At 44.3% G+C, this 72,089-nt stretch overlaps 1 protein-coding gene across 2 annotated transcripts; it reads left to right on the plus strand.

Annotated features, from left to right (window-relative positions):
• The first annotated feature begins 10,119 nt into the window (after positions 1-10,119).
• Positions 10,120-49,231, plus strand: LOC309565864 (uncharacterized protein). 2 transcript variants are annotated; one of them, XM_082270877.1, is made up of 2 exons: positions 10,120-10,202; positions 48,255-49,231. In XM_082270877.1, exon 2 carries the CDS (start codon positions 48,274-48,276, stop codon positions 48,889-48,891), a length of 618 nt encoding a protein of 205 aa, XP_082127003.1. In that variant the 5' UTR covers positions 10,120-10,202; positions 48,255-48,273; the 3' UTR covers positions 48,892-49,231. The 2 variants fall into 2 exon arrangements, with proteins under 2 accessions (XP_082127003.1, XP_082127004.1); XM_082270878.1 differs by lacking the exon at positions 10,120-10,202 and adding an exon at positions 22,376-22,432.
• Positions 49,232-72,089: the final 22,858 nt, after the last annotated feature.

Genomic DNA, 72,089 nt, shown 5'->3' on the forward strand with positions numbered 1-72,089 from the left:
GCCATTAAAGAGACTAACCACTATTGGTTGGCCACCCTACTTGACCCCCGGTACAAGTGTAAAGTCTCGGAGCTTTTCCCATCCACCCATAGAGTCCACAGGATCAAATCCCTTGAGGACAGTCTCAAGAGGAATCTGGTGAACATGTTCCCCGACTCCCGTAGGGTGCAGGGGCGGGGACAACCTACCATGGATTCTACTGGTGGTCACGAGAGGAGCGTTGGAGAAGGCGTGCGGTTGACGGATGCCTTTCGGTCTTTTTTTAGTCCTCACCGCCCAGGCCTCTCAGCTGCCACATCGCATCGACAGCGTCTGCATCACATGGTGGACGATTACGTGAGGGCACAAAGTGACACAGAGGGCTTTTCATGTGACGAATCCGATCCACTGGCATACTGGGTCTTAAGATTAGACCACTGGCCAGAACTGGCCCAGTATGCCATGGAGTTGTTGGCCTGCCCTGCTTCCAGTGTCCTATCGGAACGGGCATTCAGCGCAGCAGGAGGATTCGTCACAGACCATCGAACTAGACTCTCCACCGACTCAGTCGACCGTTTGACATTCATTAAGATGAATCAGTCGTGGATATCAAGCTTTGATGCACCTGATGCAGACCTTGTAGACTAGGCTATCGTTGTGATGTGGCAGTTGAGCCTCAGTTTAAGCCTGGACCATGGTGCCACCCTCAAACCCTCCTCTCATTCTCTTTACGTTCACAGAACCTCATTTTGGTTATGACAAAAACGACAATGTTTGCGCACCTGTTCCACAGGTGCACACCTTTACAATTTTTGGGCCTCCTTCAACACCAGCTCTTTGGGGTTAAGGTGGGGAGGCTATGCTAAAACAAAAACGACAATGTTTGCGCACCTGTTCCACAGGTGCACACCTTTACAATTTTTGGGCCTCCTTCAACACCAGCTCTTTGGGGTTAAGGTGGGGAGGCTATGCTAAAACAAAAACGACAATGTTTGCGCACCTGTTCCACAGGTGCACACCTTTACAATTTTTGGGCCTCCTTCAACACCAGCTCTTTGGGGTTAAGGTGGGGAGGCTATGCTAAAACAAAAACGACAATGTTTGCGCACCTGTTCCACAGGTGCACACCTTTACAATTTTTGGGCCTCCTTCAACGCCAGCTCTTTGGGGTTAAGGTGGGGAGGCTATGCTAAAACAAAAACGACAATGTTTGCGCACCTGTTCCACAGGTGCACACCTTTACAATTTTTGGGCCTCCTTCAACACCAGCTCTTTGGGGTTAAGGTGGGGAGGCTATGCTAAACAAAAACGACAATGTTTGCGCACCTGTTCCACAGGTGCACACCTTTACAATTTTTGGGCCTCCTTCAACACCAGCTCTTTGGGGTTAAGGTGGGGAGGCTATGCTAAACAAAAACTACCATGTTTGCGAACCTGTTCCACAGGTGCACACCTTTACAATTTTTGGGCCTCCTTCAACACCAGCTCTTTGGGGTTAAGGTGGGGAGGCTATGCTAAAACAAAAACTACCATGTTTGCGAACCTGTTCCACAGGTGCACACCTTTACAATTTTTGGGCCTCCTTCAACACCAGCTCTTTGGGGTTAAGGTGGGGAGGCTATGCTAAAACAAAAACGACAATGTTTGCGCACCTGTTCCACAGGTGCACACCTTTACAATTTTTGGGCCTCCTTCAACACCAGCTCTTTGGGGTTAAGGTGGGGAGGCTATGCTAAACAAAAACTACCATGTTTGCGAACCTGTTCCACAGGTGCACACCTTTACAATTTTTGGGCCTCCTTCAACACCAGCTCTTTGGGGTTAAGGTGGGGAGGCTATGCTAAACAAAAACTACCATGTTTGCGAACCTGTTCCACAGGTGCACACCTTTACAATTTTTGGGCCTCCTTCAACACCAGCTCTTTGGGGTTAAGGTGGGGAGGCTATGCTAAACAAAAACTACCATGTTTGCGAACCTGTTCCACAGGTGCACACCTTTACAATTTTTGGGCCTCCTTCAACACCAGCTCTTTGGGGTTAAGGTGGGGAGGCTATGCTAAACAAAAACTACCATGTTTGCGAACCTGTTCCACAGGTGCACACCTTTACAATTTTTGGGCCTCCTTCAACACCAGCTCTTTGGGGTTAAGGTGGGGAGGCTATGCTAAACAAAAACTACCATGTTTGCGAACCTGTTCCACAGGTGCACACCTTTACAATTTTTGGGCCTCCTTCAACACCAGCTCTTTGGGGTTAAGGTGGGGAGGCTATGCTAAACAAAAACTACCATGTTTGCGAACCTGTTCCACAGGTGCACACCTTTACAATTTTTGGGCCTCCTTCAACACCAGCTCTTTGGGGTTAAGGTGGGGAGGCTATGCTAAACAAAAACTACCATGTTTGCGAACCTGTTCCACAGGTGCACACCTTTACAATTTTTGGGCCTCCTTCAAAGCCAGCTCTTTGGGGTTATGGTGGGGAGGCTCCGCCAACACCAAAACTACCATGTTTGCGCACCTGTTCCACAGGTGCACACCTTCATAATTTTTACGCCTTCTTCAACACCAGCTCTTTGGGCTTACAGTGGTATGGCTCCGCCAACACCCAAACAACAATTTTTGCGCACCTGTCACACAGATGCATATCATTGTAATTTTTTTCCTTACAAAGGCAATTATTGCTTTCATTACCAGCACTTTCATAGGGATATGGTGTCAAGGCATCGTCCGCACCACCAAATGCCCAATTTTTAAGCATCCTTTACTTCTATTCAAAGTCAAGAGACAACAGTATTCATCCAAAACATCTCTAATCTTGTTCACTCTGCACTACATTGTGGCCCCTACCCCTAACCCTCAATGTATCCGTGCATATATGTCTGTTTCTTGTGAGATTTCAAGTTAAAGTGCACCAAACACCATTTTACATGAAATAAAGTGCAATTACATACATCTTTGGACTTCTTGAAACATTTGGTAATAAAAGCCCCATTGTGGAAATACACCCGTTAATTATATGCACATTTAAAGAGACAGCACCTTTTTCCAAAAAAACCTCTAATCTTGTTCCCAGTGCACTGCATTATGTCCCCATCATACACATTGGCTGAGCCGTTGATTAGGAGCAAAAGAAAGGTGCGGTTAAGCAAAAAAGTCATTTTTGAAGGTTTGGTATGCTGTAATTCTGGTTCTGGACATGCTACAGAGCTGAAACTTCACAGGTACAACTTTTAGACCCCCCAGACACTAAATCCAAAGAAATCTCTTTTTTTTTTTTTTTTTTTATTTTTTCAATAATTGGCTATCTATCAAAAACGACAATTTTTAAGAACTTTTTTTTGTGTGATTAATAGTCCCTGGGGCATGACCCAGAACCCTAGGCACTTTTTAGGGGCATTTATTGGGTTTTAGGGCTTAAAAATGGTGTTTTTTGATTACAGAAGTTCGGGTCCCATTGATTTCAATGGGGTTCTGAAATCCGAACCGAACTTTCGTGAAGTTCGGGTGTTCTGGTCGAACCGAACTTTTCAAAAGTTCGATCATCCCTAATAGGGACAGGAAAAGCCTCCTTACACCAAAGAGACATTTCAATGAATCTAAGACTTCTGGCAATAATGGCTCCATTAATCTCACCATCCCATACAGTTTGGAATTTAACAGGATCAAACAAATTATCAATAAACATATTCCCATTCTGTATGGTGATAAGGACTGTGCCAGGATCTTAGAGGGAGGAGTGAATATTGTCGCCAAGAGGGCCAAAACACTGGGAAACCAGTTATCCCCAAGTCTGTTTAGCACTACAATTAAAAATACATCAGAAACATGGTTGCATCTGAAAGGTAATTTCCGATGTGGGGCTAAGGACTGCATTACATGTCCCCATATTCTAGGGGGTGTTAACTTTCAATCCTCTATTGAGAACAAAACATACAAAATCAACAGGTTTTTTAATTGTAACACTACATACCTTATTTATCTCATTACTTGCAGAGAATGTTTTGTACAATATGTGGGTCGCACCACACGAAAACTTAAAGACAGATTTAGGGAACACCTTAGTGATGTCAGATTGAGGAAATCCACGAATGTGGCCCGACATTTTAATTCAGAACATGACGGTGATCTGTCTTTGATATCGGTCCAGGTGATCGAACGTGTGGTTGCTCCTGTAAGAGGGGGCGATGTGTTCCGCCTTCTGTGTAAGCGGGAGGTTTTCTGGATTCATAAACTTCAGACCCGCTTACCTGGCGGTTTAAACTTTGAATGGGATGTTACTCACTTTTATTCCCAGTAATGATTCATGTATCTATTCGTGGGTACATACATTTAACTATACATACAGAGAGGGCTACCTGTATCCCATACGCATACATGGTACATGTTTCTTTGATTGACCATTCTATGTCTTAGTGTTTCTTTGTTTCTTCTTTTCTCCTCTTTTTTTTTCCCTTTTTTTTTTTTTTTTTTGGAATGCATGTGTTCTTTGATATATATGCATGTTGTTCCGTTCGGCTTGCCTCCATGGCTATATATTTATGCAATGTGTGGCTGACTCCTTTATGGATATTGATTGTGCTATATGCACGGTGGTTCACACATATGCATGCTATACTCTGTGTTCAGTATGATCTAAGTCGACATGTACACGTAAGCATATATATATATATATAAAAAAATTGTTTTTTTTTGTTAGATCGATGTGGGATATGCCTGAGACGTTACCAATGCCTTGGGTATATATCCATTTACATGTCCCTATTTTTATATCTTTATAGGGGATAATAATACCATTATGCTGATAAAGACACACAGGACTTCTATGTTTATGCATTTATGTATTTATTATTATTTTTATGGTAATGTTTAGTGTTCTTACATATCTCATTGGTTATTTTTATATTCTTTCGATTGGGTGGATTGCCCTATGTATGTGAACACAGTTGCAGATATACCACTCAATGGATGGGGTTATACGTTTTTGGGGGTTGTGCTCATACCTACTACATATGTGTACAATTTCACCCCCCCCCCCATTTTTCGATTTGTTTCATATGCTATATGGACGTGATGTATGTGTTTGTGGTTACACATTTATTATTTTTATGTGTACCACTTATATATTTACACATATATGCTCTTCATGACTATATTATACACCATTTCTTTTTATACCATAGTTCCATCTGGGTATGAACACATCTATATGCTTCAGTTTTACTGTTTTCTTTTTCTTTCTTCTTTCTTTTTTCTTTTTCTTGTGTTTTTTTTTTTTTTTTTTTTTCCCTTCGTTTTTCTTTTTTCTTTTCTCCCTTTACTTTGTTTTTGTTCGTTTTTTGACTTCTACCAGCTGTCCTTTTTATATTATCACTACTGTTTTTTCCTTATTTTTATTGAAAGTTTTTTCGCATATGCATTTATAGAACTTTTTTGCTATGCGTTTTTGGACAAAAGGTGAAGCAAAAACAAACATACAATTCCTGCTGGGCTGTTTGTGTGCCCTTAATTGGGATTTAGTATCTGCAGCTGTGTGGGCTCAATCAAGCACATTCTGGGAGGTACATGTTATTTGAAATGCCTTTTCCTCTATATATAGCAGTGTCTTGTATTGTACAGCATGGTTACGACTAAGCGGAAGACTCCGTGAAACGCGTCAACCGCCGTGCTCCCCTTTTCCCCCCCATGTCTCCGACTGTTTTGGTTTCATCTTGGATGATTTTATCTTTTTGCCTGCAAAATAAATTTGGATTTTAACTTTTTGCATCTTCAACCGGTTGTGCGGCTTTTTGTGCTTTTCCATTTGCTAGAATCTCTCTTCCCCAAATCCCCTTTCCCTTTTATCCTTGCAAAAGGAGACAGGGGTCATCGAAACTGCCATAGTTTCATCACCTGGGAGAAAAGAACTTCTGCCACAAAGGACTTCTGTTAAAGCCAGGGGCTGCTACCTGGAGGATGTAAACCCCTAGTTCACAGAGACACCTTGCTAAAGGACACTTTGTGAAGATCTTTTGGGCCATGGGCCATTTCTGTTGCTAAAAGAGATATTGAGAAAGGACACTTTGCAAAGATACTTTATTTAAAGGACACTTTGCGAAGATTCCTTTGGGCCAAGGGGCTGGAGTAATGTTGAAGAAAAATTTGAGCGAGTTGGTACCTTGTGAAGAAAAAAAAAAAAGTATTGTCTCTTTAGAGAAAAGGGTACCGGAGTGAAGGATCCCTTGAAGAGTTCTTACAGTCACTCACAAGTAGGCAAGCTTTTCTGAGGCTCCAGCAATAATAGCCTGCCACTAGGAGAAGATGTGTTGCCTCGGTTTTGCAGAGAGAAGGACACTATAAACACCAGTCAGGTCCGAACTTCTTCATCCTAACTTGTGGGTCTTACTAGGATAGGAAAGAGTAAGTGACCTGGTGAATGAGAGGGACTGTGCCTATTGCTAGTCATATGGTTCCCAAATAAAACAAGTACAGAAATGTTTAGTCACTTAGATTGGCAGGTTGTTCTGTTTGTCTATTACAGGAACACAACAGGACGATGAGTCAAGCGCGCCCTTAGGGGGCCGGATGCATCAGATGATTCTACGGGAAAGCAAGAGTTAGAGATTATTAAGGTGAGAAGGTCGCCTCTGCAGAAAGGGCAGTCTCACTGAGAGAATATAGAATGCAAAAGTTACTACATGCTCACCCCTTTTCCTTTGCAGGCTTGCAGGGGATCTTCATGCCTTTGAGTGGTTCCCTATTGCCTATTTGTGCATATATATATATATGTACAAATGTTATGTGTAGCATAGTTAGTCAGGATGTTTAAGCTTTCCCTGTCAGACAGATTTTTGTTTGGCAGGGGGTGCATTGATACAATACACCTGGTGGAAATCCCTGTGTAAAATTGTAAATTTTGTACAGCAGAGGTCTATATTTTTTCACGTAAATTATTGTATTCACTGGCCACATATGGGGTATGCCCCATGGCCCTATACATATGTTATTTCCCTTTTCCAAGTTTGTGGGATACTCCTTATAAATTTTTGTATGGGTATTTTTGTAGGGGCGGATGCCCAGAGCCAGTGAGGGCATGGTTCGGTTTTGCGCGTGGGGGGGGGGGGGGGGGTTTGCTAGAAGAGAGAGTAGTTTTGGGTCTTTGCCCGGTAATTTTTTTTAATGCTCTCTGCCTTCCAGAGATCAGGATCTGTTAGTAAGGTCTGCTTATAGTGCTCAGGTTTAGCTCGGCTTGTCTGAAGTGTTTCACACTGGTCCAATAGGGAGGCATATGGGACAGTGGGAGGAAACCTGACAAATAAGTGCACAGGCATATATTACAGTCCTGGTGATTGGCAGAGGAAAGTACATTGTTGCATGATGGGATACTGTATAGATGCCAAGGGAACATGTGCTCGGGGTCTTTCAGCTGGAGAGAGGGGTCCCGGAGGGAGGGGCGCCTGCCCCTACTCTGTAGAAGCTGCCATGTGGCCTCCGGTGGTCGACCTGAAGCCCTGAAAGTCAGAGAGGAGCTGAACCCAGATGTCCTGCAGAGCTAACAGGAAGGGAGACACTGAAAAGGATCTGATTCTGCCTACAGTGAGTGCAGATCTGTGTCTTGGGGCCTGTCCTGAGAGGGCCATACCTTCTGCTAGAGGAGTCAGTAGACAGGTGTCAGTCAAGGGGATGCTAGAGAGTGTCCTGAAAATAATGTAGTTTCATTAAGTCTGCTGCTATAGAGATCAGGAAGACTTAATTCTTCCATACAAGTGGCAGTATGGTCAAAGCAGTGTGTTTGCTTCCACAAATAACCTGGTGGGGCCAAGCGAGAGTTGTCCTACAGTGAATAGTTCAAGTTGAAGTATCTCACTATTCTCTTCTCCCATCCAAGTTCCACTTTAAATATAAAACCAAATCCCCTGGACTGTTCATTGAGTAACAAGCAACTGGGAGTAAGGATGGATATGTGAAAAATCCCATAGTGACTGTCTGTAGGTAATCAGAGGGAGACCCAAGAAGTCATCACACATCAAGCCCTACGGGGACAGTGCTACACTAGCTATTGTTTAAAATAAAGGTACAGATTTAGAAAAGATTGAAATTACTTTTAAAATTACATTAGCGTGCTAAAAGAGAAGTAAGAGAATTTTTTTTATTTTAGAATCATACTTACCTAGTTGGATGCAGCATCGGTCTCCCACCAGCTCTAAGGCTGAGAACCGAGCGAGCAAACACCGCCAATCACTCAGTTCTCAGAGCTCCCAGGGCAGAGAGCTGGTGACTGTCAGTCACTGCTGTCTGCTCTGCATCTCCAGTGCACACTGGAGCGCTGGGCTGTCGAGGGGGTGGGGGTGCCGGTCCAGGCATGTGGGCGGATCACAACCATATGATCATGATCTTTCCCAAGCCTGGACCGACTCTGTGACGTCCTGCTGTCAGCTGAAAATGGGTCATAGGAGTGCAGAACGTCTCCTTTAAAGAATATACAGTGAAGCATCTTGACCACAAATGGGAAGTGTTTTGAGCAGAGGCAAGGAATAATGTAGACGTGCACGCTGGACATTTTAGTTTCAGATGCATTCATTCATTGAAGAATTTTGTTTCGTCATGTTTTTAAGTTGAACTGATTCGTTTTCGGAATTTGTTTCATATCTTCAACATTCGTTTCCTATATTCGTTAGTCCGGGTAGATTTAAAAGCTTTTGCAGTTTTTCTGGAAGATTGCTATATATTCAATATATTTTTGAATCAGAAGGATTTAAATTGGAAGGATTCAATATTTTTGGATGCTACTCCAAACCCATCAAGAGAAATAGCATGAGCTGATTGGTTGATATTGACTGGCATCATGTGCATCCGAATTAACGAATGGAACGAAATCCGGATCTATTTATCTGAATCCGAATTATCAAACAAATTTGAAAATGTTAAATAATTTCCCCATGGGCCCAAACTACTATTGCATCATGTGACATTGTCTGAATGAAATGAGTGAAACAAATGTATTCATTATTCTCGTTATTACTTTTTTCAGATTCATTGCCATTCATTTCTTTGCCCATTCTGAATTCCAAATTTATCCGAATTCCAGAAAATGAAATTTTCGTACGAAAAACTAATCAAAACTAAACGAATCGCACATGTCTAGAAATTTGTCTGGAAACAGTTTCTTCATAGCACTGAGTGTTTATTGAGGATGAAAAATGTACAAAATACTGCCAACACGTTTCATGGCACAACATGGCTCCTTCTTCAGCACAGTGTGTCTACACACCATCCTGAAGAAGCTGCTATTTTTGTGCCATGCGTTGACATTGTTTAAAATCTTTTCTATTCTTAATATACACTCATCTCTAGGATACAACTATCTCCCGACACATTTCCATAGAGGGAGCCTCTTCTCAAAACACTCGCCATTTCTTTTGGGGCCAAAAGTTCAAACACCATACCACACCAGGATCCATAGACTGCTAGCATAGGATCATCTGGACTGCCCTGAAGATCATAGAGAGCGACCTTTTCTGTGCGTAGACAGTCCTATTCTTCGCAATCGCTAACTACAGGATGTCTGACCCCGATCTGAGCGCTCAGTAAACTCATAGATGTGAGTATGATTTTTGCTATTTTAGATCACTTTCGCTTTTCAATATGCGCTGTACAAAAACGCGATAAGTTCTCTCCTGGGGCTTTCTGTTTTCTGTTATCCAAGATGTTAAAGATAATATAAGATATTAGCATATGGGTTTAAATCCATTTTAATATTTATAAGGAAATGACCCACAGCTCTGTGCTATTGATTTTAATACTTTTTAGGGTCAGTCGATACAAAACTGCTCTAATATGATAACATAGGGTACCAATAGGAGGTGGTACTTAGCCTCACTGTCTCTAAAAGCAATTTATTGATCAATCAATATGACCTCATTTATTAATAAAAAAGACTGCAGGAGGCAAGGGGAGGGGCCAAGTTGACTTTGAAATGTTTAAAGCTGAACTTCAGAGAAATGAAAAAGCAACAACCTTGAAGTGAGACTTTCCCCATTAAATGCTAATTTTTGCTTACCTTAACTTTTTACTTACTTTATGCTTCACTCTCACAGGCTCCTGTTTCTATACAACTGGTCCCCCAAAGCTTCTCTCTCCAGCAAATGGTCAGAGCTGTGATGTTGTGTATAATGCAGAACCAACAGTCCTTCATAGTAATGTGGGTGTTGAGGGCCCACCCATAACCTGAAGCAATGGAGTGAAGAGGTGAGCACTTCCTGCCAAGGGAGTAGGGATAAGAAGAAGTCCTTAATTCTTGTACTTTAGAGCAGTGGTCCTCAACCCTGGTCCTCAGGGCCCACTAACAGGCCAGGTTTGCAAGATAACTGAAATTCATCCCAGGTGATATAATTTGCTGCTCAGTGATTGCAGTACTCTAGTCTGCATCTCCCCAAGGTAATACTTAAAACCTGACCTGTTAGTGGGCCCCGAGGACTGGAGTTGAGGACCACTGCTTTAGAGCACATACCAAAAGTAAAGAATACGTTTCTATGGTTACTGGGGAAAGGTTCCCAATTAAGCAGTATGTACATTTGAATACATGTAAAGTGGAGGTATAGATCATTGCATGTATTAGAGAGTGAATGATCTCTCAGTATGTGGACTGCACCATCATACCCTTAAGGATAAGGCCTGGTCAACACTCTTGTGATGGGATGAACCCCCTAAAGCTGAACAGCACTCCAATGTTTCATGGAAGCCCATTGGAGGGGGGGGGGCAGAGGCGTAACTAGAACCTTCAGGGCCCCAGTGCAAGAAACCATGAAGCCCCCCCCCCCCCCCGAATCCCTGGCCAGGGCCCTTCCCTTCAAGCCTGGGGCTCTTCCCACTGATCCTGGGGCCCTTTACTCTCGTTGCGGGGCCCTTTCAAAAGTTCTGCACTGGGCTCCCTTCCTGCCATCTTGGGGCCTCCCCACAGTGGTGGAATGCCAGGGCCCGGACGCAAGTGTGACCTTTGCGATCCTGGAAGTTCACCCACTGGTGTCAGTAGTTTTTATTTTTTGGTATTTTAATTGTATTATTTTTTTATCATTTTATTTTATTTTTTACAATGTCACTGACTATGACTCTGTCCATTCAGAAAAGAAAGGAGCTGGGAAATTACATATTTACTGACCCTTCCTGGTTCTCTATTGTGACACATCCCCTGCAGCAGCCAGCAGGAGAGGGAAGGGAGCACAATGAGGGGGGGGGACCAGGGGAGCACACAGGGGCCCAGAGACACTAGTGAACTGGATAGGAGGAATATCGGGGGCAGCATACAGAGGAACCAATCTCCTCCATATTCCTCCTACAGCTACAGGAGGACAGTGATTTTTCTACATGCTATCCCCAACACTCCTCCTATCCAGGTGTACAGGGGAGCTGCACAGGCCCCCTTGTAGCATGGGGCCCGGTTGCAATTGCAACCCCTGCAACCCCTGTAGTTACGCCCCTGGGGGGGGGGCATATGACTTCCTATTCCTTATGTGGTTAGCAAAGAGTATGTCTGTCTAATATGTAGACATGTGCAGTCCGCATCCTCCACCAACCAGAGCATTATCACAGCCTGGAGAGGAAGTCAGGGGAAACTTGGTTTACTGTGGTTTCCTGGTTCCTGGAGACAGTGTTCCGGTTGGCTACGCTTCATCCAGGTGACCTTTTGCTACCATCTTGGGTCAGCAAAGTAATTTAAAGTCCCTGCTCCCCAGGTTTTGGTGCAGAATTGCGAGTGGGTAGTGTACGGACAGGTAACACGGTCCGGCAGCAGGGAAAGGCTCCAGATGAGGAGGGAAAGCTTAGGGTTTGCAACTTCTCTGGACTTCTTTCCACTTGGGCATGAGATAGCCAGGCCACATAGGTTTGTTGTGAACTGTCTTGCTTTACTTCCATACAAGTTATTTACATTGCACCCGAACTGTGTGTGTTAATGCCTTCGCACCACCCTGCACCTACCTACTAAAAGAGGCAATGATTTCCACCAGAGACTCCTGGAAGGGGAAGTGTAATTGCGTTTCAGGGTGTCTCTCGATCTTAATCACTTCCGGGGTGTGAGCCTTAATCTGAAATAATATCAAAATATGTAATTTGCTGCCTTCCCTACTATAATAGTACAATGTTATAATTATTGCTGCACACTGATGTTTTGATGTTGTTCATTGTATAGACATATGTTTCTTTATTATATGTTGCCTATACCTGTTTAATTATGATATAGCACTGGTCCCTACAGTTCCTTCTGTTGGAAAGGGGGTTGAGAATATTTAACTGTGACATGGTCTGACAGACAGCTATGTTTAAGGCCTCACCAGCCAAACTTACTAGCATCTTGGCATGATCGTATTTTAGCCGTAATAAATTGTTGCTGAAGGATCTGTAACTGAATGCCAGTTTTTTTCTTCTATTGCACTTATCGACGGCCTACAGGAGTCCTAGTTGTGTTCCATTTCAATTAAATTGGGCACTGGAGGTTTGAGTGCTCTCATTTTTGTACTCCTTGATACTGGTACTCTGGGCAAAAACTAGCATTTAACCCTTGCAGTGCAGGGGAAGTACCACTGTGATGTAGTTTTCTTTTAAAAATTAATTCCCTGGAGTTCAGCTTTACATCAGGGCCTCCCAGTTTAAAGTTGAACACCTGACAAACAGTTCATATAAATATATACAGTATGCTTACTGTTTAATCTGCCAAAGGGTTTGTAATTTTATGTTGTGTTAAAGAAAGAACCACTGGCAAGTAATGAGATTGTCAACCACCTTCTTTCCTCCCTGAAGCCTCCACCTACATATTTTTTTTTACATTTACAGTATACATCTTTAAATGCTTTTATGGGGCTGGTCACATGACACCACAGGTAGTTTCTTCTTGACTGGTGCCTTATTACACCAGCCTGCCTGTAAAGATTTGTGAACACTGTTCGGAGAGCGCAGATTGGCATGCTGATGTGTGTCCAGGGCTGCTGATAGGGGGGGACCACCAGCCCTCTTGTAGGGGGCCCAAGCACACAGGGGGGCCCACACAGAGAGGGGGATTAGTGATGGAAGACAAATACAGAAATCTTCCTCCAGCACCTGAATCTGATCTCTGTCCCTCTTCCTGCTATCAGATTTTATCTGCTGAGAAAGAGACAGTTGTCCCTCACTAATCCCCCTCCCTGTGTGGGCCCCCCTCCCAGCACTGGCTCTAATGTTACCTCTGCTCCTGAGTTTATTTGTAACCTTGTTTCTCTCCCTCTGTCTCTCTGATTCCAGAGCTCCAACTGTATATTTTTTTCATCTCATCTTCATTTTTATTTATTAACATAGTTTTTTCTTTCAGATTTAGCAGGAATTATTCGAGTTTTGTTGAATTTGTGTCTTCTAATAGTGATTTTGTTGTAATTTTAGCTAAATATATCTTTAATATTTTCTGGGGGGGGGGGGCCTGCCAGGTAGTCTGTAAAGGGGCCCCGTGATTTCTAACAGCAGCCCTGAGTGTGTCCATGACAGCCTAGGTTGACAGTAAATCAAGTGACATTCAGCCTGGAAGAGGATCATCACCTAGTAGAGTAGCTGACCTTTCGTTGGAGAACACTATTGGATTAAAGTGATTCTAAATGCAAACTGGCTTGGCTCCGCCCCCTGCTACCTCCTCACTGACTGTGATTGAGAGCAGCAGGAGCCAATGAGGAGAGAGAGCCAAGAGAGCCTATGCTCTCATGCACATCACTGGATCGAGATCAGGCTCCGGTAAGTATTTAGGGGAGCTGGGGGGGGACCTGCTTGCAGAAGGTTTTTTACCCCAGTGTATAACATGCATATAGTGGACTGCCATTCTTTGATAATGCAGACTTACCCTCTACTCCTTCAGGCGTTCTGTGCACCTTTAAGACTGCTTGCAGAAGAGATCAGCCTCTCACAGAAAGTGGAAGAACAGGATTGTGGGAGATATAGTTCTGTAGTGAGAGCAGACTGTTATCTGGATGACTGAGGAAACTGCACTCCCAGGGAGCAACGGGGGAAGGTAAGGACCAGAGCAGAGCCTATAAACGTGTCTGCTTCACAGCGTGCTCTCTCTTGCTTCTGGGACTCGTGGAGGAGGGATCTAAGAGGGAGAGCTGCCGGAGGACAGTCAGTGACGGAGGCCTGGGAGTGCAGCCTAGAGCGAGTGAAGCCCGTCCTCAGCGGAGTGAATGTCGGAGGTCACAATGAATTGGCGGATCCAGAGAGCTGAGAGGAGAGCGGGTGGCGCTGAGCTGACTGATTGGAACAGTGAGAGCTGAGTATCCTCAGTGACGCAGCATCAGAAGGAGAGGCTCTGCCTGTGGATGAGAAAGTCACATGTGGACACTGCCGATACACAAGAGTTCCTGGTAACACCTGTAAACGCAAGTATAACCCTACATCCAGAATACACTAACAGCGGTTATGATTGCATAAACACCCTTAAACCTGGATTACAAATATCACATAGAAGAGTGATAAAGAGCTCCAACTGCCGGTGAAGAATCTACAAGGCATTGCTAGAGTAGAAACTGCACTTTCCATAGTTATTAAAGGGGGCTCCCTGGTGTAGGATATAATCTCATCGGTCAGATTTAGAATAACACTAGGTCTGAGTTTAGTAGAGACAGAGCACAGTTTGTGGTGATAACATTTTGATCATAACAGTTACAGCTTATGATTATTTCGGTTACTTTCACTTATTTTATGTATTATTTGTGAATCAAGCATTTATCTTCTGGGTATCAGTCTTCTAAGCTCCTTTTTCATTACTGAGGGCTTGGAGGAGTGATGCCGCACTAACAGTTATCACAACATTTTGTCTGTTTTTATACAGTTGTTTGATTTACCTTTCTCATCCCAGTAAACAGTAAAACTGGTGTTTCATTGTGTTGGTGTGTTCCTTAAAGGTACATATACTCTAAAATGACCAGGTGTGCCAGTGGGGTGGGGCTTGTTCCTGGGATTGAAAGGCAGAGTGTGGGACCCGTTATATTTAAGCGGCTCCTGCGGGGGTAGCGCTACATGCATTAAGATACAAAACCTTCTGCCTTTTGAACCACTTTAATTGAAAACTTTCCTTTTTATCGTAAATAGGCCTGGTCAATAGATTTTAAAAATTGTATTACTGATCTGGAGTTGAACACCGATTAACAGATAGTTCAATAAATTTGACTCTGTATGACCTTCCTTAAGGGCAATTTAATTATCTAGTAATGAACTTGTAAAGGTTTTCTTTGGACCCCTTGCCAGTAGACTTCTTTCATTCTCCATCCCTAAGCATTGGCCCCTACTGAAAACAGAATCAGAATGTATTATCACTTATGTTGCACTTGATATTCCTGTGTCACCTCAGTCCTGGGTCAATCCGTTTTGTACTTGTGCTAAAAGCAAATAGTATACATACAAACAAGGACAATGATGCATTGATTTTATGTGGTACAACCATAATGCTAATGGAAGTGTGGATGGGGGTTCTGACTGATCTCCAGGACAGATTGTGCTCTATCCCACAGTGAAAGTGAAATGGGAAGGTCATCAATTCTACTGCTACTGTAAAAGAAATTATAATTTTTACATATTAAATGCCTTAAAATCTGTCCTGTAGATAAAACTGGCCTTTGTACACGTTCTTCTACTCTGTGCCGTTCCCTGGTCCTGCGTACTTGCTTAGCACAAAGTAACAGCTGTTCCCATTAATTGGTTGTTATTAACCTTCGGTCATATCACTTGCCATGCTTGGTGAACTTCATTCACTGCTCCGGCACAGACCAGGAGGCAGAATGATTTATAGACTAGATTTTCTCCTTCCTCCTATTGATCTAGAATATCAAGCACCTGTGAGAAATGAGAGCAATTAAGTACATTTTTCGACACAATAGAAGAATCAGCAGCTAGAGAGGGATATTATGGTATAAATAGCTTTACGTTACTCCCAATGTACTCCCAATGACTGTAGAAGATATAAGGCATTCTCACTTCCAGTTAGTTGCACATATATGTTCTGTTTAATTTCGACATACCTTGTGGTATCCCCATCCAAAATATTGGTGGAGATGGGCTTGACTCCCCCATGGAATCCCTGCCCAACTATAACAAAAACTAACTTTTTTTGGGGGTGGAATTTGTTTTTTTAATAGATTAGTGACTTTTATAAAGTGAAACTATAGTCTTTCAAATAATTTGATGATAAAAAGAAGGAAATTAAGTTATTGTATGTAGCACCTTCAGTGCACAGTGTGGGTAAATTTAGTTGGGCTCCTCTGTAGGCAGAGGAGCCAGGTTCATTTGTTTAGAGTTAGGTGACAGAGCTCCAAGGGTGTGTGGAACCTCCCCCTGGCTTCTGGAACTGCTGGAGGTTTCTAGTTCTAGAGCGTGGAGGGGCAAAGATGAGGCCTGAACATTTATGGAGTCTCCTTCAATCCCTGGTTGGGGACGTGCCAGAAGGTGGAGAGATACTGTAGACCGTAAAGCTTGGCCATGTGGGAGCACAGTCTAGGTACCAGTTTCTTTTTCAATAAAGGGGTCCCCTCTGTGCTGAGGGGCTCTGCCCCTGGGCAGAAGAAAGAAGCCAGAAGACAGAGAGACTGGGAGCAGCTGAAGCCTCATTGGGACCTGTCCTGGGAGCCATTGGGACCTGTTCACATCAGTCACTTGAACATAAGGATTCACCAAAGGGACTGAGTGAGTAGCTTCAACCACCAAACCCCAGAGCCTGATAGAGGCAGCTAGATGAAATAGCCAGCTTGCTTACTACTGAGGAACAACTTAGAGCCACTTAAAGCCAGTAAACTACCCTACAATTCTTGCTTGGGGAATCTAAGGAGCAGCCAGGTGCATCTGCATCTTCTACAGAGAGAGAGAAAGCATCTGCATTCAGTGTTTGGAATATCCTTTCTTTCAGTTCAGCTGATCAAATTATCCCACAGGAGGACAGCATAGGGACTTTTAGCAGCCAAAAAGTTAGCAAAGTTCTCAGTTTCCATTTAAGTTCCAATTCTGGGCATCCCATATCTTCCACTACCTATCCAAGTTCACCCCCTAATCAACCAAAAACAAAACCAACCACCCTAGACTCGTTCTTGTCTACTGTGTGGATGCTGGAAATTTTTGGTTGCCTGGCTGTGCATTAGAGGGAGGACCCAAAAATTCAGCGGCACTTGAGCAGGTAGCACTTCATGTAGATAGTCTTAAATGATACGTGAACTTTAAGACAAAGTCAACAAATTCTTACTCCTGACCTAACCTAACCCATCCTCCCCCTCCAAAGATGCATACTTACTTGGATCCAATGGCCATGGGCTTCGGTGTTTGTTTACATCCAGTGCCACAAGTCTCCCTGCCCTGCCTACACCTGCGTATTGCAGCCCTCATGAAATTCTGTTGGGCAATCTCCCTTCACCTGTGGCCTCAAGGCTCAACCTCATTGAAGTCTATTGGGCTGTAATTCGCAGGTGTGGCCAGGACAGTAAGCCCTGGATGTAAACAGTTACTGGAGTCCATGGCAATCAGACTGAGGAAGGTATGCATCTGTGGAAGGGGAGGTGGGTAAGGTTCAGTCAAAAAGGACAAGTGTACTTTGTTTTAAAGTGCACTTGTTCTTGCATGCCCAACTTCAGTTTTTTTTTATTTTCATTTTACTTTTTTTTTTTTTTAAAGGCCTTCTGGCTAGTCGCATACTGGGTCCTCTTTGTCTTCAGCATTCTCTCTTCAGTGGGGTGTCCTGAATGCTGCAGAGAGTGTATGTCATGACATTGGTGCCACTGTTTTCATCAATACACTGTGTATGCAGGGCGCTGTTCTTTGGGGTGAGCCATGATGCCCTGCACTGTTTTTCCTTTAGTCTTCCACAATGAGTGACACTGAGCATCATTCAACTGTGATTGAGGAATTTTCATGGTGACAAAGAGGTACTGTGGTTGACAGCTCCAGACAGAAGGTGAGAATTAAGCCTGGTACACATCATTCGTTTTTTTTTCTGTTTAACCCGTTTAACTGTTAGTTCTGGTCGGAGCCGCTGTACTAACAAACCAACTTTAGTATAGCCATCTCCCCTACTGAGCTGTTGTGTTCCGACAGGGTTGATCGGGACCTGGTCGGCTGTTGATTTTCCAGCATGCACGTCCGACAGAAGCTGGCCAAATGGCCAGCTTTTGTCAGACCGGCTGGCATACACATGGGCCGAATGTCGGACATTTTTTTTTTTTAACCACTTGATGTCAGTAGGCATTTGGATCGTATGTACGGAGCTTTATAGCCAGAACTGTTTTTTTTTTTTTTTTAAGGTGGCTCGGGGACATTTAAAATACATTTTTAAAAAGTTGAGATTTACTAACCCATGTTAATGTAATACAGATCTACCGTATATGTATAGTTTGTACTCATCTATAAAATTTACAATTGGAGGCAACTGTGTTTGCTCATTAAATAGACAGGCTCTGCTTTTGTTGTGCCTTGCTGATCCTGTCATGTTACTGCAAGGCTACCAGACAGGGATTAGTTGAAAGTAGAAGCTTTAATGATTGGTAACCAGGTGATCTAGGTTACCTGGTGGGTCAGAAGCATTTTTCTGTTACTTTTCGAATCAGAAACATTTAAAGAGAAACTAGGGCTGGGCATAGATGATGAGCAGGCTGATTGAAAAAAAAAAAAGATAAATGGATTCCTAAATCCACACAAGCAAGGTGAATCATTCCCACTGTGCCATTGTATTTTGACAGCAGGACTGCAGGATTTCAGAATACAGTGATCAGCGGCTGCTGCCCATTGGCTTAAGAGCCCATTCACACTACCGCGACTTGTGAGGCAACTTGTGTTGCCCCAGGTAGCTTGACATAACAAAAGCAATGTTAATCAATCAGTGCCGTCTTAATTGGCACTACTGAAGTTGCTCCGACTTCAGAAAAGGGTCCTGTACTACTTTGAGGCGACCTGTGATCCGACTGTCCCATATACTTCAATGGGAGTTGCCTCCTTATCTTAATTGACACGACTTGTTATCAGACTTTCCAGGAAGAAGAAAGAGATTAGCCAGGCATTCCCCACAGACAAAGTCGCCTGTCTCTTCAAAGTAGTGCACAAGTCTCTTCCAAGTCTCTTCCAAGTCTCTTCCAAGTCTCTTCAAGTCACGGGGCGACTTTCTGGTAGTGGTAGTGTGAACCAGCTCTTACAGTGACCGTAAAGTCTCGTTTTTTTTTTTTTTTTTAAATAACTAACATGTTATACCTACCTCCCCTTTGCAGTGGTTTTGCACAAAGTGGCCCTGATCCTCCTCTTCTCGGGCTCCTCTTCTGCGCTCCTGGCCCCTCCCTCCTATTGAGTGCCCCCACAGCAAGCAGCTTGCTATGGGGGCACCCAAGCCGAGTCACATCTCGGTCCATTCAGACAGGGAGCTGCGGCCTGGCCCTGCCCCCTCTCTCCTAAATGGCTGACTGACTTTGAGTGACAGCAGCGGGAGCCAATCACGTCACGTTTCTGTCTTAGCCATTGAGGATGGGAGTCCCGGGCAGATAAGACACTCCTGCAAGATTGCTGGATAGAGATGGGCTCAGGTAAGTATTACGCACGCTGAGGGGGGCTGCTCCACACAGAAGGTTTTTTTATCCTAATTCATAGAATGCATTAGGGTAAAAAAAAAAAAAAACCTTATTCCTTTATAATCCCTTTAAGTCTGATATTACAAAAATGCCTCTGCATAGTCTTCTGCAGAATGTGCACTGAGCTGCACATGTGCAGAAGTGATGCCATCCAGCACTGGCCAATTAAGATGGCTGAAGACGGGCATCCAGAAGAAGTCAGGGAGATGATGCCACTGCTGGCGAGGGAGCTTGTGATGCCATGGCACTGGCCAATTAAGATGGCTGAAGACGGGCATCAAGAAGAAGTCAGGGAGACGATGCCACTGCTGGCGAGGGAGCTCGTGGGCATCAGACCATTAAAGCAAAGGTAAATATTAAGGAGTATGCAAAAATTGAGACATGATACTAAATATAGTGGCGCCACATCCATTATATACTGTATATGAAGAAATGACAAAAAAAAGGGGAAGGGATAACTCCCAGAAGTAATAGGACTTTTAAGGCATCCACTATTTAATCTCATAAAGAAATGTACAATCCTTAATTGTGTAAATGTATTATGATAACATATTAAAAATTCTCAATACATAAAAACCATCACATATTGCCACCCCAGACAAAATCCTTACCACCCCTGTTGCCACTCCGCTCATGGGCGTCTGCAATTCCAAATTCCACACACAATATCTGTTTGCTTTCGTGCAGTGCTGATCGCCGCCAAATCACAAACTTGGTCCGCCCGCCGGCTCTGGCTCCCTCCTCTCTCTGTCTTCTGCTGCCCTGCCGACAGCTGTAGGGGGCGGGGCGGGGATTCCCTGCTTCTGATGTCAGTCAGGAGGGGCGGAGCTGCAGCCCGTGGAGGAGAGGAGCCTCAGCGTGCCCTGGAGAGGAAGTGGGACTCGGAGTGACGTGACACGTGACCTGAGCGGCGGTGGTGAAGAGTAGTAAGTCTGATTGTCACTGTCACTCAACTCCAGCTGCCTTATATATACTGCTCACCCAGCTCCATTCTGCCAAATTCCCATAATTCCTGCCTACCCAACTCCATCCTTATTGCCTGCCTACTCGACTGCATTCACTAGGAATGCCTGTTTACTAAACTCCACCCTGCCCCCACTTCATACTGCCTCCAACCAAACTCCATCTTACCCTGACCCTACCTACTGCCTGCCTACCCAGCTCTCTGCTGCCAGCCTAAATTCATCCTGCACCAAACCTGTACTGCCTGCCTATCCAACTGCCCTATATAGACCTCTCACCCATCTCCATAGTGCCCCCACTCTATACTGCCCGCCTACTCAACTCTATCCTGCCCCCACCCCATACTTCATCCACCCAGAATGAATGCCTCCTTACGCAAGTCCATCCTAACCTGACCCTGTACTGCCTACCTACCCAGCTCTATACTAGAACCCTAAATCCATCCTGCCCCCACCCTGTACTGCCTGCCTAACCACCTGCCCTATATAGACCGCCTACCTACGTCCATCCTGCCTCCACCTCCACCTCCAAAATAATACCTTGTCACCCCTTTGCCACCCCTGTTTTAAAAGTCTAGCTCCGCCACTGGTGGGCACAACAGTGCTGAGCAACATGCTCCTGAACCAGAAGAACCCATAAGTGGCCTGACATGTAGCAGGGTCTGTGTCTGAAGACCATCAAGATGGCAGACCTCCTATGCCCGGGTCAGAAGGGTTCTAATGTACAAGTTTGCCAATGGATTGCTACGCGTTTCGCTATGCAGCTTCTTCAGGGGATCCTATTGGTGTTATCTCCACTGTTTCCCTGCCGGAGGGGCTATCCCACCTTGATTGTATCGGCATCCACACAAGCTGTGGCTCCTTTACAGGAAGGATATATACCTACATTGGTTAGTTCCAGTTGGAACAATTCTACTACCACTATTACTCCATAGCCTCTATCCAAGAGAATATTGGGTACCCTTCGCCCACCATTATAACACCAATAGGACCTCCTGAAGAAGCTGCATAGCAAAACGTGTAGCGATCCATTGGCAAACTTGTACATTAGAACCCTTCTGACCCAGCCATAGGAGGTCGGCCATCTTGATGGTCTTTAGACACAGACCCTGCTACATGTCAATCCACTTATGGGTTCTTCTGGTTCAGGAGAATGTTGCTCAGCACTGTTGTGCTCACTCATCTATGTGATGGTTTTTATGTATTGAGAATTTTTAATATGTTATCATAATACATTTTGTATGTATTTACACAATTAAGGATTGTACATTTCTTTATAAGGTTAACTAGTGGATGCCTTAAAAGTCCTATCACTTCTGGGGGTTATCCCTTCCCCCTTAAATATTAAGGAGTATAAATCCACTTCACCTACACCCTGCAGTCTAGTAGATATGACTTCTCCCAGTGGTGTTGAAATGCAATAAAGGCTAACATCAAGAAATATTAAGGTCCTTATGTTTGTTGTATTTAAAAACACATTTATTTTCTTTTAATAAAAATCACCACATTAATTAGTGTTTTGTTACAGCCGTTTGGAGTTCCTAATTAAATCAAAACAGTTAAATTACAATTTTATTATTTTAATAACCAAGCTGTATTTAACAAAAAATCCACAATCAGGAAAAGTAGATATTTAAATAAGCCTAAAAACTTTTCACGCTTGAGAGCGAGTCTTGGCATTCCTCTCCATAATGTAACTACCATTTCACAGTTGACTTTGTTGTACCGTGTGTGTTTGCTAAGGGTGGATTGATAGTTGCTAGCAGTTTAATTGGACTTGCAGGTTTTTTTTCTGTTGACAATGGTTGGCTATAGTTCATTTTACTAACGTAATTAGCCAGTCTGCAGAGTGTTCTACAGAGCAAGCACAACACACTACGAATCACAAAGACTGCCAGTCTCTGGAAAAGTGCGATCGGTATGTTTTTATTATATTTAATTTAAACTGCACAGGGAAAAGGAGATGCACAGAAATATGAGATGAATGAATGATTCTGCGACTTTTGAAAAAATACTCCTGGGCCCTTAGAAAAACCAAAATCCGTGTTTTTTTGTAGTAAGTTTACACTGGAGAAATGGAAACAAATACAATTAAAATAAATTTACAGTCTTGTTAAAAAGTTATATATATAAATATGTATGTTGATGCAATATATATAAATAAATATATATAAATATGTATGTTGATGCAATATATATAAATAAATATGTATGTTGACAGTGTACATTGTAATTTTAATGTTTTAAAAACCCTGTAATTATATAATAGCAAAATAACTATCACATTTATAGACCGGAGTTACAGTATTTCCTGTTTTAGGGTGACAACTCTCTGGTCCCTGTGGACCAGTTTTTCTCCTGTGCTGTCACCATGTTATTGGGCTTCTGATGGTGACTACAAGTGGCAATTTCAACACACTAGGAAAAAAAAAAAAAATACAATGAAAGTCAATTTACAATCTTGTTAAAAATATTTTAACCACTTTAAGACCGGAAGGATTTGCCCCCTAAACGACCAGGCCCTATTTTGCGATTCGGTACTGCGTTACTTTAACGGACAATTGCGCGGTTGTGCGATGCTGTACCCAAATAAAATTGATGTCCTTTTTCCCCACAAATAGAGCTTTCTTTTGGTGGTATTTGATCACCTGTGCGATTTTTATTTTTTGCGCTATAAACAAAAAAAAAGCGACAATTTTGAAAAAAAAAAAAAAACAATATTTTTCACATTCTGCTATATGACATTCTCAAAACAAAAATGTAACAATCAAAATGTTTTAACATTTTAGGCCAATTTGTCTTCTGCTACATATTTTTGGTAAAAAAAAATCGCAATAAGCGTATTTTGATTGGTTTGCGCAAAAGTTATCGCGTCTACTATCTATGGGAAAGATTTATGTCATTTTTATAGTTTTTTTTTCTTACTAGTAATAGCGGTGATCTGTGATTGTTTTGTGGGACTGCGACATTGCGGCGGACAGATCGGACCCCTAACTGACATTTTTTACACTTTTGGGGGTACCAGTGACATTACTACAGTAATCAATGCTAAAAATATGCACTGTTACTGAAATAAAGACACTGGCAGGGAAGGGGTTAACCCTATGGGTGATCAATGGGTTAAATGTGAGCCTAGGGGAGTGATTCTAACTGTGGGGGGCGTGGCTTGTGAAATGACCATAGAGACATGTGATCCTATATAGAAGCATCAAATGAGCTCTGTGATCATTTCAGGGAGAACGGTCTGCTGTGTTTACAACAGCCAACCGTCCTTCTTTCTCAGCGGGGAGCGATTGCGGGAGTCAGGCGGCAATTGGAGCCGCCTGACCCGTGCATCGGCTTCCCCCGCTGCAAGCTTGCCCTGTAGCTTCCCCCGCTGACCGATGTAGACCTATATCAGTTTGCCCAGGAGGGCCACCCTGCCACAGTATAACTGCGGCGGGTGGTCGAGAAGTGGTTAAATACATGTCTATGTGAATTTTTTCAGCCTTCTGAATTTTATTATAAATGTATCTTAAATGTTTTATAAAACCTGTAATTATATACTAGAAAAACTGTGCCAGTTGTGGATTCTTGCACAGTGGGAATGAATGTCAACCCATTTAGAACTTTAAAGCCACCCCACAGTTGTGCACTGAATATGACATATAGCGCATGCAAGGCTCAAAGCTCTATTTGAGCTTGCATAGTAAAAGGCCCCTTTAACTCGGGCGATCCGATCAGGTCTGCATGTCAGTTTTTCAGGCGGACCTGATCGACCCTCCAGTCTCTTCTATGGAGCTTCAGATGTCAGCGCACATCCCGCCACCATCCGATCCAATCCTGTCCGCCAAAAACAGAGGAATAGTGGTCCTGTTACCCATCTGTCTGGAGGATCGAATGACATCGGATGGAAATGGACAGGCAGTCCATTTCCATCCAATTATCCCATAGAGGAGAGCGGAACTGTGTCCATGTCCACTCTCTCCATAGTGGAGCGGACATGGACCTGAGCAAGCAGATTCCGATTCACAGAGGTGTCTGTGTGAAAATGGCCTAGGGACATTTGTAGGTAGGCAAATTAATGATGTTTTTTTTTTTTTTTAATCAAAGTTTACAGCAGGATTTCTAAAGTATTTCAATTGCTTCTCTCAGCAGCTCAGCTCACCTGTGCCCAGTGCTGTCAAGTCACTCTGGGGGAGGGGAGCAGTGTGAGCTGAACAGCTACAAGAGCACATGGAGGTTGATTTACTAAAGGCAGATATACTGTGCACTGTAAGTGCGGTTGCTCTAAATCTTAAGAGGGAAACTGTGAAATGAGGCAAAGGTGTGCTGGTTTCTATCATCCAATCATATACAAACAAAAATTCAGTTTTTTTTAATTTTCCTTGCATGTTCCCCTCAGATCTAGAGCAATTGCACTTGCAGTGCACAGACTAGCTTCCTTTAGTAAATCAACCCCATTGGATGACTTCAGTTCTTCTGCTGAGAACGTTGAGGATGAATTACGGCATACTGCCTGCTGTTGCAGAGACCATTAAGGGATTGTTTTAAATCCTATGTACTACACATTAAGAATATATAGAACCATGGTCTATAGCCTATAACAAAAGCCTGTGTACATAGATCCTAAAAGACATACAGTACATATATGGCTCTAGAATAGCCTTTCTTGAACTTTTTACCCTTGAGGAACACTTAAAAAATGTTCAGGTTTTCGTGGGACCCTTGTTAAAATGAATAATACCTTCAGCTCATGGTACGTTAACATAATCAATAAATGGAAGAAAGGTTTAAATGGAAGATTGGGTAATGTGGTGTATTTAGCATATTTGACATCCAGGGCAGACAATTTTGTGATTAACCCCTAAAAAATATTCTTATATTTCTATAATATTCTTAAAGTAAATAACAACTGCAGAAAAGAAACCTAGACAGTAAACATGTTGGTGTCCTCTAACATTAGTGATCAGTGTAGAAGTGACCCCTAAAGCTGGATACACACTATCCAACTTTTGTGGTTAGATTTCCTTCAGATTTACCTTTTCTATGTAATGCAAGGGCCTGCCAGATTGCATACAAATTGAAAGTGTTTAGGTTTGACCTCATATTATATGGTTTTGGTAAGTCTAAAGGAAAAAGTCTTCAGAAAATCTTATAGTGTGTATGGCCCATAACATTGTTGATTAGTGGAAAATTGCTCCCTTGCATTGAATGTTAGGATAGGTGGGAAATCAATTCACTGTTGCATACTGTTCAAGGTATCCAAACAACCACAGGAAAAACCCTAGAGTTCCAAAGGATCCTGGTTGAGAAACACTGCTCTACAACCTTGTGCTTGTGCAATCAAGTGACGTTAGGCACCTTCATGGCTACATAACACAGAGTGCTTTAGTGGAACGAGCTACATCAGTGCATGGCCAATAATAAATGCTAGTGATGCTAGTGATTGAGTTTTTGCTGGGGAAAAGTTGCAATCATCAGCAATGAAAACTGAAAGATGTTCTAATCCTCCAACCTATCCAAAACTAAACAAAAAAGGTTTTGCCTTTAGTTATACTTTAATTATGGCATCCACTTTTGTCTTGCTTGGTATATATCCAAGGTGATGTAAATCGTAGCATCTGATCATAAGCCAGTAATTATTTTACTGTATAGGCCTGGTACCCAACATGCAGCCTACTAAGGCTTAAGCCCCGTACACACATACCTATTGTCGGCCGACCGTTCGGCCGTCTTTTGTCCGGTGCTGTTTTGTTGGTTGAAAAGTGCTCAAGACTGCACACGAATTTTGTCGGCCAACAACAACCAACTGCAGAAGTGATGTCATGTTCTGGTCTACTTTTCGTGTGTTTTTCCTTCACTGAGCATGCCCAGTCTTGATCATCACATTTTTGTCGGCCGAAATCTGTACTGACTGACAAACATTCGGCCGTTCTTTGTTGGCCAACAAAAATTTTATAGCCTGCACACCAGATTTTGTTCGGCCGAAAAGTCGCAGTCGGTTGTCGGAAGCATCATACTAACAAGCCGATAACCGGCCGATCGGACGTTGGCCGACTATTTACGGCCAACAATCGGTGCGTGTGTACGGGCCTTTAGAGTGCAGTCTGCTGTTCCCCAGACCTGATTTGTGGTCTGGGGCAGAATAGGTTACACTCTAAGGCCACATTCGGTCTGTTCAGTCCGTTCAGTTCAGTCACGTTAAAATGTATCAGTTTTTCATCCGTATTTTCATCATTTTTTACATCCGTTTTTTTTACATCCACTACCAATGCAAAAACGGGTGACCGTTTGTCTGTTTACATCTGTTTTTCGTCTGATCCGTTTTTTTGACGGATGAAAAATAGGGCATTCATCCATTCCAAAAAACAGACATTGACGAAAGCGGATGAAAACGGATGTTAGCGGACGATCACCCGTTGTCATCTGTTTTTACATAGAGATCGCAGTCCGTTTCCATCCAATTATCCCATAGAGGAGAGCGGAAATGTGACCGCCCCTTTCACACATATGGACCATTTGTCTGTTTTTCATCCATTCGTATGACAACGGATGATCATACATTTACATCCATTTTCATCCACTTCTGTCAACATCTGTTTTTTCAACGGTTGAAAGCCCTATTTTTTCATCAGTTAACAAAAACGGATTGAACAAAAAACAGATGAAAACAGGTGACAACGGATGAAAAACTGATGTTGATTGAAAAAAAATTATGACAAAAAAACATGACTTAACTGATGAAATGGACGTTTTGTATGTGTGAAAGGAGCCATCAGTCCAGTCACGTCAAAATGGATGAAGTATTCATCAGTTTTTCATCATCTGTCATCTGCTTTTCATCAGTGGTCATCAGTTTTTCATCAGTTTATTTTACATTCACTACCAATACAAAAACAAATGAAAAGCTGACCATTTGTCAGTTTACATCCATTTTTTTATCAGATACATTTTTTTAATGGAAGAAAAATAGAGCTTTGATCAGTTTAAAAAAACGGATGATGGCGGATGTAAACTGATGTTAAATGGATGATCATCCATTTACATCCATTTTTCCATAGAGATGCATTGATGTCCATTTTTCAACCATCAACGGAAGGATGAAAAACAGAAAGGGGTCAGTGTCAGTGGCCTTTTAGCGTTGGACTTTTAGCATTGGACTTGCCAGCTGTCAATCACAGCCAAGGTCCAGCACTAAGCCTCAAGCTGAAACTCCTGGGTTTTCGATCCCTATGCAGAGTGCTCCCTAGTAAGTGCTTGGTGAGGTGTGTTTATTTTACATGGGTGTCCACTATACAATACATCACTCCTTCCAGATTGCCCCATTGTTGTGCAGTATGTTACCCCACATTGCTCTACACAGAACCATTGCAGAAATGTCAAATTTAAAGGCAGAAGTCATTCATACCATTGGGACACCCACAACGAATAGGCTCAGTTTTCCTAGCATTCTTTTAAAAAGGCTCCACTAGACCAACAGTGCTAAAACATATCAAAGAAATAAAATTAAAAAAAAGGTGAAAACAAGCATTTGATTTTTACAAAAATCAATTGGTTATGATGCACAGTGCATCAGTAAACAAAATGTCATTCATTTAGGGTTTAAATCTATTTTTTAAAGGGTTTTACAGTAATACACAGCAGGATTATGACCTTATTTAGATAAGAATATGTTCTGCTCTGCAAACAAAGCAAACAATCATTTGTCAATATGTCCGGTGATTAACCTATAGTCCAGTATTATTTACTTGTCCATTACTAGCCGTACAGAAAGCAGCTGAAGAAACATATTGTTGCTGGGATGCAGTCTGATCCCATAGTCTATCCATCATGAATGAAAACACAGATTGTCCTCTTGTACGGGAATGTCTTGTGGTTTGAACAAATGGGGTGTTTGAGAAAGAGCTGGCAGCTGCCCTGCTATGAAAGCATAGGAGGAACAGAATTCAGTAGCTGATTATTTCTTTGAACACTACCTTTCATTATAAGCTGAACGGTTCTGGTTCAAAGCTATCTCAAAGCACTAAAAGACAGGAAAAACTATTTATAAATGACATGTTGATAAGATGGTAGTATGAGCCTTGAAAACACATCATTATCTATAGCTTCTGAAATTTAAAGCATAACTAAACTCTCTCAATCAACATAAACTATTTTTAATCCTTATTCTTATTTTTAATCCTTATTCTTATATTTAATCCTCATTCATAAATAGATAGGAAGGTATATTATATTCACTTGCATTTTTTTACATTTCTTCAGTTGCTTCCTGGTTTCTGGCCTAGGCAAAAACTTTGTCATACATCCCAGGAGTCTTCATAGGGATATTTTTTTTCTTTTTATCTGGAGGAGGCTAGGAGGGTTTATCTCAGCTAAGCACACCTCCTCCTGCCTGCATTCCTAAGCTAAGGGCAGATTGATTCCTGAAAGTAAAATGCTACATAAATCATCTGCCCTTACTTAAGATGGCCTTGGCTAGACAGCCCCAACAGTGCTCATCAGTGCTGCCTATCAGTGCCCATCAGTGCTACAAATCAGTGCTACAATCATCATCTGCGCTGCCCATCAGTGCCTCCTTATCAGTGCCTCCTTGTCAGTGCTTCTTAGTGACACCTATCAGCACCCTTCAGTGCTGCCTATCAGTGCCCATTAATGCTGCCTATCAGCGCCCTTCAGTGCTGCCTAATAGTGACCATTAGGGCCACCTATCAGTGCCCATCAGTGCCGCATATCAGGGCAGCCTCATCAGTGCCTCCTCATTAATGCCCATGGGGACCGCCTTATCAGTGCCACCTCATTAGTGGCCATCAGTGCCCATCAGTGCAGCCTCATCAGCGCATAAAAGTGAAGGAGAAAAATTACCTGTTTGGAAAATTTTATAACAGAAACTAAGAAAAAAGTATTCTTTTGTTTAAATATTTGGATTGTTTAGCAAAAATTAAAAACCCACTGGTGATTAAAAACCACCAAAAGAAAGGGGTGAAAGTGCCCAGTAGGCAAGTGGTTAAAGTGTTTGTTCACCTTTTCAGAAAAGGTGCTGCACTTAACTCTGTGGGTGATACATTTTCACTTGCCCGGTACAGCGGTCATTGGGTTTGAAAAACAAGCTGTTGTTCCTCCAGAGTCACTGGAACTGATCGGAGAAGTTCTGATTTGTTAGCGCCAGCATGTAAGTGTGCTGACTAATCAGAATTGCTTCCCTACACGTTGGACTGTTCTTCAGTGTCCTCACGTTCAATGAAGGCCTAAGGGCTGTGCATTGTACCTGATGATATCAAAGGACCTCCAACTGCTGGAGTGCAACGGGGAAGAGGCTACAGGATCCAGTCTAGCAGCATGGAGGTAGCCTGCAGGAGCAGAGGCTCAGGTAAGTAAAACGGCTTTTTCTGGTACCCTGGACCAGCCTTTTTCAACCAGGGTGCCTTGAGGTTTCTTCAGGGGTGCCTTGGCAAAATGCCTAAAAATTGATCAAAAATTGTATACAAGCCAGCAGGTGGATCAAGCTTGTCTTTTAGTTACATAAAGCCCCGGGTTTTCATTATGCACCATTAGGACTTTCTAGACACTGGCATCCTAACAACCAATGATGTCATCAGTTGATAAGGAGGATGTCTGTTGCCTCCACAGCATCCTTGGTTGACCCTCTTCTGCCCCTCTCCCTCAGCACTGGGGTTACATTAGCTGACTGATGGAGATTATTGAGGGAGAAGAGAAACAATGGAATACTAGTCAGTACTAGTCTGCAAAAGTGCATTTGCTTTAAAAGAATAAATCACCTCTACCGTTAGGTGTCTTATGTGTGGGTTTTGCTGCATTGTGTAAAACTATTAGAATAGTTTTTTACATTTTAGAATAGGGTGCCTTGAGACTGTCCATAATTTTGAAGGGTGCCTTGAGATTGTCCATAATTTTAAAGGGTGCCTTGAGTTTGTCCATAATTTTAAAGGGTGCCTTGAGATTGTCCATAATTTTAAAGGGTGCCTTGAGTTTGTCCATAATTTTAAAGGGTGCCTTGAGATTGTCTTTAATTTTAAAGGGTGTCTTGACTAAAAAAAAGGTTGAGAAACACTGCCCTAAACATACACAATCATTTATGCCTCCCAGTGCAAGAAACAATTTTTGTTTTCCTTGGGCTTTCAGCTTCAACAATTACAACCCTACAGTATATACATGTATGTGTATGTATATACAGTATATTAATTGTGATTTTTGTGCTGATTTCTCTGTGTAACAATTATTTATGTTGCTTTCATCAGAACATGTGTCCAAATAGAACATTTGAGAAATATAATTATTTTCAAAAGTTGAATACAGTCACTCTTTTTTTCTGTAAATTTGCAAACATTTATAAAATATCTTTTTACATACATTCTTAGGGCTCTTTCACACGGCCGCTCCGCTGTTCTTATCCGCTGCAGGACTTTTTTTTTTCACGGAGCAGATGATCAGGCGCCCTGTGCGAGCTAATCCTGTGGCGCCCCCCCCCCCCCCGCACATTTTCTAGCACCTTTTTTGCACTTTTTTTTACTTTTCTTTTTTATGATCACTAATAACTTAGCCCCCCTTACATCAGAGACCCCCCACACAAAGCCCCCCTTAATTTAGAGGCCCCCTACATCAGAGAGCCCCCCCACACAGAGTCCCCCCTCACATCAGAGACCCCCCACACAAAGCCCCCCTCACTTCAGAGACCCCTCCACACAAAGCCCCCCTCACATCAGAGACCCCACACACACATCAGAGACCCCCCCACACAGAGACCCCCTCACATCAGAGACCCCCACACAAAGCCCCCCTAAGTTCAGAGACCCCCTACACACACACAAAGCCCCCCTCACATCAGAGACCCCACAGACAGAGCCCCCCTCACATCAGAGACCCCCCACACAAAGCCCCCCTACACACACAAAACCCCCCTCACATCAGAGACCCCACACACAGAGCCCCCCTCACATCAGAGACCCCACACACAAAGCTCCCCTACACACACAAAGCCCCCCTCACATCAGAGACCCCTCACACAAAGCCCCCCTTACATCACAGACCCCCCACACAAAGCCCCCTTACATCAGAGCCCCCCACATCAGAGAGCCCCCTTTACATCACAGACCCCCACACAAAGCCCCCTTACATCAGAGCCCCCCCACACACAGAGCCCCCCACATCAGAGAGCCCCCCTTACATCACAGACCCCCCACACAAAGCCCCCCTTACATCACAGACCCCCCACACAAAGCCCCCTTACATCAGAGCCCCCCACATCAGAGAGCCCCCTTTACATCACAGACCCCCACACAAAGCCCCCTTACATCAGAGCCCCCCCTTACATCACAGACCCCCACACAAAGCCCCCTTACATCAGACCCCCCCCATGGAGCCCCCCTTACATCACAGACCCCCCACACAAAGCCCCCTTACATCAGACCCCCCCATGGAGCCCCCCACATCAGAGAGCCCCCCCTTACATCACAGACCCCCCCCCTCACACAGAGCTCCCCACAAAAAGCCCCGCCTTACATTTTTTAAAGGCGAGAGTCCTCACTTACCTTCCGCTCTTTGCAGCTTTTTTTTTTATCTTTAAACTTCCCGCCCACACATCCCCGGGAGTGTGGGCGGGGCGGGAGGAGGAGGAGAAGGGGCGGGGCGAGGAGGAGCTGACGATCTCTCCTCTGGCGTCAGTGCAGGGATGGAGGAGAGATCGTCAGCGTGGAAGGATCGGAGCGGAGGCTGAGCTGTGTGTGATACACAGCTCGCCTCACTGCTTCAGTACGGGTGACCGAGGCACAGCCGCACAGCGGGAGGTAAGCGGTGGACGCGGCCTGTGTTAACCCTGTCCAGGCCGCGGTCGCCACTCACCTCCCGCTGTGCGGCCTGAATCACCTGATCTTCTGCGAGCCGTGATGGCCGCACGGCGCCCTTGTTGCCCATGGCGCCCTGTGCGGCCGCACGGCTCGCACACCCCAAAGGCCGGCCCTGCGGATGATATACGGACATAATGTAAGTCTATGGGCATTGCGGATGTCAGCGGATGACACCGCTGACATCCGATTTTCCTTCCTTTCCGTTTTTTGAACGGAGGAAAAATAGGGTTCTGTTCCATTCCAAAAAACGGAACAGAACTGAAAGGAGGAAAAGCGGATGTCAGCGGATGGTATTCCGCTGACATCCGCAATGCCATTGACTTACATTATGTCCGCAAATCATCCGCAAAAAAATAGGATGATTTGCGGACATACAGAGCGCCCGTGTGAAAGGGCCCTTAGGTGTTGCGTAGTGCAATATAGAAGAATGGATGCATTAGAATAGTGTTACATTGATTCAAATGCAGAGGTGAGTTATGTACTGTACATTGCCTTGAAAAAATATTCATACCCCTTGAAATTTTCCCCATTTTGTCATGTAACAACTTAAAATGTAAATGTATTTCTTGGGATTTTATGTGATAGACCAACACAAAGTGGCACATAATTGTGAAGTGGGCGGAAAATGATAAATGGTTTTCAAAATGTTTTTACAAATATCTCAAAAGTGTGACGTGCATTTGTATTTAGGATCACAATACTTTGTAGAATTACCTTTGGCTGCAATTACAGCTGCAAGTCTTTTTGGGTATGTCTCTACCAGCTTTGCACATCTAGAGAGTGACATTTTTGCCCATTCTTCTTTGTAAAACAGCTCAAACTCTGCCAGATTGGATTGATCCAAACCATCTCATTGTAGCTCTGGCTTTATATTTAGGGTTGTTTTCCTGCTGGAAGGTGAACCTCCACCCCAGTCTCAAGTCTTTTGCAGACTCTAACAGGTTTTCTTGTAAGATTGCCCTGGATTTGGCTCCATCCATCTTTCTATCGACACTGAAAAGCTCCGCTGTCCCTGCTGAAGAAAACCATCCCCACAACATGATGCTGCCACCACCATGTTTCACGGTGGGGATAGTGTGTTCAGGGTGATGTGCAGTTTTCATTTTTCGTCACACATAGTGCTTTGCTTTTAGGCCAAAAAGATGTATTTTGGTTTCATCTAACCAGAGCACCTTCTTCCACATGTTTGTTGTGTCCCCCACATGGCTTCTCAGGAACTGTGAATGGGAATTCTTATGGCTTTCTTTAACCAATGGCTTTCTTCTTGCCACTCTTCAATAAAGGGCAGATTTGTGGAGCGCATGACTAATAGTTGTCCTGTGGACAGATTCTCCCACCTGAGCTGTGGATCTCTGCAGCTCCTCCAGAGTTACCATGTCTTGGTAGGTTTGCAGTTGTGCCATACTCTTTCCATTTTCAGATGATGGATTGAACAGTGCTCCATGACATGTTCAAAGCTTGGGATATATTTTTATACCTAACCCTACTTTAAACTTCTCCACAACTTTACCCCTGACCTCTCTGGTGTGTTCCTTGGCCTTCATGATGCTGTTTGTTCACTATGATTCTCTAACAAATCTCTGAGGGCTTCACAGAACAGCTGTATTTATACTGAGATTAAATTACACACAGGTGGACTATTTACTAATTTGGTGACTTCTGAAGGCAATTGGTTCTACTAGATTTTAGTTAGGGATATCAGAGTAAAGGGGGCTGAACACAAATTCACGACACACTTTTCAGATATTTATTTGTAAAATAATGTTAAAAACCATTTATCATTTTCCTTCCCCTTCACAATTATGTGCCACTTTGTGTTGGTCTATAACATAAAATCCCCCAAAAAATACAGTTGTAACATGACAAAATGTGGAACATTTCAAGGGGTATGAATACTTTTTCAAGGCACAGTACTTAAAAGCATTTCTGAACCCAAATGATTGCAAACAGAATATTTAACATCCACCTAGTATCCCCTGTGTAACATACAACTATGGCATGACACAGTTTACAGCAGGGGTGTCAAATTCTTTTCATTGTGGGCCGCAGTAACATTATGGTTGCCCTCAAAGGGCTGTTTGTATCTTTAAGAGCCCATTCACACTGCTACGACTTGAACCGCGACTTGTCAGCCTGACAAGTCGCGGTCCGTCACGCTCCCATTGTGCGGTACAGGAACCGTTCTAATAGGAGCGACACAAGTCACTCCGACTTAGAAAAAGGGTCCTGTACTACTTCGGGGCGACCTGGAGGCGACTTGCATAGACATTCATTCTGTGAAGTCCGTGCAAGTCGCGCCGAAGTCGCGCTGCACGTGACTTCACAGGTCGCCCCCTAAGTCGGAGCGACCTAGTGTAACCCGGCATTAAGACTATACAAATGTATCCAAGGCTTTTTTTTCCCCTCAGAGAACAGGTGCAATAACTCAACCACGCCACACACCAAACTGCACTGAATGATGGGTGTGGCCAAGCTGCACTAACAGTGGGAGAATCCTAAAGGATAACTCCAGTGAAAAACATACTAACGCTAAACCTGCTCTTTGCCACATTCTAAGACTATTCTATCTAACCCTGTAAAGCAAAAATCACTGTATTTACCTTTTCTACACCCAATGCGGTCCAATTCCACGCTGATCTGTCAGCAGCGGCTTCAGTGTGTAGGTGGGTGCAGGAGAGGCACTCGACAACGGAAGCCCCATAGTAAGTCTATGGGTGACGTCACTTCCCATTCATTTCCCTGCCATTGTCAGTCCTCTCCTGCACACAGCTTCCATCACTGGAGACCGAACCGGATCAGGTGCAGAAAAGGTGAGTACAGCGATTTCTGCTTTACAGGGTTAGATAGAATAGTCTTAGAATTTGGCAAAGAGCAGGTTTAGTGTTAGTTAGGTTTTGACTGGACTTATCCTTTAAAGGAGCAATATATATCAATATGCATTATGTGCAGAGTTCAGGGGTGCGCTACATGCACAGTGCAGGGTTGCACTACATGCACAGTGCAGGGGTGCGCTACATGCAGAGTTCAGGGGTGCGCTACATGCAGAGTGCAGAGTTCATGGGGGCGCTGTGTACAGAGTGCAGTGTTGAGGAGTGCGCTACAAACAGAGTGCAGGGTTTAGGGGTTTGCACAGTGTGCAAGATTCAGCTTTCTTTCACAGGCTATTACCCTCTCGCTTCCACCCTTCCCCCTGGGTGCAGGGGACCACATGATATAGCCTGGAGGGACAGATTTGGCCCACGGGCCTTGTGTTCGACACTGTAATGTTCTGGTACCTTTGGTACCCTAATTCCACTTTTCCTAAGTGTATGCGCCCCACCATTCTCTTTTGGTAAGGTGCGCATACACCTTTAAGACCGATGCTGTCATCACTGAGCGCCGCTGGAACGGCTATTTCAACCTCCAGCGGTCTCACTCACATGTTCGTTCAACGCCGCATAATCTGCCTTGAAGCTCTCATGCTTGCAAGCATACCTCGCTATCGGAACCACGCTGTTGATCCCTGTATCCCGCTACCGGATCATCCGCTCTTGCCGAACCTCTCCTCTACTACATTGCTACTAGTGATAAGTACCCCACAGGGGAAACCTCTATAACCTTCATACTAAAGCTTACACTATCTAGCTCTGCATACTAAGGACTATTACTACATCTGCATTAACTAAGATTGCTAGCTCTTGAGCCTAATACCATCTGCTCTTGCACTGGGTTGGTCTATCCTGTATGTTCACCTGCTACTCTATCATCTGCTACCATACATGATTGCTAAACCTATCTGCATCCCATCTGCTACTATCTTACTTTCAAGAACATTCCTTTCAAGTGTCTGTCATCTACCATCTCTACCCAACCTGTCTCTTCAGCCTATCATCACTATATTACTATACATATAAGTCACTCTAGGAACATCTTATTGAGTGTGTGTATCTACTTGCTGAATTGAGACTATCCACACATGATGAGTCTTGGGAGTTGGGATTGGTGTCTCAGCGTTTCTCTACATGACTACTGAAGTGGAATATTTCTGCAGCTGTAAATCCACATTATACATAAAACGCAGGAGCATTACAGATTGAACGAACCTCAAATGGATTCAGCAGAAATAACCACTCAGGTGACACAATTAAAACAGCAAGTAACTGCGTTAATACACGCACTTGCTGAATTAAGAGAAGAAAATCAGGCTCTGACGCAGCAGGTAACCAGACTGACACAACTTACCACTGCTCAGTCCCCTGAACCCAAAATAAATCCTCCTTTGGTATTTACAGGCGATCGCAAAAAATTTTGCGAATTTAAAAACGCATGTGAGTTACTTTTCTTGCTAAAACCCTGTACCTACCTTACTGATCACATTAAGGTTTGTACTATTATTTCTTACCTAACAGGCGATCCTCGGGCCTGGGCAGACTCTCTTTTTGAGAAAAACGATCAGCTTCTCAAATCCTATACCTTATTTCTAGCAGAACTTACTAGCCTATATGATGATCCCAATAGGCAGAGTACTGCCGATCTTCAATTAAGGTCCTTGAAACAAGGTAGGAGACCTGTGGAAGACTTTGTCGCAGAATTCAAGAGATGGACCCTTGATTCAGAATGGAATGATGCATCTCTGAAAACTCAATTTAGGCTTGGCCTATCAGAGGCCGTTAAAGACGAGCTCGCCCGAGCAGATCTGCCAAAAACCCTGGATGCATTGATACAACTCAGTATCACCATAGATAGAAGACTACGAGAAAGAAAGGCTGAAAAAATGGGAATGCCATTATCCAGTTCTTCTCGGATTTCGGCCGATGACCCCACTCCTATGGAGGTAGGAACCATACGCCCACCTCTATCAACTATGGAAAGAGCCAGAAGACGATCTGGTAATCTCTGCTTGTACTGTGCATCCCCGGATCACAAGATAAACGTCTGTCCCCTAGTCTACAAAAAGAAGGGTGAGTGTTCACATGTCCTCCTAGGGGGATTGACAACTTTAATTACTAACCCTTACCTTTTTGTTTGCTTAACATTGCAGTGGGACCAGAACAGGATTACTACTAAGGCCATGATTGACACAGGATCTTGTGGAAATTATATTGACATACGTTTTGCTGCTTTAAATAAAGTCCCTATTATTTCTAAACCTAAACCTGTCTCAGTGAGTCTTCTTAACGGTGTTCCTTTATCCTCTGGTCCGATCACTGATCAGACACAGGCACTCCTAGTCACTACTAACGGGTCTCATATGGAGACCACTACCTTCGATCTAATACCTTCACCCCACTTTCCCATTGTTTTGGGACTTCCCTGGTTACACACACATCAACCAACCATAGATTGGAAGGAACGGACCCTGGCCTTCCTCTCTTGCTATTGCGAGGGTACGTGTAACCTCCCGTCTTCCGGGAAGATCCTGTCTGTGGTGACAGATGACATTGCACCACTATGTTATCAGGATCTCTCTGAGGTTTTTCTTGAGAAAAATGCTCAAGCACTACCTCCCCATCGAGACTATGATTGTAGTATTGATCTACTCCCAAATAGCAAATTGCCGTCGGTCATGTTTATCCTCTTTCACAGGATGAACTTTCCCATCTCAAAGAATATTTGGATGAGAATTTGAAAAAAGGTTTTATTAGACCTTCCACTTCTTCCACAGCAGCAGGACTCTTTTTTGTCCGCAATAAGGACTCAAGTCTCAGGCCTATCATCGACTATAGGAAATTGAATGCTATTACAATAAAAGATCGCTATCTTCTACCGCTTATCCCTGAACTCATTGAGCAGGTGCGTGGAGCTACCTATTTTTCAAAATTGGACCTGAAAGGGGCATACAATCTCATTCGAATCCGTGATGGACACGAGTGGAAGACTGCATTCAGAACCAGATACGGATTGTTCGAATATCTTGTAATGCCATTCGGGCTATGCAACGCCCCTGCAGCCTTTCAACGATTTATAAACAATATTTTCAGAGACTTACTAGATGTCTGTGTTGTGGTATATCTGGACGATATACTTATATATTCACGATCCTTGTCTGAACACATAAGACATGTAAGACTAGTATTATCGAGATTGCTTGCACACAACCTATACGTGAAAATGAAAAAATGCTTGTTTCATAAAGAAGAGGTACTGTTTCTAGGCTACATCATATCCAAAACAGGAATCAAGATGGACATGAGTAAGATATCCTGCATTCAGGATTGGCCTACACCAACCACACGCAAGGCGCTACAGCGATTCCTTGGATTTTCTAATTTCTACAGGAAATTCATCAGGAACTTCTCTGCCATTGTGAGACCCCTCACACAGCTCACTAGCATTAAGAGACCATTCAAATGGTCAGATGAAGCAAATAAAGTTTTTCACCTGTTAAAGACAAGGTTTACTTCTGCTCCCATACTACGCCATCCAGACCCATCCCTCCAATACATTCTGGAAGTAGATGCGTCAAACATGGCAGTAGGAGCAATACTCTCCCAACGACCAACTAACACTTCACCACTCCATCCAGTCGCCTTCTTTTCTAAATCCTTAAGCAGTCCAGAGGTAAATTACCCCGTGGGTGAAAAGGAACTGCTTGCTATAAAATTGGCTCTGGAGAATTGGCGACATCTACTCGAAGGCACCCGATTACCAATACTTATATACACGGACCATAAAAATCTTCAATATCTTCAGACTAACAAAACTCTCTCTCACCGACAGGTACGATGGTCACTATTCTTTCTAAGGTTTAACTTCCTAGTGACCTACACACCTGCAGATAAGAACAAAAAGGCGGATGCACTATCACGACTAACTGAAGAAAACTACTTCGAAATCCCTTCCGTTCCTATAATACCTCACAAGCGTATTGTTGGAGTTGTCCGTTCTTTGAAGGAAGAGGTTTTGCATGGTATAAGTTTGGATTCACCCCCACCACAACTAAATACCGATGCAGAAGGCTTCCTCTACTACAATGACAAACTTTACATACCACCTACCATGCGCACCAAGATCTTGGAATTATCGCATGATGTGCCTATGGCAGGACATATGGGTATGACAAAGACTCTTAATCTGATTACCAGACAATTCTGGTGGCCTGACATGAAAACATCTATACAAAAATTCGTCTCTTCATGCAATGTCTGTGCCAGGTCCAAAATTGACACTACGAGACCATCTGGTCTACTATGCAGTCTACCAGTACCCCAAACTCCATGGGAAGTTGTGTCCTTGGACTTTATAGTAGAACTACCTCCTTCCAAAGGATTTAATACCACATCTTGGTGTCAGTGGACCATCTGACAAAGATGGCACATTTCATTGCTATTCGCAGACTACCTTCGTCCAAACAAACGGCAGAACTCCTGATGAAACATGTCTTTAAGTTACATGGTATCCCAAAAACTCTTCTGTCTGACCGTGGATCACAATTTATTTCCAAGTTCTGGCAAGAACTATGTCACATACTATGAATTGAGCGGAAGCTCACTTCTCCTTACCATCCGCAGACCAACGGACAGACTGAAAGAGTCAACCAATGCATCGAGCAATATTTACGTTGTTACACTTCTTACCAACAGGATGATTGGGTGGATCTTCTCCCTCTGGCAGAATTTGCCTACAACAACGCAACCCACAGTACGACCAAGCAGAGTTCGTTCTACTTGAACTATGGGTTTCATCCCTCTATTCTTCCACCACGCATCCTTCCTTCAAATAACCCAGTAGCCTCAGACTATCTTACCCAAATAAAGGACTCTCTGGGTTTGCTTAATACTACCATTGCACACGCTCATAGTCAACAAAAGAAGTACTATGATCTTCGCAGAAGACCTTCTCCTCAGTATGCTATTGGGGACCTCGTTTGGCTCTCAACAAAAAATTTAAGACTGAAAATCCCTAGCAAAAAGCTTGGACCTCTCTTCTTGGGACCTTTCCCAATCAAGAAACATATTGGAAAAGCTGCAGTACAGCTTACATTGCCAATAGACCTCAAAATACATCCCATTTTCCATGTGTCGCTACTGAAGCCCCATGTTCCTGACCAAGGAATAAGGCCTACTATCCCACTTCCTCCTCCTGTACAAGTTGAAGGTGGAGAAGAATATGAGATAAAAGAGATTCTGGATTCTCGTATCCACAGAAGAAAACTTCAATACTTAGTTTGATGGAAGAACTATGGGCCCCAAGACGACACCTGGCTAAACACCTCTGACATACATGCCCCTAGATTAATCCGCAACTTTCATGCGAAGTACCCAGACAAACCAGCTCCAGAGGCCTTCAGGAGCCGGCCTTAAGGGGGGGGGGTACTGTAATGTTCTGGTACCTTTGGTACCCTAATTCCACTTTTCCTAAGTGTATGCGCCCCACCATTCTCTTTTGGTAAGGTGCGCATACACCTTTAAGACCGATGCTGTCATCACTGAGCGCCGCTGGAGCGGCTATTTCAACCTCCGGCGGTCTCACTCACATGTTCGTTCAACGCCGCATAATCTGCCTTGAAGCTCTCATGCTTGCAAGCATACCTCGCTATCGGGAACCACGCTGCTGATCCCTGTATCCCGCTACCGGATCATCCGCTCCTCTGCTACATTGCTACTAGTGATAAGTACCCCACAGGGGAAACCTCTATAACCTTCATACTAAAGCTTACACTATCTAGCTCTGCATACTAAGGACTATTACTACATCTGCATTAACTAAGATTGCTAGCTCTTGAGCCTAATACCATCTGCTCTTGCACTGGGTTGGTCTATCCTGTATGTTCACCTGCTACTCTATCATCTGCTACCATACATGATTGCTAAACCTATCTGCATCCCATCTGCTACTATCTTACTTTCAAGAACATTCCTTTCAAGTGTCTGTCATCTACCATCTCTACCCAACCTGTCTCTTCAGCCTATCATCACTATATTACTATACATATAAGTCACTCTAGGAACATCTTATTGAGTGTGTGTATCTACTTGCTGAATTGAGACTATCCACACATGATGAGTCTTGGGAGTTGGGATTGGTGTCTCAGCGTTTCTCTACATGACTACTGAAGTGGAATATTTCTGCAGCTGTAAATCCACATTATACATAAAACGCAGGAGCGTTACAGACACATGCAGTATACAGCATTAGTATATTTATTTAAAAAAGCTCTACCTTTGATCTAAACCCAGAACTACAATTCTAATATCTTCCAGCTTACCAGTCCCAAGATTTGGTGGCTGCATTTGTTTCTAATACATAGATTACGACCACTTTCAGCAAGCATAGAAAATACCCGTTGATCTTTCCAGAAATGCAGTGTCCTCCTAACTCCCTATCTGCTTTCTAAGGTATCTTCTGTAAACTACAAATCCCTGACACCCCCCCCCCCCCCACATGTAATGAAGATTAAGTGAGAAAGATTTGTTTGTAGTCAGAATCAAGACAGCAGCCTGGGTGACAACTATGGCTCCTTCATAGATACAGTGGAGGAGTGGGAGTAGCCATCCTGGGACAGAAAGTGAGTTATTCCAGTGGCGTAGCATGGGTTGTCAGCACCCGGGGCAAGGCAAATAATTTGCGCCCCCTAACCCGCGGGATTTTAGCACTCGAGTCTCTTCCACTAGATTAGTTAAAGAAACCCTTACCCCCTAAGCACATGTATTGTTTGTTATGAAAATACTGATGTAATTAGACCCCGTTCACACTGGGGCGACGCTACTTGCCGGGGCGACCTCACAAGTCGCGGTGCGCTGCTCGCATCGCGACCTCGGAGCGGCCGGCACGGACTTCATAACATTGAAGTCAATGCAGGTCGCTCCGGGTCGCCCCAAAGAAGCTCCGGACCCTTTTTCTAAGTCGGAGCGACTTGTGTCGCTCCTATTAGAACGGGTCCACAGCTTCTCTATGGCAGGCGACCTGTCAGGCGACCAGGTCGCCTGACAGGTCGCCCCAGTGTGAACGGGGTCTAAGTGGTATTAAAACATTTTTAATTAAATAAACAATTATCAATGTATACCATAGATCCCATTTAGAGCAGGGTCCTTATAGATCCCCCTTTACAGCAGGGTCCCCAAAGATCCTACTTTAGAGCAGGGTCCCCCATAGATCCACCTATAGAGCAGGCCAGGGTCCCCATAGATCCCCCTTTAGAGCAGGGTCTCCCATAGAACCTCCTTTAGAGAAGGGTCCCCATAGATCACCTTTTAGAGCAGGGTCCCCATAGATCCCCCTTTAGAGCAGGATCTCCCATAGAACCTCCTTTAGAGAAGGGTCCCCATAGATCACCTTTTAGAGCAGGGTCCCCATATAATCTATGGGGACATTTCTCTAAAGTGGGGAATCTATGGGCACCCTGCTCTAAAGGGGGGTCTATGGGGACCCTGCTCTAAAGGGGATCTATGGGGACCCTGGCCTCCTCTAAAGGGGATCTATGGGGATCCTGCTCTAAAGGGGGATCTATGGGGACCCTGGCCTGCTCTAAAGGGGATCTATGGGGACCCTGGCCTCCTCTAAAGGGGATCTATGGGGATCCTGCTCTAAAGGGGGATCTATGGGGACCCTGGCCTGCTCTAAAGGGGATCTATGGGGATCCTGCTCTAAAGGGGGATCTATGACATAGATTCCCTTTAGAGCAGGGTCCCTATAGATCCCCCTTTAGAGCAGGCCAGGGCAGGTCCCCCATATAGATCTCCCCCCTTACAGCAGGCCAGGGTGAGGTGAGGTCCGGACCCTGGCCTGCTGTAGGGGGGGATCTATATGGGGGACCCCAGAGTGACCTAACTTCACCCTGGTCTGCTGTAAGGGGGATCTATATGGGGGATCATGTCCCCCATATAGATCCCCCTTACAGCAGGCCAGGGTGAGGTAAGGTCCCATCCCCAATTTAGATCTCCCCCCTTACAGCAGGCCAGGTTCCCCATAGATCCCCTCTGAGGATCCTCTATGAGTAGCGCTACATAATCATATGGCTCCAAAATACACTCTTCTGTGCCTTTTATGTCCACGTCCACCACATATAGTTCATACTATTCTTTTCAGTGTTCTTCTCACACACTCAGTGTGTCAGTCTCAGTCAGTCACTACTAGCACAGGCACTACCCCAGTACTACTCCAGTCCAGTCCTGAGTCCTGACTACTACCTTTTTTTTCACCTGTCCCGGACCCGATCACAGCAGGCTAGGTTTTCTCCTCTCCTCCTAGGTTTTCCTCGTCCTGCAGCACCGTCTGACGTCGGCTCTCTCCTCTCTGGCCTCTCACCTGCCGCCGCTGCCGGCTTCATCTGCTTCTGCCTGGCCTGGTGGTTCTCTCCTCTCCCGTCCCGCGCTCAGTGCTGCGCTGGGCGGCCGCTGCACCTTAGTCCCTCCTACTCCCAGATAAGCCAGGCATGCAGGGACTGTCTCTCCAAACGACCCCCCCCCCCCTCCACAGTGGGCGGATCGGGAGCCGAGCTGCGCACAGCCAGTGAGAGTGAGTGAGTGAGCCAGCCTGGCCAGGGGCAGAGAGCTGTGAGTGTGAGCGGGCGGCGGCAGCAGCCTATGACAGAGTGTGAGACTGTGAGTGACAACTGAACTTCTTGTGTGGAGCGGATGCGCCCCCCCCCCAGATGTTGCGCCCAGTGCGGCCGGCCCCCCCTGCACCCCCAACGATACGCCACTGAGTTATTCACAGGATTATCCGGTGAAAATAAAGGGGGAAAAAATCCTAAAGTGTTACTAAACCCAGGACCCTACATTCACTATATCTGGTCTCCCACAGAACATGGAAATGCAATTATTTTAGTAACTATAAATTGCTAGACAACTTTTCTCATCAGCACTATATAGCAGGCTTGTGAGTTCTATCAGTGTCTGGTTAAAGCTTGTAGGAGGAGTACTCAATCTACTCTAACTGTACTATGAGGCTGCAGGACCCCTGACCCTCTGTCTGGACAGTGCTTATTGGCCCTGTGCTGATCACATGTGACCTCCCAAGAAAAATAAAAACAAAAAACTAGCAAAACACTCCAAACTGAGCATATGCAGAGTGACTCCAAAAGCTCTGTGTTATCAGGAGATAGATTGGGGACAGTGGAAGAAGGGGAGGATCAGAGAAGACAGGACCAAACAGCCTTTTTACACAATATGAAGAATTAACCCCTTAGGTTCCACAGTGAGTATAACAAGCATGCTTTACTGTATATACACACTGATTTTACTGTTGTGGGTTTAGTAACACTAAGGCCCCTTTCACACTACCGCGACTTGTCAGGTGACTTAGTTTCCTGACAAGTCGCGGTCCATTCAGTGCTATGAAAACCGTTCTAACTTGTTCAAACGGATACATTGTAAATGTAGTGATGCACAAGGTGGAAGGCTGTAGCGGGGGGCTGATTTGTTTCATTCGTTTGAGAACACAGCAAAAAACTGTACCACTCCTAGGAATTACATGGTTGTGTCATCGCTAAGCCACCCTCTCAGTTCACAAATTATATGCTGGACCCTGGATGATGCCAGAACAAAGATGGTGCCGTCCTTCCTAGGAGAAAAGCAGATGTCAGCAATTCCAGCAGTATCAATGGGAATATTGTGATCTATAATAAATTAATTAATAAGAGATTAATAATTCATAGGTAATTAAATCAGACCTTCACTACCAAAAGGTTTTTCCCTTCCAATCTTCCTTGCCTGGAATCAGAAATTGTGTTTTTTCTGTGATTGTTTCATTTTTTTTTTTCTCCAGCCCCTCCCTCACCACCTTTCTCGCCTAGTTTAGAATAACGTGTCCCTGGTCCTGCAGCCTCCTGCGATATCCCATGTCCCATTATCCAGGAGGCTGCAAGATCAGGGACAAGAGTAGCTGGAGTGTCGGCCTGGTGCGCTTCATCGGGAGCTGGCTGCCTTAGCCACTTCTGGACCTGAAGATTCCCTCCCCCCATTTTTGCGATACGGCACTGCGTTACTTTATTTGACAATTGCGTGGACGTGCGATGCTGTACCCAAATAAAATTGATGTCATTTTTTCCCCACAAATAGAGCTTTCTTTTGGTGGTATTTGATCACCTCTGTGATTTTTATTTTTTTTTTGCGCTATAAAAAAAAAGAGCGACAATTCTGGAAAAAAAAAAAAAAAAAAACAACAATATTTTTCACTTTCTGCTATATAACATGCCCTATAAAAGAAATTTAAAAATCAAATTTTTTCATCATTTTAGGCCAATTTGTATTCTGCTACATATTTTTGGTAAAAAAAAATCCCAATATACTTATTTTGATTGGTTTGCGCAAACGTTATCGTGTCTACAAACTAGAGGAAAGATTTATGTAAATTTCTCTTTTTTTTTTTTTTTACTAGTAATGGCGGCAATCAGCGATTTTTAGTGGGACTGAGACATTGGGGTGGATAGATCAGACCCCCTAATTGACATTTTTGACACTTTTTGGGGGACCAGTGACATTACTACAGTAATCAGTGCTAAACATATGCACTGTTACTGTAATAATGACACTGGCAGGGAAGGGGTTAAGACCAGGGGCAACCAAAGGGTAAAAGTGAGCCTAGGGGGTGTTTTCTAACTGTAGGGGGGATGGGCTTGTGAAATCAATACAGAAAGCTGTGATCCTAAATAGGAGGAATACAGGGGCTCCGTATTAATTCCTGAGAGGCAATCGCGGCCGCCGGCCCCGTGGATCGTCTTCCCCACTGGCGACTGGGCGTGCACGCCCTCGCAGGATCGCTCCCATGAACCGCCGTACAGGTACGGCGAGTTGCGGGAACCTGCCGCAGTATAACTGCGGCGGCTGGTCGGCAAGTGGTTAAAGTGTCGCTAAGCCCGCATCATAAAAAAACTATTAATAAAAGCTGTATTACATGCTGTTCATAGTCAGTTATTATGGGATTTGTTTTCTGTATTCTGCAGAAAAACTGTTTGATCCTTCTGTTCTCTGTCTCCCTCTCCTGTTCCCACTGCAACTGAGGATTTTTCAGAGCAGTGTTGGCAGCTAGTGCACATGCTCAGTTTTCAATGTATTTCTACCCTGAGCATTTCCTCCCTATCACATCTGAGAAGCCCATGTGCCTATAGAGTCACATATGTTGGCGTATAGAAACATAGAAAAGTGATGGCAGAAAAAAGACAGAGTAGTCTGCCGCTTTTTGTTTGTTCATCTGTTGGGATTTTTTATAGGTGTTTTGTATTTTTTTTTGTTACCTTTTTTTGTCTGAGTATAGATCTACATTTGCTCCAAGCATTTTTGAAGCCATTTACTGATGACTAGCTCACTACCTCTGCTGAAAGTGTATACCAAGCATTTACACCCTGTTAAATAACAGCCCACCCCCTCCATCCTCCTCCATGCCCACTAACCAGCTAAACATAATGGGGGTGAAATATTACATCTTGATTGATAGAGGGTTTACCTCCCTGTTATTCTAAGGCATAGGCTGGAGGGGCGTGACACAGCCTGTAATTGGCAGAAATCTGCCCATGCCATGTTATTGCCAAAAAATAATAAAAATTTGATTTCAAATATATTTTTTTGTGACAATTTAAAAGAGTTTATTGATAATAATTATTTATTTTTACTTTTGTATCCCAAAAGCTGTTTTTTTTTAACTTGAACATGTGACCAGCTGGAGAGGACTAGGGGTTCCTCCTGTCACTGTTTCCTTATAGGCAGGCTGGGAAAGAGCTGGGTCATGTGACACCTGTATTTTTAGTTAGAAAAAAATGGTACTTAGATTTTTTTTTTTCATAAAAATAATTACAGTGCCATCATCCACATACAGAAAGAGAAGGGATAATGTTATAAACAGTGCGTGTTTAGTATCACTTTAACCTGGAAGAGGCAGCCAGCTCCAATCAGTGATAAGGACCAAGATGGCAGCCTGGACTATGTCTCCTGAATGGTGGATTGCAGCTGGACACAGGGCTGGTGCTACCTATAGGCAAGGTAGGCGCCCGCCTAGAGTGCCTTCTGCATTCTGGGTCTTCTGGCCGGGTCCAAAGGCTCAGGTGCGGGCCCAGGGCCCATGGACCATGGCTGGCATGAGGAAGCGAGCCAGGGCCACCACTATTTGTATTCAGGCCGAGTCCAAAGGCGCAGGTGCGGGCCCGGGGCCTGCGGACCATGGCTGGCGTGAGGAAGCGAGCCAGGGCCACCACAATTTGTATTCAGGCTGGGTCCAAAGGCGCAGGTGCGGGCCTGGAGCCTGCGGACCATGGCTGGCATGAGGAAGTGAGCCAGGGCCACCATAATTTGTATTCAGGCTGGGTCTAAAGGCGCAGGTGCGGGCCTGGGGCCTGCGGACCATGGCCGGCGTGAGGAAGCGAGGCAGGGCCACCACTATTTGTATTCAGGCCAGGTTCAAAGGCTTAGGTGTGGGCCCGGGGCCTGCGGACCATGGCTGGTGTGAGGAAGCGAGGCAGGGCCACCACTATTTGTATTCAGGCCGGGTCCAAAGGCTCAGGTACAGGCCCGGGGCCTGCGGACCATGGCTGGTGTGAGGAAGCGAGGCAGGGCCACCACTATTTGTATTCAGGCCGGGTCCAGAGGTGCAGGTGCTGGCTTGTGGACCACAGCTGAATAAATAGGTGCAGAGGAACCGTAAAAATCTGCACCCCCGCCACCTTCACCGTTTACATGAGCAGAGCAAAGGGGGTGGAATCAGGGGCGGGGCCAAGGGGGCAGCAAAATGAGGTTTCGCCTAGGGTGCCAAAAATTCTTGCACCAGCCCTGGCTGGACAACAAATGATTGGCTGGGAGGATGAGACAGTGTTTTAAAGATAACAATACAGGCAAGAGGGAAAAAAACATGGAGGGGAGCGAGGTTCCTCTTTAATGCTTAGAAGTGTTACATGTACACAATATACAAGAGTACTGACTTGGATTTTATGGATTAAAATTTAGCACTGATTTATGCATTTAACAAGCTATCAATTAAATTTTTCAGGTTCCTATGCACTCCAGTTATGAAGGATCCATGGTGGTACCACAAAGCGCAGAAAAATGTTTTTGAAAGACTCCAAAAAGACTGGGATCCACCAGCTGCCCCATGTGTGACACCCATGACAAGTTTTCTTAAGAGAAGGATTGGGGCAGTTGTACAAAGCCAGCATCCTGATCATTCCTATTCCAACTTCAGTAAGGTCAACAAGATCCAGCAATGGAGGCTTTGCACAAGTTATAATTTGCAATTAAATGACTTAAATGCGCTAATGCTAAAGAACAAGTGCCAAGATGGCGTCAAGAACTTTGAGACTGGAAAGAAAACAGTCCATGAAAGAGTCTGCGTATCGTATACAATGAGTAAGAACATTACAAAAAGTATTCGCTTGAGGACCCCAAAAGTCCATCCTGTAGTACTGCAGTACAAAGGCCCTCAAACTTGCCAAGAAGACACCATGCCGTTCATAAAGAAAGCTTTTTCTCAAAAGCTAAGCCCCTCTTCTAAAGTCAACAGAAAGAACTTGAACAACTCTCACAAAACTTTCTACATTGATATGCCACAAAGCAGACTGAGAGTCGGAAACTTAGAACCCAAGAAAAGTCAAACTCAGCAGAAAAAAAAAGAGATCTTCAAGCCGTAGCTGAAAGCATAATATACTGTAAATCAGGCCGGTTTAAGGACTAGATTTTCAAAAGCAGACTCTGGGTTCATGTTGACCAGACACGCTGAAACACAAGAATGATCTACCTAGAGAACAGTCAGACACTCTGAAAAATGGAATATAAAAAGAGCAACAGATGGAAGCTTGAAATAAGCCAAAGGCTTAGAAAGTCTATCTTGTCACCTTGTAGAGAGCCCTATCACAATAAACCTGCTGGCTCCCTGGCACTGAAAAGCCAGGATCTATTCATCCTTGAAAGGCTTTTGTTTCAAAACAGCTTATATTTTTTTCATTATGTTCTGCAGAATTTACCTACAGGGGATACAATAAAGACGCAATGCTATTGAGATTTTATATATTTTTTTCTTGTTCTGAATACCAATGTTACATAGATTTTGATGTCACTTTGTACATTAAATGGACATTCAATCAAAAATTAAACTTTTCACAAAAGCCGAGCTTTCTTTCTTTTTTATTTTTTTTATATATTACAGATATTTACAGTATATAGCGCCAACAATTTTTACTCAGCATTTTACATATTCTACTGTCACATAGTCCCTGCTCTGCAGGATCTTACAATCTAAGGTCCTTATCTCACATTCATACATACTAGGGCCAATTTACGCTAGGTACACACTATAAGTTTTTTTCTTTGTACAACCCAATGGGCTGAATGAAAAAAAAAAAAAAAAATTATAGATCGCCATACTAACACAAGCTTTGTTAGTGTGGCAATCCCCCCCGCAGTGCTATTGTGTTCTGACAGGGGACTGACCCCCCCCAACCAGAACACGCTGATCAATGGCTTGGATGATGGTCAGATGCTGGATTTCCAGCATGCTTGTTTAACAGAAGCCAGTCATAAGACCAGCTTCTGCAGAACAGATAGCTGTACACACAGGCCGAAAGTTGGTTCCTGCTGAATCAATGTTTTTTCAGCCAATTTTGGCCCATGTGTCCCAGCTTTAGACAGGGGACAATCAACCTACAAACATGTCTTTGGAGTGTGGGAGGAAACCTTGAGTACCTGGAGGAAACTCATGTAGGCACAAGGGGAATATGCAAACTCCATGCAGGTAGTGTCCAGGTTGGGATTCAAACCAAGGAAACTGGTGCTGCAAGACAGGGGTGCTAGCAGCTAAGCCACAGGATTTTTTTTTAAATAATTTTTGCTGCTGGCACCTGCCCCTTGCCACCATTCTCACCTAGGCAAGAATGAAGTTTCAATCTCCTCCCGCTGTCTCCTGGTATTCCAATGCCACACTTCCCAGAAGGCCTTCCCCATTTATAGAATGGGGATAAAAACATAGGCATGCTAGATCCACAAAACAGAGATTTGGAAAAAATTATGGAAAGTAATACCTCCTGGGGTATTTGATGTCAGTATCCCAGGAGGTTCTACTATCCTCCACTCATAGATCAATATGTAAAAAGACACAAGCCCAGATCTCTATCCCCACGTGTGTGTGTGATCTATCACTGTGCCTTCTGGAAGCTGGCTGCAGGAACCAAGAAGGGACAACCAAATCCCCGTGACCTAAACAAGGAAGATGGCGGCATGGGATGGGACCTGTAGCAGGAAAGCAGGACAAGAGAAGAGGACAATGCTGACTCTGTTGGGCTTCTAAGTATTTTATTACAGTAGAAAAACAGCACTAAAGGAAAGTGAAGTGGAAAGAAAAAATAGATTTTAATTGGGGGGGGGGGAAGGGTCTTTGGCCAATAACTAGATAAGACAACCCTGGTTAGCATTTATAGTTCTTTCAAGAATGGTAAAAATTTTGTAGCAATTAAAGTGGACTAAAGAATTACTGAAAAGTATACAGACAATTTAAGGGTCCATGTTAAACATTTATATTCGTTTTTGGTAGATTCTATAAAGTTAAAGTGACACTAAACTAGTTTTAAAAAAGAGAATTCTATTTACGTACATATTCTTAACTCATAAATATAAATGTACCTTCTATTGCTCTCAGGCCTCTTCAAATTTCTTGTTTTTTGTTGCTGTTATTAAACTTTCTGCTAGAGGGTGGGTACTTTCATTCTCTACTGTATAGGAATGTAGCTACCCTCTTGCTCGCTCCTGAGATAGACTATAGATTATGGGATGTGTAGTGTGCATAGAGCAATGCACATGACCACAGATATCCTGCACTGCGCGTTCCAAACAAAGGGAAGTGAGAGGGGAAAATAGAGTTCTGAAAGCTCATGGAAGACAGTAGAAGGAGACAGAAAAACATGGTAAGGCCTCATTTACATTTGCAGTACTTTCTGAAGAGTGATCTGCTTTCGGAGAGCATTTACCTCCTACATGTTGGACTGCAACCCGGCAACCTTGTGCATTGCATGTGGTTGAATCGTGGCCCCCCCGTTCACTTGAATATGACAGGGGGTATAATTCCTGCTGCTGCTCCCCAAATCATCATGGACTGTGGAAAATGTTGTATTTCATTTGGAATTTAAGGTCCTAGAGTCTAGAGGAAGAGTGGAGAGGCACAGAATCCAAGTTGCATGAGGTCCAGTGTGAAGTTTCCACAGTCAGTGATGATTTGGGGAGCCATGTCATCTGCTGGTGTTGGTCCACTGTGTTTTATCAAGTCTGAAGTCAGCGCCACCCTCTACCAGGAAATTCTAGAGCACTTCATGCTTCCCTCTGCTGACCAGCTTTATGGAGATGCTGGTTTCATTTTCCAGCAGGACTTGGCACCTGCCCAAACTGCCAAAAGTACCAATACCTGTTTTAATAATCATGGTATCACTGTGCTTGACTGGCCAGCAAACTCAGCTGACCTAAATCCCATAGAGAATTTGTGGGGTATTGTCAAGAGGAAGATGAGAGACACCAGATCCAACAATGCAGATGGGCTGAAAGCCACTATCAAAGCAACCTGGGCTTCCATAACACCTCAGAAGTGCCACAGTCTGATCACCTTCGTGCCACATCACCTTGATGCAGTAGTTTACGCAAAAGGAGCCCCATCCATCCCCCATCCCAAGTATTGAGTGCATACTATACTGTACATGGACATACTTTTCAGTAAGCCAACATTTCTGTATTAAAATTCCTTTTTTTTATTGGTCTTATGTAATATTCTAATTTCCTGAGATACTGAATTTTGGGTTTTCACTAGCTGTAAGCCATAATCCGTGGCACTAAGCAGCTCTCACTGTGGTGTCAATCATGTAGGAGGTAAGTGGAAAGAACCATAGTGCAAATCGCTAATAAAAATAATTTATTTCTATCTAAAAATCCACTCACATTTCAGAAGTAAAAAACTATTTCATAATACGATCCTCAGCATACACAGCTCCACCTAGTGCCAGCTTGATTACGTCACCACCCACCTCACGCGTAGCACCCAGTGGGCTTTGTCAATAGTTCAGGCTTGCCTGAGAGCTGAGAGCTGCTGAGAGCCATTTGAGAGTGTACAGCCAGTAGGAGCGGTGCAATTTATAACACTGCAAAGCCCATATAGACCTCCTTTAATTAGTGAAGTCCATTCAACAAGGTGAGAAGACACCCATAGGTGGGGTGAAGGGCACTGTGGTGATCAGAGGCAATTACTTAAGATTTTCTGGTGTATGGGACTGCACTTTTTTTCACGGACGTTGAATAATTTATTGATGGACTGTATATATATTTAAAAGAAAGCATGGACTCACATAAATTTATTATATATAGACGATTTTTGCACTATTTTTAGATATTTATTTATGCACTACAATTTGAATGCACTGTATTGAAGGAGAGCGCTGCACTTTTTTGTGACAAATTTTATGAGATGCACCTGTATATACATATGTAAACAGGTAAGCATAAGGGGTCCCCAGATCACGGTAATACTGACATTAGGGAGTTAAGTGGACTGATGCATTACAGCAATATCTGGAGGAACAATCTGAGCCTGAACAGGTAGGTTTGTAAATTATATGTGCAATAAAAAGCCTAAAATAGAACCAATGCCAAAATATTTGTTAGTTTTGAATAACGTGGGAAATAGTTAAGAACCTTTAGTGCTGTCTGTGTCGCCCCTGGGTATTCGCCCTCCTTATTTGATTTTCTGAACATGTCCCTGTGACAGAAGAGGAAAAAAGTAAAATTTTACAGTTGTCACCCCAACAAGAAGTAACGGGAAATCTTATAATGGAAATGTAAATTTCAGAGAAAACTGTATAAGAAGAGATTTTTGAAAATATTATTTCATAATGTGTTTATGGAAGAAAAAGTACAGGAAAATCTTTCTAACATGATACAGATAAAATAAAAAAATAAAAATAAAAAAAAAGATGACATAACTCTTCGTTATTCTGCCTAAAAACAATAAAATAAGATTTAGCATTAGACATACAGCGTTTTATTAGGAACTGGTCAAAGTAGAAACAGCCTTTGCTGATATTTTTTGAAAGTGCAAGCTCTAACATTTGCCTCTGGCGGCGCGCGCTCGCCCCCTATATACGTCACTTTGCCCAGGAGGGGCTGACCTCCGCCGTATATAGTCGTGCGTCGGTTGGCAAGTGATTAAGCAGGTGTTTACGCCCCATTTTGGTGGGCTACAGTTGTGGCTCCTTGTAGTCCTGTGCACCTTCTGTGTCGCCCTTGGTGGGAGGATCCATGCCTCCATTTTGGAAGACAACTTCTCAGTCATCAACATGTTCTCTGGTCTTCGATTGATATCGCCATTTTGACATCACAGACCCCCTGAGGAAGACCTTACTCCATAGGTCGAAACGCGTCGGATTTCTTGCATCCCTTATGTGATGATCTATTATATGCGATTATCATTTTTTGTTGTTACATCATCTTATTCCACTTGTAACCAGAGCTCATAATTTATTCTATTTCCCTCTTGGGAATTTTTTTACCATGTATGTTTTTTACATTTCTTCCACTTATGAATAAAGGAATTAAAAAAAAAATAAAATTACAGCTTCGTACATTTCATACAAATTGTCACTGCTGCTAAAAGCCCCCGGGGGTTTGTACTTGTGTACTTCCATTTGCTAGCCACTAAGAAGACTACCTTCTGGGACATGTAAGCAGAGGAATCTCATGAATATTTTCCAACAGCGGTTACTGAAGAACCGACAGCACCAAGTGGAGATCCAATGAGGGCAATGGAGACCGAACTGGGCGAGCCAAGTGGCGAACCCCCCTGAACAAAGGTGCGAACCACAGAAAGAGTAGCCAAAGGATGATGAAAGAAAACAGCCATGGTCGAACCTGGCCCTCGGTGGTACCTGAGGTCAGACGCTGCTCCACACCTCGTTGGAGAAAAGCCAAACTCCGAGTCACTGAAAAGAAACAGGGCTGAACCCCAAGAAATTCACATCCGCAAAGTACGCTCTTTAAACGCGATGGTAAATCTACCTAGAAGTAGATTTACTAACTTACAGCAGCATGGGAATCACGGATTCAGACAATCACCTAGTCTTCAGCACCGGGCTTCTGACAGCCAAGCCATTAAAGCCAGCGATTGTAGAGCACGATGGAAGATTGGCCCTTGAGCCAACAGATCTCCTCTAAGAGGAAGTCTCAAAGGAGTATCGGCGACCAACCATATCAGATCTGCGTACTAAGACTGGCAAGGCCAGCCTGGAGCCACTAGGATGGCCGTGATCCCATGTGCCTCGAGCCTACGCAGGAGTTTTGGCAGAAGTTCTAGAAGAGAAAAGACATATATCAGACGATACTGGACCCAAAGGAGCCATCAGTGCGATTGTGACATTGGCCAGAGGATCCCGAGACCATGCCACAAACCCAAGCACCTTCCTGTTGAGACAAGAGGCCAACAGGACCACCTTGGGAGTTCCCCACTGGAGACACAACTGATGAAACACCCCCGGAGGAAATTTTTCATTATATTGATCGGTAGTCTGGATTCTTCCAGAGTCCAGAACCCCTGAGCACCACCACCCCACTCGAACAGGCTGGCATCCATGGTGACCACCATCCAGTACAGGGGAAGGAAGATTTACCCTGTTGAAGTGCTGAAGAGTGAAGCCACTGAATCAGGGACCCTCTCGTACCTCGGCTCAACAGGATCAGATTGTTAGAGACTGTGGATTCTTGCCCCACATGGCAAGAATCTCTCTTTGCAGAGGCCTCATGTGGACAGATTTTTGAAACTCGTCCCATGGGAGGAACATCCGGGCTGAGGTCGAGGCCAGAACAGACCCAGATAGTCCAACTAGGTGGGCGAAACCAGAGCCAATACCTGAAAATTTAATTTCCAACCAAACTCCTGCAGGGTCCCCACAGTAATTTTCAGGTTGTCCGTCAGAGCAGTCGAAGAAGAAGATCATCCAGGTACTCCAGTATCGCAATTCCCCACTGGCACAACAATGCCAGCACCGGGGCCAACACTTGCAAAAATTAGAGGGGTTGGGGTGAGACCTCTTGATAATGCTCCTTGCCCACAGCAAGCAGAGGAAGCGTGGGTGACCGACATATATCAGGATATGAAGGTAAGCCTCCTTACTATCGATAGAGGCTAGAAGATCCTCCTGATGTAGGGATGCCACTACCCTACAAATGGACTCCATTTGAAACTTCTGTCCCTGCACAAAGCGGTTCAGAGCTTGAGGTCCAAGATTGAATCAACCTCGCTTTCCTTCCTGGGACCTGCAAACATAAAACAAACATTCCGAGATCTGAGACCGAAACAATCACCCCTTGTACTACCAAGTCTTGCCCCGCCCCAAAGAGACCTCGCAGGCGGTCTGGGGATAAACGCAGGTTGGAAAGTAATAACCTCTCTGGAGGAGAAGACCGATAACTTGGTCTTGTAGCTGGACCGAATCAGCTCGTGGACCCACTTGTCTTCAATCAGGAAGATCCACGGGTCCGGAAGGAAACAAAGACATCCTTCCCCACCCCAGATAAGGGTGAGAGCGCCCCTTCAGGTAGAAGGGGTGTTTGTCTGCGGGTCTGGAAGAACCCGCTCTCGGCATACCAGACCAGGTCCTCATGGAACCTCCGGAGGAGGTCTTTCCAGGGAGGCTCTGAACAGACGATTCCCTACAAAGGGAAGATCACATAAGGCCATCTGGAAAGTCTTGTCCACAGATCAGCATTTTAGCCATATCATGCGCCAAAGGATTATTGCTGTCACGTACAGCCCAGAGACTAAGGGAGCTACATCCAGAGAGGCATCACAGACTAACTGTAACCCCTAGACCAACTAGTCTACCAGCTCCTCAAAAGAAGGAGGAATCTGTTACCCCTCCAGATCCTGGCATAAAAGCTTTGCCCACTCGGGAAAGTCAGGGACACTATGCTATGGTGAACACCAGCCTAAGGACCGAACCCGCTAGAGAAAACATGTGACAAGCCAAAGTCTCCTCCACCTGAAATAGGGCAGAATTTTTCAGCCTGGAGACCTGAGCCACAGGTGGGACTGCCCATGTACTCAACAGAGACTGTTCAAGGGATACCGTCTATTAAAACACTTAGGCCCGCCATATTGCGTTTAGAACAACTCCACTGATTCACAGATCCAGTAGAGTTAGCTATATGCTAAGCTCACCCTGAGAACATAACAAGCAGGGGAGGTCGCTGACCACAGTCCCGCAAGGAGACGCCAGCTAAAGGTCCACAAAATAACAACCTATTAGACCAAAGGGTCGTCGTCCATAGAGGACATAAAAGGACATAGCCATCTAGAAAGGGGAAGAGGGGGCCCGCCGTGACGCAGACGCTCAGGCATAGTCCCTCATACAATAATGGCTGCTGCAGTTCCCTAAAAAATGCAGCACCCCCACGGCGTCCCCTGGTTCAAGGTGGGCGCCAGGCAGACCACATGTCCATCCCACTGAGGAGGGGGAAATGTGGACTCTCATCAACTGCTCCATCAACCCGGACAGCAGCCGAACAGCCTGGTCATCAGTTTGGACAGCCTGGCCAGCAACTCGGACAGCCAGCCGTGAGTAGGCCGCAAAGCCGCAGCCTAAATTAGGGTCCGCGTGTGTCGTGTGTCTGCCGGCAGCTGGGTTAGCTTGATCAGCAGCTCAGACAGCTCGATTAGGAGCTCAGACAGCTTGGTCAGTCACTCGGACAGCTGGATCAGTTGCCTGGACAGCCAGCTCTGCTAAGCCGTGGCCCCAACTTTCGGCCCGACCCGGCTATGTGAAACGCGCCTCCGTTGGCAGCACTGTCCACCATTTCAGCAACTCGGACAGCCTAGTTAGTCACTTGGACAGCCTGGTCAGGCACCTGAAAAGCCTGGCCAGGCAATCAGACAGCCGCGAGTAGGCTGCAAAGCCACTGCCTCAATTTTTGGCCCGATCTGACCTCGTGAAGCGCGCATCCGTCACCAGCATCATTCGCTATATCATCAGCTCGGTCATGCTTTCGGACAGCTCGGTCATGCTTTCAGACAGCTTGGTCAGGCACTCGGACAGCTTGGTCAGGCACCAGGACAGCCGTGGAGTAACTTTTCGGCCCAATCCAGCCACGTGAGGCACAGACCCCCCCCAGCCCAATAACCACCACAGGGAGCCCAGAGGACATCCCTGCCCCAGTCACTAACCCTCAGGGGGCCGGGAACTTGTTCAAAGATTCCCGTGTGCAATCCAGACAGCCCGGTCATCAACAACCACATCCACCCCTCCCTACAGGAGCAAGTGGCAAAGCCAGGGGAGTGGGGGTAGGTTAGGGCCAAAAGACCACCGTGACTGTTAGAGGGGCTAGGGGAATGGAAGGGAACCTGGGTGTCCGACCATCCCAAGGAGGGGCCCACGTCCACCCCGAGGGACCACAAAGGGAGAAGGGGGGACACTACTTACCACACTATGGAACTGGGTGGGCACCACTCTGGCCAGACCACCTCCCCATCTTGGAATGGTGGAAGTTGCAGCCTAGAGGTATGCTGCGACTCAGGCCGAGACCAGGTCGTGTGCGTCCTCACTAGGTTTTTCACTCGCAGGCCAGTCCGTGTCCAGGGGGAATATGTCGCAGCTGACCTAGCGCAGAGCAAGACTATATGCAAGCAATTGGCCATAAAAGGGGTATGGGGGTCCGGGTACTGCCCTGGGGGACATGTATTAATGCAAAAAAATGTTTTTAAAAACAGTCGTTTTTTTCAGGAGCAGTGATTTTAATTATGCTTAAAGTGCAACAATAAAAATAAAAAAATCCTTTAACTATAGTGCCTGGAAGGTCCCCTTAACGTGCCTCTAAAATGGCGCATCTGTAGCATGCATAAAACATGCAACAGCAAAAATGACATTTCTAAAGAAAAAAATAAAATAGTCAAATCACATATAAAATGACTCGCGGTTACAATTGCCGAAACCCGGCTATTGAGAAAATAATGAAAAAAAAACACAAAAAGGCAAGGCGAACACCCTGCAAATTTGGGTGTTCTGCGAATGGCTGAAAAACCAAATTTTTGGTCTGAACTCATGCTCGGGCCAAACCGTCCGACCATCCCTAGTCTTCATCAAGCCTTAAAGTGATTCTAAAGGCACAATTTTTCTGTTTTTTTTTTTTTTTTTTTAAAATAACAAACATTATACAGTATCTCACACCCCTCACATTTTTGTAAATAATTTATTATATCTTTCCATGTGACAGCATTGAAGAAATGACACTTTGCTACAATGTAAAGTAGTGAGTGTACAGCTTGTATAACAGTGTCGATTTGCTGTCCCCTCAAAATAACTCAACACACAGCCATTAATGTCTTAACCGCTGGCAACAAAAGAGAGTACACCCCTAAGCGGAAATGTCCAAACTGTGCCCAAAGTGTCAATATTTTGTGTGGCCACCATTATTTTCCAGCACTGCCTTAACCCTCTTGGTCATGGAGTTCACCGGAGCTTCACAGGTTGCCACTGGAGTCCTCTTCCACTCCTCCATGATGACCTCATAGAGCTGGTGGATGTTAGAGACCTTGTGCTCCTCCACCTTTCAATTGACTATGCCCCACAGATGCTCAGGGTTTAGTTCTGGAGACATGCTTGGCCAGTCCATCACCTTTACTCTCAGCTTCTTAAGCAAGACAGTGGTCATCTTGGAAGTGTGTTTGGGGTCGTTATCATGTTGGAATACTGCCCTGAGGCCCAGTCACCAAAGGGAGGGGATAATGCTCTGCTTCAGTATGTCACAGTACTGTATATGTTGACATTCATGGTTCCCTCAATAAACTGTAGCTCCCTAGTGCCGGCATCACTCTTTCAGCCCCACACCATGACACTCCCACCTTCATGCTTGACTGTAGGCAAGACACACTTGTCTTTGTACTCCTCACCTGGTTGCCGCCACACATGCTTGACACCATCTGAACCAAATAGGTTTATCTTGGTCTCATCTGACCACAGGATATGGTTCCAGTAATCCATGTCTTTAGTCTGATTGTCTTCAGCAAACTGTTTGTGCATCATCTTTAGAAGAGGCTTCCTTCTGGGACGACCAATTTGATGCAGTGTGTGGCATATAGTCTGAGCACTGACAGGCTGACCCTTAAACCTCTGCAGCAATACTGGCAGCACTCATTTATCTATTTCCCAAAGACAACCTCTGGATATGGTGCTGAGCACGTGCACTCAACTTCTTTGGTTGACCATGGCGAGGCCTGTTCTGAGTGGAACCTGTCCTGTTAAACCGCTGTATGTTCTTGGTCACCGTGCTGCAGCTCAGTATCAGGATCTTGGCAATCTTCTTAAAGCCTAGGTCACCTTTATGTAAAGCAACAATTATTTTTTTTCAGATTCTCAGAGAGTTCTTTGCCATGAGGTGCCATGTTGAACTTCCAGTGACCAGTATGAGAGAGTGAGAGTGATAACACCAAATTTAACACACCTGCTCCCCATTCACACCGGAGACCTTGAAACACTAACAAGTCACATGACACCGGGTAGGGAAAATGGCAAATTTTTGCCCAATTTGGACATTTTCCCCTATGGGTGTACTCACTTTTGTTGCCAGCGGTTTAGACATTAATGGCTGTGTGTTGAGTTATTTTGAGGGGACAGCAAATTTACACTGTTACACTCACTACTTTACATTGTAGCAAAGTTTAATTTCTTCAGTGTTGTCACATGAAAAGATATAATAAAATATTTACAAAAATGTGAGGGATGTACTCACTTTTGATAGATACTGTATATATATATATATATATATATATATATATATATATATGTTTATATATATAGTTTTGCAAAGAGCAGCACTGATCCTCCCCTTTCCCACCAGTGCTTCTGCCCCTCCCCACTAAGTGCCCCGTAGCAAGCTGCTTGCTATGGGGGCACTCCTGTGCGCTCGCTCTCAAGCTGGCTTTGTGTGTCCAATGAGACAGAGAGCAGCCCCCCCCCTCCCCCCCCCCCCCTCACTGGCTGTGATTAACAGCAGCAGAAGCCAATGGCATCTGCCTCTCTGTCCAACAAGGAGAGAGAGAGCCAAGAGCTTTGCTGTCATGCTCATCCCCGGATCGAGATTGGGCTCAGGTAAGTATTTAAGTGGGCTGAGGGGGAGCTACATACAGGTTTCTTTTAGCCTAATGCATAGAATTCATTAAGGTAAAAAAAACTTTTGCCTTTAGGACCACTTTAACACAGATCCCTTTGTGCATTCTGTTGTGATTTTATAAACATTACCTGCTCAAGCCCTCAAAAAGGGGGGCTTTCCCCCCTGAAATGTGTTGACTGTATCTGATGCCCTTAACCATTAAAAAGTCCTTTAAGAGAGAATAACTTTTGTACCAGGCACTCCTCTGTACACTTACCAGAAGCACACTTTCACAAGAGAATTCTGCAAATAACACACCTCCCTGGGTGACTACCCTTATTCCTTCACTGTATCTATGGAGGGAGCCATGGTTGTCACACAGGCTGAACTTCAAGCATGTCTGCCTTTGTTTATCACCATTACATACAGGATTGATACAATTAGTAGTTTACAAAAGAAGAATACCACTGTTTGTGCTTTTTAATCAGCTCATAGGAAGCGACAGGGACACTGCATTTCTGGCAAGATCAACAGGTATTTTCAGTACTTGCTGAAAATATTCTAAGCCTAAGAAAAGGAAATAAATACAGCCACTTGAAGACATTAAACCCCATTAGGACCGCTAAATTGCAATAAATTAGATTTCCATTTTTGTATTTAGAGACACTTTAATTTTCTCTTTTATCTGTAGTGTTAAAAAAAAACTGTTGGTTTAGGACCCATAGTCCACTTGATTAACCGTGGCTTTAAATAGAAACTAAACTGAAGTCTGTGCACTGTGACCCTGAGCAAAATGTCACAGAGCATTTCGGTATTACAGTGGAAGAACCCAAATAATCCAAGCAATATATTAGATGCTCCAAATTTGTTCTGGCACTTAATCTCCATTAAATAACATAAAATGTGACAGACATTGATTTCAGAGCTTTGTGAAATGCAAATTGAAGCTTGAGAATTCACCTTGACTGTCTCAGGGCTCTGAAACCCAAGATCAGCAGTGATGTTTTACTGTTTAGCTGACTGGTATTAGTACATTAATGCAACGCCATACGTGGAAGTCTATGAAGCTTTGTTCAATGATTGACCCTTAGTTATCCTGCTCACTATTTCTGATGCATCTGCTGTCAGTCTCATAGACTCTGGGGCCCTAGATCTGACCTTGACTCAGCAATACTTGCCTCTTCACTCCCATTTTGGCCACAGAATTATATCTATAGTAAATTTACAACATTTTCATTTTTGCAGCTCCAAGTCCTAGCTAGGCTAAATTTTGTTTTTGGGCTATGCTGTACCCATTGGAGTAGTGATCTGTTTCTAGGTCTTGTCAGGTCTCCCTGAGCTTGGTGGTTGATTACTCCTGCTTGTCTCTGGAAGAAGCTTACAGAGAACAGAGTAGGAGGGTCAACCACTGAAGTTATGAATATTTATCTACTTCTAGTGGGGGCACCCAGAAGGTGGCTAAGGGAGAAGATAAATGTTTGGGAGGCCTGTTCAGAGTGTTCTTGTCTTGGGGCTGCTGCCCCTGGGATGAAGCCTGTGTACCTGAGAATTGATGTTGAGCATTAGCCTGTGCTTGGCTGAGGGCTTGAAATATGATACTTGCTGTAGAGTATCACCGGTTGGGGCTGACCTGAGGAGAGATCCTGGCATCGTGGAGGAATGTTGCATGGATGCTGTTAGGCGACATTTATTCTTGGGTGCTAAAGGACTCTTAGTGTACAAGTAGGCAGGTTGAAATATGTTTGTAGTAGCGAGTTAGCGGCTGGCCCTAGCCAGGGGAAAGGGTTAACTGTGCAAGCTCAGTTCCTGGGCTTTTTGGTCCTAGCCAGCCCACCTGTGATATAAAAGGGGGGAAGGCTAAGGTCTGAGAGCTCTTTTTAGTTCATTAGGTTAGTTCTGTTTCTGCTTGTGGCAGCAGGTACCAGGACTGCCGTGCCTTGCAGTCCCCTAAATACACCTGGAACATCCAAGCCATGGAGAATGCCAAGATGGACTTTAAACCAATGGACATATGCCTGGGCAGCCACACTACAGTAGTTAGTTTAGGGAGAAGAATGTTGTTCATATTGAACTGTCTGCTGCAACTTGTTTAGTAAAAGTTACATTAGCTGTTATGAGCCTGGTCTGAAGTTATTCAAAGGGGTGTATGTTAGTTCTGGCGCACCTAAAGAACCATGGTTGTAAAAGCATTACAGGGTATAAAGTAACACCGCTACTAAGGGTTAACTCAGTGTAGCACTGCCCCCTAGGGAGCTGCTGAGAATTACTCATTCTTGGGTCCCCTGGGTTACCATTAGCAACTGATAGCAGACACACGGCATTAACAGTTCTTGGCTCAGACAATGAACAGTCCAGGGGATGTGTTTTTTTGTATTTTATTTCAGAACTTAGATGGGAGAAGGGAATGAGTGGGATATGGACTTGCACTTGAATTACTCTTCATGGTCTAAATTGGCACCCCCTTTCTCACTGACTGTGTGTGCTGACCTTCTGCCCACTGCCTTCCTCCTGGAGTGGTCCCTATCCTGTGCAGACCCCTGGCAAGCTCCCTTGTACTCACAGAAACTGTTTTTTCTCAGGTCGCTCTGCCACTTGCTCCATTGTCAGTATCCACAGGACCTCTTGGCTCAGCACCATACTTCTGGTCCACTAGGCCAACTGCCTGTGACCTCTTTCCTCAGCAGCAGGAGGAGAGACAGCCATCACCCTTCTCCTGAGACCTGGCTTCCCGCCCAAAGACACCCTGTCACATGTGCCCATGGCTTTTATAACATATCCCAGGATGCACTACTTTTGTGCCAACCCACTGGGATAGTGATAAAAGCCTGTGTGTCACTGGCTGGGTTTCCTCCACTGTCCAATTGGATACAGTGGGGACACTCCCGTTCGACCAAATGAATCACACCTGGACACATGCAACCGGTCTAACTGTAAATCCTGTACCCTGATAAGCAGAAAGCACATAACTTCAACCTGCAATTCTGCTGATCAGCAGCCAGAATCAAAACTATGCTACCTATCTAGCACCTGACTAGGAGGGTGCTACATCAGCAAGACAAGAAGAGGAGTGTAGTTCCTAAGAGTAACCAAGTTCAAGACACAAAGCAATCAGTCATTAGACGTGGTACATGGTAAGGTGACAGGTCCTCTGGTAGCGAGGGGAGAATTGTCTGGCAGAAGAAGTCTGGATCCTGGGTGGCTCCAGAGAAAGCTGCTGCGCGGCTGCTGCCTGGTCTGGATCCGGATGGATGCGGTCTCGTCTCTGCAGTGCCGCCGACGTCGTCCCGTCCGTCCACGTCCACAAAGAATAAGGCCCGGCCCGCCGCTCCGACTCGCCGAGTCCTGGACTGGTCTCCGACTCCATCTGTCTGTCTCCAGTCCTCCTGCTCCAGGACTGGTCCTCCTGGTGACAGTGAGTGACTCGAGTGTCGTCGCCTCGTCTGAGTGCCCAGTGCGGAGTGCGGAGCTGCAGATGGGACCGACGTCTTCTCCACTGCTGCTGGCTGCGCGACACACTCGGGCGGGCGGGAAGGAAGTCAGTCTGTAGGCGGATTCCGTAAGCGGTGATCGTGACGCCAGGGCGGTGCACCGCCCCATGCGTCACGTCACCAGATGATGTCCTACTGGGATTGGTCCAGGCTGGAGTCTGGACCAATCACAGCCGGACATCAGAAAAGTGGGGGGTGTCGGGGCGCATTGCTCTGCGCCCCGATGACCCCCTGAAGAGCACCAATCGGCGCCCCTGCTGCCGAGGGTGGGGTCAAACACCCCACCCCCCATACCCAGGACACAGTCCGGCGCCCCTAGTGGGCGAAAATTTGACTTTTTTTTTTTAATCTTTCTTTCTTTTTTTTTTTTGGGGGGGGGGGGGCGGCGCCCCTGCGCCCCCTATCGGCCGGCCGCCACTGGATGCAAATAACATCAATAAAGATGAGGATCTGACTTGGAGACGACTTCCATTAACGCCTATGGGCACAATTCAGAGAGAAGTCCCCTTGAAGTAGTACAATAACTTTTTCTAATGTCAGAGTGACTTCAGTAGGGCTAATTATGACAGCTCTCTTGACTAACATGGGATTTCACATGGACCAGTAATATTCTCTTGCACTTAAGGGTAATGTAATGGTGATAGATGTAACACAGGTTCTTGGTGGTTCCAATAAAAGCACAGGCTTTGGTGCTCTCTAGGGGTCGGGGGTAAAAACCCAAAGGAAAACTGTAAAACAAAGATGAGAGAGCGCACCAGCCTTGCGCATTACCCAAATGGTATCTTTAATAGTAGATAAAAAGAAGTATACTCACAAACAAATCAGTAATAACTGCATATCAGAGTCCATGATAGACACAAAGCAACCAGGTTACTGAGCCACTGAGTTTCCAGCAAACCGGAGGACCTTCCAAATGGCTGACACTTTTTGAGGGGAGATCCCCTCTTCTTCAGATCCTCTAAATTGGCCTCAGCCATTTGGAAGGTCCTCTGCTGGAAACAGTCCGGTGCTCTCTCTCTTGTTTGTTTATCGTGGGATTTCACATGGGATTTCACATGTCATGCAACTTAGGGTCTCACAAGTTGGATCCCAAGTTGCGGCAGTGTGAACCAAGCCTTACCAGAAGCGTAAACAAAACTGATTAAAAACAGATTTAAAACAGACCCACATACAGTATCTTACAAAAGTGAGTACAGCCCTCACATTTTTGTAAATATTTTATTATACCTTTTAATGTGACAACACTGAAGAATTGACACTTTGCTACAATGTAAAGTATTGAGTGTACAGTGTACTCACTTTTGTTGCCAGCGGTTTAGACATTAATGGCTGTGTGTTGAGTTATTTTGAGTGGAAAGCAAATTTACACTGTAAGAGCCGGTTCACACTGGGGCGACTTGTCAGGCGACCTGGTCGCCTGACAAGTCGCCGTGGGTCACCTGCCATAGATTAGCACAGGACCCATTCTAATAGGAGCGACACAAGTCGCTCCGACTTAGAAAAAGGGTCCTGAGCTTCTTTGGGGCGACCTGGAGCGACCTGCATTGACTTCAATGATATGAAGTCCGTGCCGGCCGCTCCAAGGTCGCGGTGCGAGCTGCGCACCGCAACCTCACAGGTCGCCCTGGCAAGTCGGGTCGCTGCAATGTGAACCGGCTCTTATACAAGCTGTACACTTACGACTTTACATTGTAGGAAAGTGTAATTTCTTCAGTGTTGTCAAATAAAAAGATATCAAAAATATTTACAATAATGTAAGGGGTGTACTCACTTTTTGTGAGATACTGTATATCCATCCAGCCACACACACACTCTCCCCCCCCCCCCCCCCCCCAAATTCACATAATGAGATAATAAGCATTCAGAACAGGACATTAAGAAATAGCATTCAAAGTGGACAGATCTGAATAGGATGTCATGGAGGATTCCAAGGGGCATACTCTTCTATCTGCATTAACCAAACAAAAGTGAAATGTCCTTCAATAATGGTGGTCAGTGTAGTGCCCTTAACAAGCAGAGGTCAGTGTAGAAATGTACCCTTACTTTGGTGTTCATTGCAGTGCTCCTTTACATTGATAGTCAGTGGGAGAAGTGCTCTCTTACATTGATGGATAATTGAGAAAGACATCTTTACATTGTTGGTCAGGAAAAAAGCTAACCCTTCACCTCAAATTGTTGGTCAGTGGGAGAAGTGCCCTTTTAGATTGGTGGTCAGAGGAGGAGGGAGGGGAACCTCCTTACACAGGTGTTCAGTTTAAGAAGAATCCTGTTACGCTATGTCCTGCTACATTGGTAGTCAATGGGAAGAAAGCCCACATTGTTGGTCAGGGTAGTGATTAGTTGAGAGAAAATCCATAATAACCTCTGTTCTTAGGCTTTTGTCTATTTTAGGACTGCTTTTTACTGTACATACAAGACATACATTTATACATACATACACTAACAAGACAAAAAGGCGTCCATATGAGCTTGAAGTTGGTTGATAGAGCTTAGAAGGAAGTCAACTGCAAGTCAGGAGGTCATATGCACCTGAAACTCAGACTCATCTAAAATGGACCTCTGAAGCAGACTAAAGAAACTTGAAAGTGTGCTACATTTTCCGATCAACACAAACACTTAGATTGGTGGTCATTTACAAAGTATTTGGATCTGCTGGCAGCAATCTTCATTAGTTTTTAGAATTAGCTGTCTTGGCAAAGTTATAAAGGCAAAAGGATTTGTTCAAATTAAACCCCACAAAGACAGGATGGCAAACCCCAGAGCACAGCAAGTTCCTGAATATTACTGGTGGAATAACTTTTTAGTATCACAGGTGGGAATCTTTACAGAATCAGTCTAGTGCAATGGTACCAGGGCAGATCACCGAAAATGGTACAGATATGAACAGTATCTGTTAGATTGTTGTGGCCCTTAAGTCACTAAGACTCCTAAATTTTAGTTCAATCTTTGTTTATTGAAAAAGAAGGAGAGCAAAACATTTTGATTTACAGAGCAGGGAACAAGAATATAAGGAACAAACAGATAAGTCAATCACAGTATACATCAATAATCAGCAACAGAAGCATGTCTCACAGTAAAACCTCCAGGCCCGCAGGGACCCAAGCGGAGAGGAGTGGTATATGAGAACTTATCATATCTTAGGAGGGTACATGTCATCTGTGGCAGAGAAACAAGTAACAACAGTGGTAGAAAACGCACTACAGCGGGTATAAAAAAAAAAAAAGAGGTAGTCAAGGATTGAGGCCAGAGGTCAATAACAAGGCACTATGCTGGGTAATGTTGAGGAGTAATATGTGGAAACATAGGAGAGACAACAGTCATAGTCAATGACATATCTGTAGGGACAGAGAAAAAAGCAAGGGACTGCAGAAGCAGAAAGAGAGGCGGAGAAAGACCAGTAAATATAAGCAGGGGAGAGAGATCAGAAGGTGGGCTGCGTACATCCCACTATGTTCCACCGGCACCAGGCAACACTGGAGCATTGATCCAGGACTTGAAGGCATCCGAACATCGGAACATGTCAGACTCCTAAATTTTATATGAATATAAAAAACCAGTGGATAGTGCTTGTGGAGGGCGTCCTATGGAGTTTGCCCCTATCCATTATAAGATAGATAAGGGAGGGCCTGTGCAAGGGATGTATCTGGATTTTGCAAAAGCATTCAAAACAGTTCCCCATAAATGCCTAATCTACAAACTGAGGTATGTAGGCATGGACCATAGAGTTTGTTCATAAATAGAAAACTGGTTACAGGGGTGTGTCCAAAGAGTGGTGATAAATAACTTGTACTCAGAATGGTTTGGAGTGGTAAGTGGGGTACCCCAAGGCTCTGTTCTGGGACCAATTCTGTTTAATTTATTTATAAATTATATAGAGGTTGGTTTAAATAGCTCAGTTAGTGGGGTGGGAAAATACATGGCAAAATAGGTTTAATGTTGAAAAATGTAAAGTGATGCACTAGAGGAGGCTAAAAATACAAACACAAACTACTCACTAGGGGGAAAAGCTCTGGGCTAATCAAGGATGGAGAAAGACCTGGGGTTCCAGGTAGAAGACAGACTGAGCAATAGCAGGCCATGTCAAGCTGCCGCAAGCAAAGCAAGTAAACTAATATCATGCATAAAAAATGGAATTCACTCCAGAGATAAAATCATAATCCTGCCACTTTATAAAACTCTGGTTCGGCCACATCTGGAGTAGTCCCTCTAGTTCTGGTCACCAATCCTCATGAAGGATGTGCTGGAACTGGGGAGACCCCAGAGAAGGGCAACATAATTAATAAGCGGACTGCAGGACCTCAATTACTGGAACGACTGCAAGCACTGGACCTATTCTATCTGGAGAAAAGACACTTCAGAGGAGATATGACAACAGTATACAAATACCTCAATGGTGATCCCACTGTAGGAAGAAAACTTTTCAGTCTCAGGGAGTGTATGAGGGCATAGGGGCCACACAATGAGGCTGGAGGAGAAGCAGTTTAACCTTAAGGTGTGTAGGGGGCTTTTCACCATCAGGGTGATAAGGTTGTGGAACTCTCTTCCACAACTGGTGGTATCAGTGATGAGTATTAATAGTTTTAAAATACTTTTGAACGTGCATCTAACTAAACACAACATACAGGGATATGGGAAATGATTTTCTACATTGACATACATTCACCTAAACAGGTTGAACTGGATGGACTAGCATCTTTATTCAACCCTACCTACTATGAAACTATGAAAATGAGCAAGAAGGGTAAGAATTTATACTGTGCTATGGACTGTGAGTCCCCCTTTGCAAAGAAATACCCTTGGGAATGCGAGAAAGAAAAGCAGATACCCTATCTGTGAAGTAAAGGAAAGAGTGTTCCCTCTTTACCTTAAAAGAGATCAAATCACCACATGGTTGAAAAGATAACAAATGCGTATTGTATTATAATTTTATGTCCATTGCAATAATTTGTTTAAGTAAAGACTGACTTTTATTTGACCAAACCCAACTGAACATTCTTCTGTTGAGTGATGGGAGGAAGAGTAATGTTCAGCATCTAAGTTGGCTTTCATCTTGCAGTGAGGTTATTATGCCTGGTGGCCACTTTGTCCAAAGAAAAGGTAAAATGAGAGTTTAAATTACCATTATTTGCAGAAGATGTTCTAATTTTCACTTGAAATCCAATAAGGGATATGCCAATACTACAAGATATTTTTAATACCTTTAAGGGCTGCACAGGATTCAAAATACATTTTTCTAAAAGTGAAGTTTTGCAATTAAATATATCAACACCAAAAATATGGGCCGCTACTTTCCCATTTAAAATACCTACTCCATATATCACATACCTAGGGATAAGAATAGGAAGAGAGCCTTAGTCGCTATCATTTTTGAATTACCCACCACTTATATCTAAAATGGTATCAGAGTTAGAAGCATGGATGAGTCTTCCAATTTCAATTTTTGGGAGTTGTTATCTTTTTAAAATGGTATCCTTCGTTAAACATTTATATTCAATGCAGACCATCCCACTTTTAATCAAACATACAAACATCAAAACAATAACTAAAGCCATAACATCCTTTTTATGGCTATCAAAAAAAAACATGCATCTCTGTTTTCCAAGCTATACCTCCCAAAGAGTTAAGGAGGATTAGGTCCTCCTAACATTGGGATTTATAATCTAGCATGTCTTTTGAGGATTGGTATTGTTTGGATATTAGAAAATTCTAACTACTCAAATAAGACACTAGAGGCAGCGATGGTCCCTTCTCTGAATCTAACAGCTACAATATCTTTTCACGTGACAACACTGAAGAAATAACAATTTACTTCAATGTAAAGAAGTCAGTGTACATCTGTATAACAGTGTAAGTTTGCTGTCCCCTCAAAATAACTCAACACACAGTCATTAATGTCTAAACCACTGGCAACAAAAGTGAGTACACCTCTAAGTGAAAATTTCGAATTGGGCCAAAGTGTCAATATTTTGTGTGGCCACCATTATTTTCCAGCACTACTTTAAGCCTCTTGGGCATGGAGTTCACCAGAGCTTCACAGATTGCTACTGGAGTCCTCTTCCACTTCTCCATGACAACATCACAGAGCTGGTGGATGTTAGAGACCGTGTGCTCCTCCACCTTCCTTTTGAGGATGCCCCACAGATTCTCAATAGGGTTTAGGTCTGGAGACATGCTTGGTCAGTCCATCACCTTCACCCTCAGTTTCTTTAGCCAGGCAGTGGTTGTCTTGGAGGTGTGTTTGCAGTCGGTATCATGTTGGAATACTGCCCTGCGGCCCAGTCTCCAAAGGGAAGGGATCATGCTCTGATCAGTATGTCACAGTACATGTTGGCAATCATGGTTCCCTCTATGAACTGTAGCTCCCCAGTGCTGGCAGCACTCATGCAGCCCCAGAACATGACACTCCCACCACCATGCTTGACTGTAGGGAAGACAGACTTCTCTTTGTACTCCTCACCTGGTTGCCGCTACACACGCTTGGCACCATCTGAACCAAATAAGTTTATCTTGGTCTCATCAGACCACAGGACATGGTTCTAGTAATCCATGTCCTTAGCCTGATTGTCTTTAGCAAACTGTTTGTGGACTTTCTTGTGCATCATCTTTAGAAGAGGCTTCCTTCTGGGATGGCAGCCATGCAGACCAATTTGATGCAGTGTGCAGCGTATGCTTTGAGCACTGACAGGCTGACCCCCCGCACCCCTTCAACTTCTGCAGCAATGCTGGCAGCACTCATACGTCTAATTCCCAAAGACAACCTCTGGATATGATGCTGAGCATGTGCACTCAACCTCTTTGGTTGACCATGACGAAGCCTGTTCTGAGTGGAACCTGTCCTGTTAAACCGCTGTATGGTCTTGGCCACCGTGCTGCAGCTCAGTTTCAGGGTCTTGGCACTCTTCTTATAGCCTAGGCTATCTTTATGTAAAGCAACAATTCTTTTTTTTCAGCTCCATAGAGAGTTCTTTGCCATGAGGTGCCATGTTGAACTTCCAGTGACCAGTATGAGAGAGTGAGAGTGATACCACCAAATTTAACACACCTGCTCCCCATTTACACCAGAGACCTTGTAACACTAACTAGTCACATGACACCGGGGAGGGAAAATGGCTAATTGGGCCCAATTTGGACATTTTCACTTAGGGGTGTACTCACTTTTTTTGCCAGTGGTTTAGACATTAATGGCTGTGTGTTGAGTTATTTTGAGGGGACAGCAAATTTACACTGTTATACAAGCTGTACGCTCACTACTTTACATTGTAGCAAAGTGTAATTTCCTTAGTGTTGTCACATGAAAAGGTATAATGCAATATTTAAAAAATGTGAGGGGTTTACTCACTTTTGTGAGATACTGTATATTGCATTGCAATCCTAAAACTTTAGCTGATAAGCAACAAAACAATCTACTTTTACAGGACACCCTTGTCTCTTGGGGTACAGGAGATCTCTAAAACAGTCATAGAAATAAATTTTATGCTACTAGGCCCTGTGCTCACTGTCCGGCACTGTGGAGCTTGATTGGCATTTGCCATTAAACACCAAATTGGCAGGTCCGATGAGAGCAGGTTCACCCTGAGCACATGTGACAGACGTGAAAGGGTCTGGAGAAGCCGTGGAAAACTTATGCTGTCTGTAAAACTGTTCAGCATGATCGGTTTGATGGTGGGTCAGTGATGGTCTGGGAGGCATATCCTTGGAGGGACCCACAGACCTCTACAGGCTAGTCAATGGCACCCTGACTGCCATTAGTTTTCAGGATGAAATCCTTGGACCCATTGTAAGACCCTATGCTGGTGAAGTGGGTCCTGAGTTCCTCCTTGTGCATGACAAAGCCCGGCCTCATGTGGCGAGGGTATGCAGCCAGTTCCTGGAGGATGAAGGAATTGATAACATTGAATAGCCCCCATGCTCGCCTGACCTAAATCCAATAGAACACCTCTGGGACATTATGTTTTGGTCCATCCAACGCCACCAGGTTGCACCTCAGCCTGTTCTGGAGATCAGTGATGCCCTGGTCCAGATCTGGGAGGAAATACCCAATGACACTGTCCGTCATCTCATTAGGAGCAAGCCCTGACATTGTCAGGCATGCGTTGAAGCACGCGGGGGCCATACAAACTACTGAGGACCATTCTGAGTTGCTGCAATGAAATTTCAGCAAAATGGACATAATTTTTTCACTTTGATATTTAGGGTGTCTTTTAATTCAGCCCTCTGTGGGGTGATGATTTTTATTT

Source organism: Pelophylax lessonae, assembly GCF_965119305.1.
Source record: "Pelophylax lessonae genome assembly, chromosome: 10".
NCBI lineage: Eukaryota > Metazoa > Chordata > Amphibia > Anura > Ranidae > Pelophylax > Pelophylax lessonae.

What these genes read in the sequence shown, in the direction of transcription:
- LOC309565864 (XM_082270877.1), top strand. Translation starts at nt 48,274, where the DNA reads ATGAAGGATCCATGGTGGTACCACAAAGCGCAGAAAAATGTTTTTGAA.